Raw genomic sequence first — 72,089 nt, 5'->3', positions numbered from 1 at the left:
TTTCTTGCATTTTCGTCCCAATTTTTAACACACACACACACACACACACACACACACACATCATATATATATACAAAAATTTCTATTTGATTATAAACGAAAATTAACGACAAAGGTAAAATTGATCTAAAATCGAATAATTTAAATATAAAATTAATAATATTAAAAGAATATAAGTTGAATTGATTTTTGAATGATAATTTAATAGGTAAAATGATATTTTCTCATAATGATTTGTAGAGTTTAAATATCATACAATAGGTAGTAAGTAGACTACAAAATTAGATAAATGAGTTGTTCACTTATTTTATTTACATTTAAGTAAGATGGTATTACCTTAGAATAATGCTATATGCACCAATTGATATATCAATCAGTGTAACGAATGATGTGACATAATTTTAGAGGCGATTACCATTTGTTAAGCTTCAAATTTTGATCAAAACAATAATGTGGTCTACAATTTATGACACTAACGTTTCATTTATTTGGGTAAAAATGTAAACAACACTTATCAGTTCTTCAATGGATTAATGTTTGTTTTAGTCATCAAAATTATGGACAAAATCAAAATTTTATCATCAGAAGAGTTAAAATTTGAATAAAAAAGTTTCACCATATATACAAGAACGCATGTACATATACAATAAGATATGTAAGTCATATTTATACACACACAAAAAAATAAAAATAAATAAATATTAATGTTAATTACAAAAAAAAAAAAAATCCAAGGTTTCACAAAATTTTCATTTTAAATCTCACTATTTTTCACTTTAAATCCCAAAATGATTCCCCTTTACCTTATATAGACGGAGATGGACAGAGAGAATACATTAAAACACGGATGGAACTCTAAAATTTAATTTATTAAAATTAAAACACTGAGGTTTAAAATAAAAAACGTGTGAAACTTTAAAAAAAATTGTAATTAACCCTATTTTATTTTAGAGAAGTGATTGACACCCCCTCCAATCACCACCCCCACTACCCCCCACACACATGTGGCGGGTGGTGATTGGAGGAGAAGGAAAAAAAGAAAAAGAAAAAAGAAAAACTAGCTAATCAGGGAGAGAGGGGGTCAAAAGAGATGTCTCTTTGAGGGAGTCCAACTCATTTTCCTTTATTTTATTAATCAATGACATTAAATGAGATAGTATCACGGTTGTTGTACCTATTTATGAAGTTTGTAATTTTGATCAAAATAATATTGTGGTTAAAAACTAAGGAATACTTTTCAAAAGACTGGGATTAGAACATTCATTTATTTTATTTTTTTAGATTGACAGAAGCAATCGGAGGCTCAACTGGAAATTCAGAATCCATTGCTGGCTGCATGGAGAAAGAATTTGACAATTGAAGACTCATCCTTAGCTTTATTGATCATCGTAAGATAAAGAAAAAGAAATAAACATCATAATACAACATTCATAGTGAGGGAGAAATAATCAACTTTTGTCAATTACGGGCATGTTTGATTGACATGATTAGAGTATGAGATTGAGATTATTAATCCATAGGCCTAATAATCCTGTTTGTTTTGAAATTTTGTTTCAGAATTATTAATCCAATGGATAATTAATCCAATAAATTTGTAGGATTATTAGTAATGTGATAGGGGTTAGGGGTGTGCGCGGTGCGGGTCGGTGCGGTTTGAGAGAAAAATAGAAAACCGTATGGCGGGTGGCGGATTGATAAAAGTGTCACTAGAATTTGCAATTTTCCTTATCAAAAACCGGTGGTTCGGTTGGCAAATAATGGCGGATTTGCCTTGACGGTTCGGGCGGATTGGCGGTTTATAAAAAATATAATTCAAATTACAAAACTTAAATCAAAGAGTAAAAAAAAGACGAGAGATACCGTGATGTTAAGCATCTTGCGAAGCTTTCTTCTGATGCAGCAAGTGTAGCAACAACATGATAATATCAACGACTATGCCATCAGTTCATTACAAGCATTTGTGGAAGCTACAATGATCAAATACAATACATAAAATTAATATCATTCAAGGTTTACAATATATTGAAAATGTTTACTGTTGAAAAGTATTTAGATTGAAAAGTGAGTTGATGCAAGTTTGCAACATGGCCAGAAAAAAAAAGATTGAAAAGTGAATTGGAATCAAATTTTATTTTGAATTACTGACATCTTGAATTCCCCTCGAGCAGTAATGTAATACTATATTCCAAGGTATAGAACAACAAGCAAACTTAAGTAAAAAAGAATTTTTAGAATCTTATAAAACATGATTTAATAGCGGTGCGGGTCAGTGCGGTTTGGAAGAAAAATAGAAATCGGCGGATTGATAAAAGTGTCACTAGAATTTGCCATTTTTCTTACTAAAAACCGGTGGTTCGATTGGCAAATAATAACGAATTTGCCTTGGCGGTGCGGTTCGGTGCAGTTTTGGCGGTTTCAGCGGTATTATGCACACCCCTAGGTAAGATTATATATCCTGAGTTGTGAAATAAAATAAAAAGACTCTTTTACCTTCATATGTTTCTTATCCAATGCGAATCAAACAAGGAACAAGGGATAATTTATCCTATTAATACAATTGGATTGTGAATATCACACTAATTTGATGAGATTATTAATATTTTCACTATTAATCTTGTAAATCAAACATTGTCTACAAGTATTAACCCCTTGACCTCCAATGTAAGAGTGTAAAAGAGTGGCGAATTGAATTTAGTCCAGTTGAAAGAATGAATAATTACGCCATTAGTTATTTAATTTTTGTGTATGCTTTTTATTTATATATCATTGCTCATGACAAAAATAAAAATATAGTATACGAAAACATGAGTTTAATATGACGCTGCAAATTTCGAATGACAATGTAAGCTCGTGTACAAGTCAAAGGAGATTCCATAATAGTGCTTAAGAAATTTCAATTCAATGTAGTACTCACAAACATGGCTCTGCCTGTCTGCAACTCTTCGAACCCACTATTCCCATCAAGTATTATTCTTTTTTGTTCTCTCTTCTTCATGCTTTATTACTTCCCTCTTCATGCAATTGCACTGAGCTTCAACTTCACCAATATTAATCCAATGCTTCTAAATATCGACATGACAACGTATCCGCCAGCTTCTATCACTAATAGCCACAAGCAAAGCCCGTCGAGCCATATATAAAAAACCTTTTTACCTTTGGGACGAAGCTTCTGGCAACGTCACAGACTTCAACACCTATTTCGTGTTTGTCATTGCTCAATATAATAAAAGGTTTGCTCCTGCAGATGGGCTCACATTCTTTCTTGTTCCTTATGATTCCACTCCCAATATCACAGCAGGCGCTGCCATGGGTCTTCCAGCCAACCTAACCACCGGCAAAGCGTTCAGTGCCTTTGTTGCTGTGGAGTTTGATACCTATTGCAATAACAAGTTCGACCCAACCAACAAAACTCATGTAGGTATCAATATCAACTCTCTCAATTCTAGTGCTTATGCAGTATGGAACAGTAACATGACAGATGGTGGGTTTGAAAATGAAGCTAGGATTAGTTATAATTCTAGTTCAAAAAATTTGAGCGTTATTCTCGGTACTGTTTCTGTAAATAATGACAGCGCCGAAGGTGCCCTTAGTTTCGTGGTTGATCTGAAGGACTACTTACCAAGCAAGGTTAAAATTGGTTTCTCAGCCTCAACAAGAACTAATTATGAGAGAAATAATGTTAAATCAAGGACTTTCAATTTGACTTTACAAATCGATGAGCCAACACAACCAAGTCCCAGTCCCAGGCCCAGTCCAAGCTCCAACACAGTTACTCATAGCCCTGGAAAGAAGATAGGTGAAAACAACAAAAAGGCACTGGTAGTGGAATTGATTGTCAGCTCATTTGTTTTGGTTGGTGGGTTGGTTTTGCTTGGCTTTGTCCTGTGGAAGAAAAGTAGTAGAGCAAAACAAGAAGATGAGTTTGCTATTGAACTATCCATGGGCAATGACTTTGAGGCAGGTACTGGGCCAAAGAAATTTTCATATGGTGAATTGTTTCGTGCAACAAATTACTTCGTGGACGAACAGAAGCTTGGAGAGGGAGGATTTGGTGGGGTTTTTAAAGGTTTCTTGAGGGAATTGGATTCTTACGTTGTTGTGAAGAGGATATCAAAGGGATCAAAACAAGGAATAAATGAGTATGCATCCGAAGTGAAATCATTAGTCGGTTGAGGCATAAACATTTGGTGCAATTACTTGGTTGGTGTCATGACAAAAGAGAACTTGTACTTGTTTATAAGTTCATGGAAAATGGAAGCTTAGATTACCATCTCTTCAAAGAAAAAAGCTTGTTGACGTGGGCAATGAGGTACAAAATTGCTCAAGGCCTAGCTTCGGCATTGCTTTATTTACATGAAGAATGGGAACAATGTGTGGTGCACAGGGATGTAAAATCAAGTAATGTCATGTTGGATTCTAATTTCAATGCTAAACTTGGGGATTTTGGATTAGCTAGGCTTGTCGATCATGGAAAAGACTCTCAAACAACTATTTTGGCAGGGACCAGGGGCTACATGGCACCAAAATGCCTAATCACAGGCAAAGCGAATAAGGAATCAAATGTTTACAGTTTTGGAGTTGTGGCATTAGAGATAGCTTGTGGAAGAAAACCTATCGATCTGGAGGTTCTAGAAAGTCAGCTGAGAATAGTGGAGTGGGTTTGGGACCTCTATGGTACTAACAGGCTTCTTGAAACTGCAATAGATCCATAGATATGCCTAAATTTTGTTAAGAAAGAAATTGAATGCTTGATGATTTATAGCGATCCCGGTTGTCCCTTTACTGTTCTGTTGTATTCCGGACTCGGTTCCGTTGAGTTGATAGTTGTATCTATCTCGTTGCTATCCTTTAAATCCTTTTGTTTAAGTTTTAGGATGTGTTGGGCTTGTGTTGAACAGGTGGGTTAAGCCTTGGTCTAAATCCTTGTTGCCCAGGTTTTTGGTGTTACGCTCGAGCGGGCCGTTTGGCGCTCGAGTGGTGATTGCACACTCCCAGTATTTCGTGTCCCTGCAAAACTTCTGCAGGTGTGTGTAGACGTCCCCGAACGCCCCGGGAGGAACGAGCTCCCGTTCTATTCATTTGGGGTCACTACAGCTCAGGACTCTTAAATTGTCACGGTTCTAAATCTGAACCAAAGAGTCCAAATCCGGCAAATCGTTTTGAGAAAACAGATTTTTAGAAAAGAAGTGCCAAATATGGACTGCTTTGCCAGATACAGAGTCGCCACCTAAATATTTTATTTTGGAAAAATTTAGGAAACCCTGACTCGTTTGCCTAAGGCCACGTGTCCGTCATCACCAAAGTTGCCTCGGCTCGGGAACTTGGGTACGATTGGGGAAGGTCACTTCGTGAGCACCCCTGCTCGCCCGATCAAAGATCGGCCTCTACTAACCATGATATCAAGTTTTGGAAACATTGTGTGTTCTTATTCTGGTTATTAGCCTAGATTACTATGTGATGCGCACAGCATACAAGTATAGACTGGATCGTCTGAATTGGAACAAAACATTTCATGTTTGTTTTTTGAAAGATGGTTTGCTACTCGCAAGTAGGCTTAAAATGCAGATTTTGCTACCCTCAGGTGGACTTAGAAAAGATGGTTTTGCCACTATCTAGTGGGCTTAAAACAAATAGTTGATGAATTGTTCCAATCCAAATAACCCAACCTTCACCCACAGGCATTCAAGCAATTATATCACATAAGCAAATAGCCTCATGGTAAGCATGCTATTCATGGCAGTCACTCACACGCATGCAAGGATGCTAAAGCATAAAAACTCACCGAGACCTCCAAGCCAAAACAAAAACTAATTAGAAATCCATGCATGATCCTAATTATACAGAAATGCCTAATGCAACACATGCAAAAAATGCAACTATAGCAGGCTCGGCTATTCTAAACATGACATATGAAATGCTACAGCTAACATGTATTCAACTTGAAAATTGAAATACAATGCAGTTAGTATGATGCGCCGAGCCCGGTGCATGCAAAACAGATGAATGATGCAAACATGCTATCATACTGTATGCTAATTTAAACATGCCCTAATCTAACCATCATAAGCAGGTAAATAAAAGGGAAGAAAGACGTGGAGTTGGAAGACATACATCACACTCACCCACACTTATTACAGTTATGCCCTCGCGCAGAGGGTCCGAATAAATAATACAGTCCCGAATAAAAGAATATTACAGCCCAAATAATACAGTCCAAATAATGTACAAGTTCCTAATTAATTTACAAATTAACTAAGAAAGCTGTAAATAAACTGGCATGCAAGCCAGGGACTGCCTTGACTCTGCTCCGGATGATGAATGATGCATGCCCGGGTTGCCTTTGCGCGAAAATCCATGACGATGCCCTAATTAGCCTCTGTTTGCACTTGTTCTTGAAATGCGTGCCAAGCCTCGGAAGATCGCTGATTCTTGATTTGCTGCAACAGAGAGCAGGAAAGGGGGCATAGCAATGTATTTTCACGGATATATGCATACCTCGATCCTCGTGCCACCAATCACGCATATCGATGCATGATGGCCAAGGGGTCGAACTGTGCAATTCAATATAGGATGAATGCACATATAAACACAACAAGAACCTAACTCCATCATGGATGATCCGGAGTGTCGGTGACTAGGGAATTGAGACACGTTCTGTCACTCGGAGTACGAAAAGCACTCGTTTCCCGTGCCCGGGCTAACTCCTATCCCGAACACGATGCAATATGCATGACATGCATGAAATGCAACTAAGATACAATCCTAACATACACAATGTCATGGAATGGCATGCACGCTACACGAAGTAATACAACCGAGCATACACAATGCTATGGATGGAATGACATGCGCAATGCAATAATGGGCTCACACCAACATGAGAGAGCCTCAGCCACACTCACATAGGAGGCCATCAGATGAAAACAAGACAACTCGAAATGCGTGCATGCGTGCACGCAAACCGAGGACCGACCCTCAGGCACCGAAATGCCACTCTAATGAGACATGGAAAAGACATGGAACATGATATGCAAACATGAAAAAATCAGTAGCAAAATGAGGGGGAAAACATCCCCGAAACAAGGCGAAATGACACCCGATGCATGGAATTTCTCCCGAAATGCAAAACTAGGTACATGAAATGGCTTACAGCTATACGAAGCATGTATAATTGGTACATGGAGTGAAAAGGAAGAAGAAAGGCAGCCCCTAGACAAGAATTTTTACAGTTCAAAGCATGGCCAAACAGCAAGCACAAATAGGGCGAAACTAGCATACAAAAATGGCCCTAAATGTGAGATAATGAAGCAAGTGGTAGATTCAAAGCCCAAACAGAAAAAGAATCTTCTACAAAACTGAAGAGGGACCAAAAATATGACTACTTACAGTTTATGGCAACCCCCAAAACAGCATACAAACATACTCAAAATGCCATGCAAGGTAGGGCCCAAAAGAGGTTATAACACAAAGTATACAAAGCATTCACCAAACAGCCAAAGGCCCTTAATGAAACATGAAGAATGGGCTAAAATAAGACTGTTTTCAGTTCTGAAAAGAGCCCAAAAACAGAAGCACAATAGGCTAATAAATCATGCAAAAATGGGGACCAAAGAAGGGTATAATGGCAAGTGGCACATGGAAGTCCCAAACAGTGATAAGTCCTTCTTCAATGTTGAAGAGGGGCTCAAAATAAGCCTATCTACAGTTTACATCATGCTCCAAAACAGATTACATATAGGCCAAAAATAACATGCAAGATTATGGCATACAAGAGGAATAATGAAGAAAGTGCACGATAGGGACCTCAAATGCCAAAATTACGTTAATGAAACATGAAATAGAGCTCAAATAAAGGGTACTTTCAGTTTTGGTCGGAGCTCAAAACAGCAAGAAAAATAGCTAAAAAAATGTTGCAAGATTAAGCTCAAAAAGAGGGAATTGGTACTTACCCTTGGAGACAAGTCTTTAGCAACTCTTGGCTTGAGTCTGCAGCACCCCTAAGCTGTGGAGAACACCCTCAAACTACTGGAGTGGAGGATGGAAGGATAGGGCTTGGTGGTGTAGTGTAAAATGGTGTAGGGTTTGAAGAATGGAAGCTTGGAGATGAAGAGGGAGAGAGATATAATGCAAAGGGCTTGAAGGGAAATTTTCTAACCCTCTGGACAGAGCTGGCCAGCCAAGTATATGGACCAAAGAGGGGGGAAAAGGAGGGAAAGAAATGGGGGGAAAACAAGCCAAGTTTCCCCCCAAAAGTTGTCCCTCCGGATACAGGTTTTTTGGGGGAAAAAAATGTATAGCTGTAATGTACATATTGCAAGGATCATGGCCGGCTAGTTTTTGGAGCTTCAGGTGGCCGGCCGGCCACCCCCCATGGCCGGCCGGCCAAGGGTCAAAAGGATCAAGAAGATTTAATGGCCGGCCACCACAAATTGCTGTCCTCCCAGGTGCCCTCAACACAACCCTGTGGTTCAAAATTGTCAATTGTAAAATAGGAGAGAGAATAGGCCATTTTTAGGAAGGGTTCAAAAGGTTTAGGTGGAATTACTGGCCGGCTACCAACTTTTGGTGTCCTCCCATGTGTGTACATCACAAATATGTGGTCAGAAGTTCAAGAAAATGGTCCAAGGGTGTTCAATATTGGCTCGGAAGTGAGAAAAACGGGCGTCGGAGGGCGCCGGAGGAATATAACTGGTTGCTGAAACAATTGCTGGCCTCCCACCCTTCTACGGCCTTCCTGGTGATGAAACAGAGGTACATGCCAAAAATGAACGAAAATCGATGCAAAACGAATGTTCGGGGGCCAGAATGCGCAGTTCGGGGCCCCGAAAACTGCCTGTTAAGCACCGAAAGTGGCATTCGACCACGAAGTGGGTCTCTCAGACCTCAGTGTCCCTCAAAAGGGAGAAAATAAGAAGTACGCCAAAAACCGGAGCAATAGGAGGTGGTTAAGCGGTCCCGAACCGAGGCACACGGCCTGACGGCTCCGAAAACTGAGAATCGGGCTCCGAAATGGGCAAAATGGCCTACAGCCACAAAATGTAGCCTACGGCCATTGAGAGATGATCTACGAGACCTCTCCCTCCCTTCGCGAAGGGAAAACAGAGAAAACCGAGTCTGGTTCGCAAACCGAGGCAAAGCACAAAAGAATCCGGAAGTCTGGAGGCAAGGCTCGCAGCCGAGACTCTGAATCCTTTGAACGAGCACAATATGCAGTATCACCGAGCGCTCAACTGGTGACATCTGAGTCTCAAGGCCGGTCAAAAATGGGGTGTCTACAGTTGCCCCTCTTTGACAGAACTCGAAAGTCATAAGTGACGGGAGTGAATGTCAAAGCCCAGAGACGACCCATTTTTGACAAGGCTGAAGACTTAGACAAACAGGCGTTATAAACAGAGAAGTGCCCGCAGGCATGCCCGTAGGCAGAGGCAAAACGCAACTGATAATGCAAGAAGCCAAAGATAACTCAGGGTCATGCAAACGTAGCAAGCTGTAATGAAGCAAGTATTCACAATAGATGCAACAGTTTTAAGCAAGAATGCAAAGCAACAACTACATTTCTCGCAGTTAAGAATGGAGAGAATTGTTCAATTCTCGTCACGTCTCACACGGAGAAGATACAATACCTGCGCGGTTCGTCTGGTTGCACCAGCCTCAAATGAACCGTACATACAATAACATGCCTCATGGTGCTGCGGATCTCTCGCTTCTTCTTGGTTAAACTGCAGGTACTACTTTTCTCCCTGACTATGGTCGCAGCTTTCCCTATTCTCCAACAGGGTGACAGACTAGGTTGATTCAGTATCCAGAATTGAGGTGCATACAAATGCTATCTCAATCTATGGGGCTGCCATACAGATTTCAAGCCGAGGATATACCCCTGGGTATTTAAACCAGACTTTAGTCTCGGAAATCCCGAACCTTTGCGTTCTAGGCATAAGCCATTCGAACTCTAGTTTCCACCGTCTCAGTTGGTCTCCTAGGAACTCACCGCAAACACGCCTGGCTATACCAGACCACCAGAAGTCGTTCGAGCATGACAAACACCAAAGGAATTGCACCTTTAGAGGATTTAAGGTCTCCTAGACCGGAAAGTACACAAGACGGTGCGAATAAATGCAAGTGCGATGCGCAAAACAACGCGAATGATGATGCAGGATTTAAGGTCTCCTTAGTCCGAAGGATTTAAGGTCTCCTAGACCAGGTGAGTGCACAAGATAGTGCGATACAGATAAGGTGCGCAAGATAGCGCGAGTATAAATTGCACCAAACAGTGCGATGCACAAAATAGCGTGGTAAAATGCATGCACAATGCAGGTAATGGTCACAGCGCAAAATAGTGCGATGAGATGCATGCACGATGCAAGACTTAGCACACAGCTTACGACATAGCATTCCATTCAGTTGGCACACAGCTCACACCATAACACTTTGTTCGTTTGGTCCCCCGCTCACAACACAATATTCTGTTCATTTGGCACGTAGCTCGAAACACAACACTCTGTTTAATCTCGGCACACAGCTCTTTTGGGCAGACAGTAGATCTCGGGCACACAGCGCATTCTTCGGGTACGCAGTTCGTTTTTTGGGCACACAGCTCATTTTTCGGGCACACAGCTCGTTTTCGGGCACACAGCTCCTTTTCAGGCACACAGCTCATTTTTCGGGCACACAGCTCGTTTTCCGGGCACACAGCTCATTTTTCGGGCACACAGCTCATTTTCCCGAGCACACAGCTTGTTTTTCGAGCACACAACTCATTTTTCAGGCACACAGCTCATTCTCCGAGCACGCAGCTCATTTCTTCGGTTTGCATTTTTGAACACACAGCTCAAGCACTTGAATTTCTGAACACGCAGCTCATACTTTTTGTCGTGAACACGCAGCCCACACTTTTTGAAATCTGAAAACACAGCTCAATCTTTTGAATTTCTGAACACGCAGCCCAATTTGATTGTGAACACGCAGCACACCTTGATTGAAAGTTGAACACGCAGCCTAAACTCTTGAATTTCTGAACACGCAGCCCCATTTGATTGTGAACACGCAGCACACCCTGATTGAACGTTGAACACGCAGCCCAAACACTGATTCTCTTAACACACAGTCCAAATTGAAGGTGAACACGCAGCCCACACTAATTGAGAGTTGAACACGCAGCCCAAACACTGATTTTCTGAACACACAGTCCAATTTGAAGGTGAACACGCAGCCCATACTGATTGAGAGTTGAACACGCAGCCCAAACACTGATTTTCTGAACACGAAGTCCAAATTGAAGGTGAACACGCAGCCCACACTGATTGAGAGTTGAACACGCAGCCCAAACACTAATTTTTCTAAACACGCAGTCCAGATTGAAGGTGAACACGCAGCCCACACTGATTGAGAGTTGAGCACGCAGCCCAAACATTGATTTTCTGAACACGCAATCCAAATTGAAGGTGAACACGCAGCCCACACTGATTGAGAGTTGAGGACGCAGCCCAAACATTGATTTTCTGAACACGCAGTCCAAATTGAAGGTGAACACGCAGCCCACACTGATTGAGAGTTGAACACGCAGCCCAAACACTGATTTTCTGAACACGCAGTCCAAATTGAAGGTGAACACGCAGCCCACATCGATTGAGAGTTGAACACGCAGCCCAAACACTAATTTTCTGAACACATAGTCCAAATTGAAGGTGAACACGCAGCCCACACTGATTGAAAGTTGAGCACGCAGCCCAAACACTGATTTTCTGAACACGCAGTCCAAATTGAAGGTGAACACGCAGCCCACATTGATTGAGAGTTGAGCGCGCAGCCCAAACACTGATTTTCTGAACACGCAGTCCAAATTGAAGGTGAACACGCAGCCCACATTGATTGAGGGTTGAGCACGCAGCCCAAACACTGATTTTCTGAACACGCAGTCCAAATTAAAGGTGAACACCCAGCCCACACTGATTGAGGGTTGAGCACGCAGCCCAAACACTGATTTTCTGAACACACAGTCCAAATTAAAGGTGAACACGCAGCCCACACTGATTGAGGGTTGAGCACACAGCCCAAACACTGATTTTCTAAACACGCAGTCCAAATTGAAGGTAAACACGCAGCCCATACTGATTGAGCGTTGAACACGCAGCCCAAACACTGATTTCCTGAACATGCAGTCCAAATTGAAGGTGAACACGCAGCCCACACTGATTGAGAGTTGAACACGCAGCCCAAGCATTGATTTTCTGAACACGCAGTCCAAATTGAAGGTGAACACGCAGCCCACATTGATTGAGAGTTGAACACGCAGCCCAAACACTGATTTTCTGAACACACAGTCCAAATTGAAGGTGAACACGCAGCCCACACTGATTGAGGGTTGAGCACGCAGCCCAAACACTGATTTTCTGAACACGCAGTCCAAATTGAAGGTGAACACGTAGCTCATATGCTTCATGTTGAACATGCAGCTCGCACACTTCAATTCCGAACACACAGCTCATATACTTCATGTTGAACACGCAGCTCACATACTTCGATTCTGAACACATAGCTCATATACTTCAATTCTGAACACACAGCTCATATACTTCATGTTGAACACGCAGCTCACACATTCCTCTTCTGAACACGCAGCTCATATACTTCATGTTGAACACGCAATTCACACACTTCAATTCTGAACACTTCAATTCTGAACACACAGCTCATATACTTCATGTTGAACACGCAGCTCATAACATAACACTGCTCAATTTGAACACACGGCTCATAACTTAGTAGTCTTTTAATTTTGAACACACAGCTCATTCTGGCCATACAGGATGCGATAACGGAACTTGCAGAAGTTGAAACAAACTCAGATATCCGACATCTTCCTCTTTTCCTTTTGCTTCGAAGTTTGGAACCTATATAGCTTCAGATGGGTTCTAGCTTTACTGTTCCCACATGACTCGGGTTGAACCCTGCGGTTTTTGAAAGAACAAAATCTTGTTTTGCACAAATGTGGAGAACAACACGGCACTCTGAACGCAAGACAATTTTTTGAAATTAAGAAGTGCGTTCTTAACTGGGTATTGAGCTTACGACTGAACACAGCGAAAAAGACTGAACAATGGAAAAGAAAAGGTGAACAACCTAAACGTATCGAGACACACTCGGAATGACTCAAAGCAAGAATCGAGACAAACAAAACAAAAGACACGATACACAGACGTGTTACAAAGACGAGAGACCTCTCAGTACACGAGGAGCCAGTTTCTTCGGGTATTGTTTCCCACCCTTCCTCATTTGTGATTCTCACATCACTCGGCCCTCAGGCTCTGTTTTTGCTGAAAAAGCCCTTTTCCTCACTTTTTCTCTCAGCGCACATCTCTCTATTCTTTAATCTCTCATTTTTTATCCCTCCCCTGGGTGGTTGATGGATGAACAGGAAGTTGCGGGCTCACGCCCAATATAAGTAGCTCGCGGCTATTTCCTTCGGTGACATCTGTCGATGCGTCGGATGAGGAAATGGAGCATCTCGATTCATTTCAATTCGTGCTTCGCACTCAGCTTGGTACCTTGCTGCTTGGAGGATGAGAGAGCTTTCAACCCTTTGTTGTTAACTTTAGTTGTGCCCTATTCTGGCAGGTAGAGTGCCCTTCTTGCCAAGTGTGTTGACAATGGGAAAGACAGGAAGCCTGACTCAACTGTGCCCCTAGTTCATCATTTTGACCATTTTTTTTTTGTTTTAGTTTTCTCCTAAAAATTTTGACCAAAATGAGAGTTAGATTAACATGCTTGTTCAATTTTCTGATTTAAAATCATGCAAGTGAGGCTGTGAGCACTGAAAATTTTCCCTTTTTGGGGTCCAAGAAATGGTCCAGTTTTGGAAAAATGGAATGATTTTTGAGAGAAAATTAGCCAACTTCATTAAAAATTCTCAAAAACTATTTTTGCAAACGGCCACTGCTCAACGAGCACGGAACCCACTCTTGAGATGCATAACTTTGGACCCATAGCAATGGAAAATTGCCCCTTGTCTGAAGGGCACTGCATGGCAACGGAAAGTTGCCCCTTGTTTGAAATGACACTGCGGCGTTTTGAATGGCAACGGAAAGTTGCCCCCTGTTTGGATGGCACCGCAGCGCATTGTAGTCAGTTCTCAGAGCGACGAACACAACCAGACTCTCAGATGCAGAAAAGACAAAGATGACCAAAACCATCGCATGGACACAATCGAATTTGGAAGTGTTTGTGGCTGGACTTCAGAATGAAGTTGCCTACGTATCCCAAACATGGGAATCAAGCCTTACGTAGTTCGGGGTTAAGGTACACTTGGGTATTTAACCTCTCCTTTTGTGCTCTAACTTTTGCCAAGGCCGCCCTTCCGGGTTTTCAGCCTTGCGAGCTTTGTTCTTCTTTTTTCTTTTTCTCAATTTTTCTTTCTTCTTTTTTTTTTTTTTGATATATTTTTTTTGCATTTTTCTTTTTCTTTTCTTTTGCATTTTTTGTCTCGCTCTAACTTTTGCTTGGGTCGCCCTTCTGGGTTTTCGGCCCAGCGAGCCTCTCAAAGGTAAAAGTGTAGCTTGGTCCATGTCAAATGGTTCTGAGATCTCGAATCCGTCTGAATCCAAGAGAATGGCTGTTGTTCGTTGATGATGTAGGAGTCTATCCAATGGAGGGGGGGCTGAATTTGCCCCTAGTGTTGTAGATTAGAACTCAGTTTTTCTTCAGCAATACTTTCTTCTTTCTTCCCCTCTGGGATTTGGCATTCTTGCCGATCTTTGTTAGCTTGAGAAACATCCCAATTTTTTTTTGACTCTTCAAGCACATCTAACAGTTTTGCCCCTAGTTTGAGGGCTTTTGATCTAGCTTCGCAAGCTTCCTTTGAAAACACTTGATCTTCTTGATCTGACTTTCCTTGCCCCTAGTCCGAGGGCTGCTTTGAATCTGGCCACGCAGGCCTCACATTATGGTTGACCTTTGAACTTTCTGAGGCCGAGTTTGAGGTTTGAAAGCAAGGGGTCGAGTCTCGAGGCTGAGAGTGATCCTAGGCTGCACAATCTCAAGAGCGATTCCACACAGGTCTTCGCAGGACCGCGCAAAACATTTTTGAAATCTTTTAAGAAAGAGACTAGTCGCTTGCGCTGAAGACAATGTAGAACCAATCTGGATCAAGCCAGGATCCTTCTCAGTACTCACATTAACAAGCATGATCTCATTCATTAAGGGCTTAGCACGCCTCTCTTTCTCTCAGTTGATCAAATTTTTGCAAATCCCGAGGAATTCCTTCCTCTTTGTTTTCACCACAGTGTTAGAAAAAAGTTTTAAAAACTTAGGTCAATACAATGGGTTCAAGGCACAGAAAAGACACAGTTCTGGTCAAATACTGCCATCTCAATCAGAACTTCCGGCACAACTGGCACACGGCAGAAGCGAATACAAGAGCGTAAAAATTACCGCTGTTCCATTCAAATTTGTTGGTGTAACTGGCTCCAAGCAAGAACAGACTCAAAGCAAAACGAAAAGACAAACACAAAACAAAATGGTGATGCCTGAGATAACACCCCCGGAATCACCCGACCTTTGTACAACAGGACTGACTCGATGCAACAAGACAGACCCTTAATCAAGAAGACTGACTCGAGACAATAAGACAGACTTAAAACAAAACTACAGAACTGACTCAACACACCCAAGTCAGAAACTACAAAACTAGTATTCGCAAATGCTCAAAATAGTGCGTGCCATACGCCACATCCGAGGTAACCCGCGCGCCGCCCGCAAGTGGTCCAACCCCTGGTCACATACTTGCATTATCCTCGAAATCCACCAACCTGGTGGTGACAGACTTTGCCGAGCTTGGAGGAAGGATGACTTCATTGTCAATCAAATCTTGCACTTCGTGGCGAAGACGGAAGCAGTTGTCGATGTTGTGACCGGTTTGTTGATGGTATGCACAGTAGTCAGCTGAGTTGTGTGAGAGAGGGAGGTTCTTTGGTAATGGCTGCGGCTCCAGGGGCTTCAGATGCTCTTCCTTGACGAGGATTTGAAGGGCCTTAGACAAAGGCATGTAGAGGGCATGGAAGACCCTGCGACCTCAGGGCGGATACTTCGAGGCTTGCTGACTTTTGCTGGGCGCTCTTGAAAAAGGGTCGGCAGGTGCTGCCTTGGCTCTCTGATCTTTTCTAGGTGCAGGGCTAGGATTGGAAGGAACTGTTCTGGTACGACGGTCCCCATCTCGATTTCCCCTCTGGCTTAAACTGCTCTAAACCTGAGTGGGGAAGATGTCATCCACAGTTTTTACAGCAATAGCGAACACCTGCTGTTTATTTAATCCTCCGGCTTTCAAAGCCTCAACAGCCCACAGGAGTTGTTCGTAGGGATCGGTGTCCACCTTCATCTTGTTCTTACCACTTGCCTCGGCTTGGTAGAAGGTTTGAGTTGCTACATCAGAGTGAAGCCCCGTTGTTGTCGACATGCCATTGCCGGAACTTGGGATGGCTTCAGGTTGGCTAAGTTCGATTACAATTCGTCCCAGTAGCGGGGGCTCCTGCGGTATGAAATTTCCAACATACGATGCATTTGGCGGCGGAACCGACATTCCGCAGGCTAGATCCGCCACAGATCTTTGAAGGTCACCAATCATTCCCATCAACTCGGATGTGGTGGGCTCACGGGTTTGAAATAACTGGGGTTCCCAGATCGGATGTGCAGCAGGTGACCTGGGTGGGTATGGCACTTCAACGTCGGTGTCACCCTGTATGATGATTCCCTGGTTTAATGCGGCTTCCATAACCACTATTTCCTCTAAATTTTGTGTCATCACGAGTTTTGCTAAACTGAACAGAGGTGATGTGGCTGGTGACTGACGGATTAGATGGACCGAACTGGTGACTGACGGATCAGATGGACCGAACTGGTGACTGACGGATCAGATGGGCCGGAATGGTGACTGATGGATTTGAAGAAACGGTGAGCCTTTTCCTGTCTTGCCTCAGCAAAGGAGAACACTTTTTCCTCTGAACCGAGTCTCTGAACTGAAAGAGAAAACATGCAGCATCTCAGCCCAATCCCACTAATACAGACATGAACATAACTGAATAACTGCATTCGACCGCTGATCACTGTTCCCAGAATTACTGCCCCCAAAACTGAATCTGATACCCGCAGATATAACTGATTCCCAAAATACTGAACTGGTGCCAGCAGGCCTAATACCCAAAATACTGAACTGGCGCCCGCAGGCCTGATGCCCAAACTCTGTAAACTGATACATGCATTCGTATGGAGACGCATCCCAAAGCACATAACAGAGAAGTGAGAGTCAAAACACCCCTATGTTGGGGTAGGGTTTCCCTGTCTTATTTTGTCAGGAGCTAGGGTTTCACTACGCACGCAGCGGTTTCAAACAACTTATAAACGGGTAAGCAACCTGTCCTAATTTGGAATGGTCACTACGGATCCGAATATGCACTAGGTTGAATGGTCAAAAAGGGTGCCCCGGTAAAACCGGGGTTTGTGTTCCCATACTGGCAGAGCCCACAACCAGTCAGCCTTATGGTGATGCCTTGACAAGACAAGCCTCCGGCAAACCGTTCAGGAATAGCAGATGGCAAACACGGTGTCCTAGGCACACTAATGCAAATGCAATGCAAAGAAACACACAAGTGTAGTCAAAACCAGATATCATGAGTTCGAGTCAAGTTCTCTAAATCCCCAGCAGAGTCGCCAGAAACTGTAAACGTCCCTGAACGTCCCGGGAGGAACGAGCTCCCGTTCTATTCATTTGGGGTCACTACAACTCAGGACTCTTAAATTGTCACGGTTCTAAATCTGAACCAAAGAGTCCAAATCCGGCAAATCGTTTTGAGAAAACAGATTTTTAGAAAAGAAGTGCCAAACATGGACTGCTTTGCCAGATACAAAGTTGCCACCTAAATATTTTATTTTGGGAAAATTTAGGAAACCCTGCCTCGTTTGCCTAAGGCCACGTGTCCGTCATCACCAAAGTTGCCTCGGCTCGGGAACTTGGGTACGATTGGGGAAGGTCACTTCGTGAGCACCCCCGCTCTCCCGATCAAAGATTGGCCTCTACTAACCATGATATCAAGTTTTGGAAACATTGTGTGTTCTTATTCTGGTTATTAGCCTAGATTACTATGTGATGCGCACAGCATACAAGTATAGACTGGATCGTCTGAATTGGAACAAAACATTTCATGTTTGTTTTTTGAAAGATGGTTTGCTACTCACAAGTATGCTTAAAATGCAGATTTTGCCACCCTCAAGTGGGCTTAGAAAAGATGGTTTTGCCACTATCTAGTGGGCTTAAAATAAACAGTTGATGAATTGTTCCAATCCAAATAACCCAACCTCCACCCACAGGCATTCAAGCAGTTATATCACATAAGCAAATAGCCTCATGGTAAGCATGCTATTCATGGCAGTCACTCACACGCATGCAAGGATGCTAAAGCATAAAAACTCACCGAGTACTCCAAGCCAAAACAAAAACTAATTAGAAATCCATGCATGATCCTAATTATACAGAAATGCCTAATGCAACACATGCAAAAAAATGCAATTATAGCAGGCTCGGCTATTCTAAACATGGCATATGAAATGCTACAGCTAACATGTATTCAACTTGGAAATTGAAATACAATGCAGTTAGTATGATGCGCCGAGCCCGGTGCATGCAAAACAGATGAATGATGCAAACATGCTATCATACTGTATGCTAATTTAAACATGCCCTAATCTAACCATCATAAGCAGGTAAATAAAAGGAAAGAAAGACGTGGGGTTGGAAGACATACATCACACTCACCCACACTTATTACAGTTATGCCCTCGCGCAGAGGGTTCGAATAAATAATACAGTCCCGAATAAAAGAATATTACAGCCCAAATAATACAGTCCAAATAATGTACAAGTTCCTAATTAATTTACAAATTAACTAAGAAAGCTGTAAATAAACTGGCATGCAAGCCAGGGATTGCCTTGACTCCGCTCCGGATGATGAATGATGCATGCCCGGGTTGCCTTTGCGCGGAAATCCATGACGATGCCCCAATTAGCCTCTGTTTGCACTTGTTCTTGAAATGCGTGCCAAGCCTCGAAAGACCGCTGATTCTTGATTTGCTGCAACAGAGAGTAGGAAAGGGGGCATAGCAATGTATTTTCACGGATATATGCATACCTCGATCCTCGTGCCACCAATCACGCATATCGATGCATGATGGCCGAGGGGTCGAACTGTGCAATTCAATATAGGATGAATGCACATATAAACACAACAAGAACCTAACTCCATCATGGATGATCCGGAGTGTTGGTGACTAGGGAATTGAGACACGTTCCGTCACTCGGAGTACGAAACGCACCTCGTTTCCCGTGCCCGGGCTAACTCCTATCCCGAACACGATGCAATATGCATGACATGCATGAAATGCAACTAAGATACAATCCTAACATACACAATGTCATGGAATGGCATGCACGCTACACGAAGTAATACAACCGAGCATACACAATGCTATGGATGGAATGGCATGCGCAATGCAATAATGGGCTTACACCAACATAAGAGAGCCTCAGCCACACTCACATAGGAGGCCATCAGATGAAAACAAGACAACTCGAAATGCGTGCACGCGTGCACGCAAACTGAGGACCGACCCTCAGGCACCGAAATGCCACTCTAATGAGACATGGCAAAGACATGGAACATGATATGCAAACATGAAAAAATCAGTAGCAAAATGAGGGGGAAAACAGCCCCGAAACAAGGCGAAATGACACCCGATGCATGGAATTTCTCCCGAAATGCAAAACTAGGTACATGAAATGGCTTACAGCTATACGAATCATGCATAATTGGTACATGGAGTGAAAAGGCAGAAGCAAGGCAGCCCCTAGAAAAGAATTTTTACAGTTCAAAGCATGGCCAAACAGCAAGCAAAAATAGGGCGAAACTAGCATACAAAAATGGCCCTAAATGTGAGATAATGAAGCAAGTGGTAGATGCAAAGCCCAAACAGGAAAAGACTCTTCTACAACACTGAAGAGGGACCAAAAATATGACTACTTACAGTTTACGGAAACCCCCCAAACAGCATACAAACATACTCAAAATGCCATGCAAGGTAGGGCCCAAAAGAGGTTATAACACAAAGTATACAAAGCATTCACCAAACAGACAAAGGCCCTTAATGAAACATGAATAATGGGCCAAAATAAGACTGTTTTCAGTTCTGAAATGAGCCCAAAAACAGAAGCACAATAGGCTAATAAATCATGCAAAAATGGGGACCAAAGAGGGGTATAATGGCAAGTGGCACATGGAGGTCCCAAAAAGTGATAATCCCTTCTTCAATGTTGAAGAGGGGCTCAAAATAAGACTATCTACAGTTTACATCATGCTCCAAAACAGATTACATATAGGCCAAAAATAACATGCAAGATTATGGCATACAAGAGGAATAATGAAGCAAGTGCAAGATAAGGACCTCAAATGCCAAAATTCCCAAATGAAACATAAAATAGAGCTCAAATAAAGGGTACTTTTAGTTTTGGTCGGAGCTCAAAACAGCAAGCAAAATAGCTAAAAAAATGTTGCAAGATTAAGCTCAAAAAGAGGGAATTGGTACTTACCCTTGGAGACAAGTCTTTAGCAACTCTTGGCTTGAGTTTGCAGCACCCCTAAGCTGTGAAGAACACCCTCAAACTGCTGGAGTGGAGGATGGAAGGATAGGGCTTGGTGGTGTAGTGTAAAATGGTGTAGGTTTGAAGAATGGAAGCTTGGAGATGAAGAGGGAGAGAGATATAATGCAAAGGGCTTGAAGGGAAATTTTCTAACCCTTTGGACAGAGCTGGCCAGCCAAGTATATGGACCAAAGAGGGGGGAAAAGGAGGGAAAGAAATGGGGGGAAAACAAGCCAAGTTTCCCCCCAAAAGTTGTCCCCCCGGATACAGGTTTTTGGGGGGAAAAAAATGTATAGCTGTAATGTACATATTGCAAGGATCATGGCCGGCTAGTTTTTGGAGCTTCAGGTGGCCGGCCGGCCACCCCCCATGGCCGGCCGGCCAAGGGTCAAAAGGATCAAGAAGATTTAATGGCCGGCCACCACAAATTGCTGTCCTCCCAGGTGCCCTCAACACAACCCTGCGGTTCAAAATTGTCAATTGTAAAATAGGAGAGAGAATAGGCCATTTTTAGGAAGGGTTCAAAAGGGTCAGGTGGAATTACTGGCCGGCCACCAACTTTTGGTGTCCTCCCATGTGTGTACATCACAAATATGTGGTCAGAAGTTCAAGAAAATGGTCTAAGGGTGTTCAACATTGGCTCGGAAGTGAGAAAAACGGGCGTCGGAGGGCGCCGGAGGAATATAACTGGTTGCTGAAACAATTGCTGGCCTCCCACCCTTCTACGGCCTTCCTGGTGATGAAACAGAGGTACCTACCAAAAATGAACGAAAACCGATGCAAAACGAATGTTCGGGGGCCAGAACGCGCAGTTCGGGGCCCCAAAAACTGCCTGTTAAGCACCGAAAGTGGCATTCGGCCCCGAAGTGGGTCTCTCAGACCTCAGTGTCCCTCAAAAGGGAGCAAATAAGATGCATGCCAAAAACCGGAGCAAACGGAGGTGGTTAAGCGGTCCCGAACCGAGGCTCATGGCCTGACGGCTCCGAAAACCGAGAACCAGGCTCCGAAATGGGCAAAATGGCCTATAGCCACAAAATGTAGCCCCCGGCCACTGAGAGATGGTCTACGGGACCTCTCCCTCCCCTCAGGAAAAGAAACAGAGAAAATCGAGTCTGGTTCGCAAATCGAGGCAAGGCACAGAAGAGGGTTCGGAAATCCAGAGGCAGGGCTCACGGCCAAGACTCTGAAACTTCTGAATGAGCACATTATGCAACATCACCAAGCGCTCAACTGGTGACGTCTGAGTCTCAAGGTTGGTCAAAAATGGGGTGTCTACAGTGTGTTTTCTACGCTCGAGCGGGTGGCGCTCGAGCGGGTAGTACCTTTTTAATGAAAGTCCTGGGAGAAGAAAATCTACGCTCGAGTGGACTGGTCTTTCGCGCTCAAGCGGGTATGCCTTGTCTTTGTGTCTTGGCGCTCGAGCGGCCCTTATTGCGCTCGAGCGGACCCAGTATTCTGTTCTTGACGCTCGAGCGTTGTGTTTTCCGCGCGAGCGGGAACGTATATCAGTTGGTAGCTGGGCATTTTAAAATCACTTTTTACATTCTCTCTCTCTCTCTTACTTTCCAAAAAGTTATTTTGAGAGCTCCTCTCTCTAGAAACTCCCTTCTCTTTAGGGTTTGATCTAGTTAGAGTGTTTCCCTTCCCTTTGCCCTTTGTAAAAGTTGTGTTGATCGTCGAGGGCTTTGTTTTGATCCGTGAATCTTGGAGTTTGGAGCATTTTGGCTTTCTTCATCTTCTTCTCTTGGGCTTCGAATTTGAGGTAGGAATAACCTACTACTCACTATGGATTTTGTCTTTAAATTTTAGTATTTTGAGATGTTGGGGTTGGTTTGGTAATTTTGTGAAAGTTTGGGGCTTTTGTGTAAATTTACAAAAGTTGGGGTTTTAACTATATAAAAACCTAGATGCATGTTTGGCATGGAAAAGTGGAATTAATGTCAAAACATTAATGAAAATGGAACCTATGGGTTGTAATGCTAATTATGGAAAATGCCCTAATTACATTGGTTAATTAATTCGCATAATTAATTATGGGAAATGAGGAATTGATTTGGAAAGGTATGGGATTAAAGGGTGTAGTTGGATTATTTATCGCTCACCTTGTTGGAATGTTGATTATATATCCATTGTTGCATTTATTTTCTGTATAGAAATAACTGCTTTGGGCTATCGGTGGAGGATAGTCTTGATTGTTGTAGACAATGCATGATGATTAGGCAAACGAAAACTAATCACTGGTATGTGTCATTGAGTATGACGGTTGATAGAATACATTAAATTTATGTATTGTGTGATGGTGTGTATAATTATTGTTTATATGCATTGTGTCGTGTTGGAGGAGATATGGGATGTACTCCATGGTTTAGGGGATGATAGGGGATGGACCTCTAAACCGGATGTTGTTGGGAGAAGATAGGGGATGGACTCCATAGATAGAGCTCATATGCTTATCTAATGATGTGTTGACACAGCTCATATGCTTGTCTTTGGAAGTGTGATAGTGCTCTTATGCATATCTATGGAAGTGATGATATAGCTTGTATGCTTATCTCTTGATGTGTTGATACAGCTAGTACGCTTGTCTAATGTGAATTGGGAAGAAGTTTAATATGAGTTACTGTCTCATATAAGTTGTTTGGCCAGGTTCTGAGCCATGGTTATAAATTGAGAATTGAAAAGAGTTGGAAAATGGATTGTAACATGGACTTGTATGTCATGAAACCGTAAAGTATGATGAGGGAAAGTATCAGTGTTAGCCATCTATCAATTGCTAATCTTTTAGTCATTGTTCATATTTGGTTTAGTGTATTTCTACTGGGCTGTGGCTCACCCTATATGGGAATATAATTTTCAGGTACAGGTAGCATGCCACCTCCAAGGACAAAGCTTGGATGATGATGAGAGTTGAAGACTCTTCTTTTGATTGTTTTTATTTGTATTACATGTATATCAAGCCAAGGGCTTATGTTGTATAGAGTTAGTACTATTCTTTTGTGTAACCAAGTGTTGACTTGGAAAGCTGTAAGCCTATAGGGCATTTGCTTTTGTTGTTAACATGTAATACTGTTGTAAGAACTACTCTAATGAATAGAAATGGTTAACTTCTTTTATATCAATGCATGCCTATATTGATGGGTTTAATGTTATTATTTTGAGGGCGTTACATGATTGTTGGGTTTTGGTGTGCTCACCCTGATCACAATCTTTGACCTTCAATGAGGCAAGCAATTCATGTGCTTAATTTTGAAGCTACATTGCCCATTCTCCCAGCAAAAATGCCTGTGCCAACATACTTAGCTCCTCCAGTGAATGCTTCATCCTTGGTCTATGGCTCTACTACTGTTTCTAATAGCAACCAAGTCCAGTCTTCAAGCTATAGTTACAATACAAATTCCTCAAAGTTCACCTCATCATCTGCCGCTTCTTTTTCATCTGCATCGCTTCTGTATACATGAATACGTTGATTAATTAGTACTATGGTGATCCAATTAGGATACCATATATAAGTTCATTAAAAAAGTTTCTTGTAAAATATTTTAATATATTTAGTAGTTATCAATTCTTCTAGCCCATTTTAATATTGGTACCATGTGTAAGTATGTACTGTACCCATGTATTTCAGTGTTTGTTTTGAATTTATCACCATGTATATATATTTTGTCTATGATTATCAAATGTTAAATACACTTGGAAAGTAATATAATGCTTCTTTTAGTAATAATAACCATATATAACATATATTTGTCAAAAGAGGATTGTTCCCTGGCTACATCTGAGCTATGCAAATGGTTCAAGTTCACTTTGCCATTCAATCTACATAGACGTAGCTTGCGTAAAATTTATAACATAAAGATATGACAAAATTAAATAATAAATTTAAATGTTAAGCATGAACATTTGGTTGCAATGTGTTAGGTTTTTGTAATTGGCAATTCCGTTTGGTAAAATTTCTTTCAGTTGTAATTTGATTTGCTCTTTTGTCTTAGTGAGACTGTGAGTGTTTAGAGACAAATTCAACCTGAATTGTTCCTGTGTAGAAGAGTTTGTACTGGCATTCTGTATCTTGAACTATCATTGTTTGCTACTTTGCTGTGCTTGAGCAGTTATGTAGTTCATTCAGTATCTCTGCCTACAAATTGATCTTTTGGGAATTATGTTTTACTGCTCGAGTGATGGATGTTGCGCTCAAGAGGTTGGCTTATATGTTTGCGCTACCTTTTAGTCACACTACTTGAGAACTAAAGTGTGCGTTCGAGCGGTCTTTGCTACTTTGTTTGGTATAAAGTGAGCGCTTTGTTATTTTTAGGGTTGAATCCATCCAGATTCTCGAAAATGAGAGCTACCAAGGTTTTCTACATTAAAAGGTATTTACACATTGGTTTCCTTGATGATTTGAGAGTGATTGATGGATCTACGAATTTCATGGTAACATCATCAAAGGGTTTGTTTTCACTATTATTCATTCACAAAAGAGAGAATTGTTCTTCGATGGATTCCGAGAAACGTGGGCCTAAAGTTTGAGTGGATTATGGAGTGCCTCATTGTCGTAGATTCAACATCGGCGTTGTAGATTTAATGTTGGCAAAGTAGTTCGGTGAAGACAGTGGTGGAAGAGATAAATCAAGTTTGGTTCAATTCGGGCATGGATTCGCTAGGTAATTGAGGATACTCGTGTGTAATTCGTTTTTGTCTTCTTAATAGATTGTTTTGTGGCTTTGGCTTGTTACTTTTTATCACAAGCTTTTTTTCATGTTAAATCGTTGTGCTAATTTATTATTGATTGTTTGATTGAAATTAACATTTATTGTTTACAAATTAAAACATAATCATAAATCAATATTTCAAAAGTTTGTAAGTTTTTTCAAAATGTTTTAAGATTCATGTGATTCAAGTTGTCCCCTTTTGTTTTTAATATTCTTTAATTGTATATATGCAAAATATCTAAAAAGAATGTATCAACCAATATTTCAATTACGTTATCATCAAGCAATTGCTTCATGAATTTTCTAAACATATTTACAGAACAATTGTTAATCAAGCTGTCTGATTTAAATATACTTTGTGTATCTACAGAACATCTTAAGTACATAATTAATTGGCAAATTTTTATGTTGATTGACACAATAATGACATTTTTATAGTTTATTGTTTCTTCTATGGCTCCTTAGCAAATCCTTGATGCCAAAAATTTATCAACATACAGTCACGCAATGGCATCAAGGGCAGGTTTCATACTAGAAGAATTAACATTTGGGTTTATTTTTTGTGCCAACAAACTGGCTTTGCAAATATTATTTTTTTGTCATAACAAATACTATTTTTTTTTATCAGTAAAAAAGAAAATTTTATTAATATAATTTGCAAAGATTAAATCAATAAAAACACCAAGATGCAGAATAGCATCATGGTGAAGTTAACATATCACAACTAGGTTGGGACATGAACACACACAAATCATATGCAAGCACCAAGAAATGACAGCTTGGGACATGATCAACACACACAAATCATATGCAAGCACCAAGAAATGACAGCTAGTGGCGAAAAACTAACCAAATTAAATATGAACCGAGTACAAAGGAACACCACAGAGCAAACTCAATGGAAAAAATCATGCTCCCACACCAGCAATCATCACAAGTACTTATGTAGTGTGGGTCCATGTGTTGCACTGGAAATCAAATTGATAAGATTTTGTTATTTACAACTTGACCCAATACATTCTCTAATAAAATTTGGACCCTATATATATATATATATATATATTTTTTTTTTTGGGGGGTCTTTATGTGTTCTTTTGTGAAATTAATGGATATTTGGATATTTGGCCAGGTTTCAATTTGGAGTTACTAATATTAGACAAATTAAAAAAAAAAAAAAATTGTAGCCCTTGAAGTGTCATTAAAAATCTTTAGCATTCGTGTTGTAGTAGCACTTAAAAGTGTCACCGAAGTGCCAACAGAACTACCATGGCATGTGTATCAATGACACTTGTTGAAAACGTTACAAGATTAAAAAATGTCACTAGAAGAATTATTTTGTGACACTTTCGAGTTATTGAACTAAGAATATGTTGTGTTCTACATATAATAATGTGTCCAAGTTGTGAATTGTGGTGATTTGTGCTAAAATTGATAATTCTGATGTGCTATAATTAGGAATTTTGATTTGTGGTAATTTGGGATAAAATTAGAATTTTGATTATGGCTTTTCATATTTTTTTTGAAGCAATCTTGGAGAAATACTTCAAAAAGAAAATCAAATTTGAAATCATCTCTTCTTAAAAAAAAATAAAATTAAAACTCATCGGGTCAATTACAAATGTTTACAATTGAAATGAATATTTAAATTTTTTGGTTGGGTTTCTCATGTTAGGATCTCAACATGACAAAACTTAAGGGGCTCATAGGGCCCAACACATGTCTCGTTTCGATAATCTGAACCGTTCATTTTGTAGGGTCCGCAATGTGTAATATTTATGAAAAGTTTTAGGGCGATCTGATAATCATAACAGTTTTATTTTATCACATTTATTCCTAAAAAAATGAACGTTCTATTTCAAAAGTATATTTGTCGTCCATTTTTTCAGACATAAATGTAATAAATTAAAAAAGTTATAATTATTGAATCAAACTAGTTTTTTTATGAATAATATACATTGTAAATTCCACAAATAAATAGTTCAGATCATCAAAAATAGAACCCATATAAGCCCTATAAACCAATCAAATTATGTCATGTTAAGATCTCAACCCGAGATAATCCTAACCCTAAATTTTTATACTTGACATTAGCTCAACAAATTATTATTACTATATATCTTCTTATTGTTGACCAGAGGAAGAAAAAAATTGAGCTTCTAATTGATAAGCTTCGGTTACGAAACCGGCCGTGATGTCACTACCAATCACTTCCTTTCCGATGTACCTTAAAAATAAAATAAAATAAATAAATTGATGTCACTACCAATCACAGTTGTGCAGCCGTAGCTTAACGGGAGTAATTCGAATCTTCAAATTTTTTTTTTTTTCGATTTGAGCAGTATATATTTAATTTGGTATGGGCTTAAGTAAGAATTTAAAATTTTGTGCACTCTTAGCAAAAGTCAGATCGGAACAAGTATGGGGCAATGTCATTATGTCTTCAAATGAGTAGTGTGGGATCTGATCTTGTCTTTCACTCTCTCAATTCATTTAAATCTATTCATTAGTTAATGATAAAATTTTGCCTCGAGTCCTTAAAACTAAAAGGATAAAAAAAAAATTAAAAAAAATTATAAGGACTAGTGGTATAACTTGTTTCTTATATCGGTAGTCAGGCCCGGCCCTGAGTACAGACAATATAAAAGGAATGTTTTGGGAAATGACTTTTTGGCTTATTTTCATCTTTAATGATTTTTCAAAAAAAAAAATTAAAAAAGTTTTAGTGTTTTTTTGTAAACTATCCAAAAAAAAAAAAAATCTAGAAAAGACAAAAATAAGCCAAAAGAAGCAATCTTTTTTGGCTTATTTTTGTCTTCAGTGTTTTTTTTTTTTTGAAATTCAAAAAAAAAAAAATTACTTTTTAGATTCGTCTCGACAAAACAGACTAGAAAAATAAAAAATTTTAATAAAAAATCACTCAAGACAAACAAATGCAGGGGAAAAAAAAATGTGACTTTTTTTTTTTTAATTTATTGCCAAAATAGGCCTAAGGCCCTTGTGCCTTGGGCCTTCAAATTTTGATGTCAAATACAAAAGGCCCAAACTAACAGCGAGGCCCAATATGAGGGGCCCAAAAGGAAATTTCAGACTTACTGACTAAGAAGCATGGACACTTCGAAGAAGGTGACGTATCCGTGTCGTGTCCATGTCGGACACCGACACTCATCGGGCACTCTTAGGACACAAGTCTGACACTCTTCAAAACGTGTCTTATTTTTTAAATTTTTTTAAAAGACCCAGACACTCTTTGGACACTTGATACACGTGTCAATCACTTAAACACACATGTCTATCGATTAGACACAAGTGAAACTAATTATAAGTTTGAACAAAATAACTTAAAATACAATAATAAAACAAAACCCATATAAATTTATAGGAATTAATGTCATATTATATTTTTTATTATCTTTAAATAATATATTTATATATATAACATATAATAAATATATAAAATTATATATTTCATGCGTGTCCCCCACGTGTCGTATCTTGTATTTTTTGAAAATTAACGTGTCGGCGTGTCCGTGTCATATCTGTATTGCGTCACGTGTTCGTGTCCATGCTTCTTAGCTTACCGATCAATTAAAAGGAGACAAAAGGTGTAGGCGCTAAACACCTAAGCACAATCAATTTTGAGACATAATCAACACCAATTTGGTTACGAGGAACGTGGTTCAAGTTGTAGAAATTTGGTGTTAGTTATGTCTCAACCGCTAAATGATGTCCCGTACTTGAGTCGTACTCATGGGAAGTCTGGAAAATCCTCTCTAGATAAATACACAATCTATATAGTTATTACAAGAAGCATCATATTGCTGGTAAGTGTATTTAACATTTCATAATCATGAACAAATATAAAATGTTTATGGTGATAAATTCAAAACAAACACTGGCATACATATTTGTAGTACATACCGTACTAACAAAAACTGGCTTACACGTTGTAAGAGGGGCTAATTTGAGCCCACTAAATTATTTAGGCCCAATAGCCCAAGATTAGTGGGCCCGAATTTATCGCAAGTCCAAGACTGGCGAGACCAGATTTATCACCATCAAACGGGCTAAATGGCTCTAAGCCTCGAAAGGGTTCGGATGCACGAACCTAGAGACTTACTCGGCCCCGGACTCGAAAGGGTATTAAGCAAGCCTAGAGATCCGAGGCACTCGGACTCGAAAGGGTTCGGATCCACGAACCTAGAGGTCCGAAACATTTGGCTTCGAACGGATTCAGACACAATCTAGAAGTCGCTCCGTTAATGAGTCCCAGAACACTTGCGGGCTCGGAGCTTTCCGGGATCTACGTACCAGAACTATGGGCGTAATGGAGTCCGAACAAAGGACCCGATCCTGAGGACGGTGAGTGGAGATAAATTCACTCTTCGGTTAAACTAGCCTATACTCGGGTCGAGGTGGCACGACCCCGGGGGGTCCATGAGACTCGGCAATATTTTGCGGCAGGGCGTCCTCTGGGACTACCCCTGACCCAGGGCGTCCTCTGGGACTATGCATATATATATATATATATATATTTTTTTTTACTCCAAGTAAAAGAAATAAGAATTAAGATAAGAAATCAAAATTTTTTTTCTTTTTTTTTTTTTTGGCTTGGAAATAGGTTGGCCTCTTATATATATGCATATATATATTCAGAATATATGAGCCATATTCCGTATATCACACCTTTTTTTTTTATTTTTTTATTTAAAGAGATGGCCCAAAACCCTAAATCTCACAACTTATTTTTGCCTCAGCCGCCGAAATCACCCAAATTTCTTCTCTTAGCCTACTCTCTCTCTATATTGAGAGACCCAGTTTTTCATTTCTTCTTCAAGCAGCTTTCCTTCTTCTTCTTCGAGTTGTTCTGCTTCGGGTTTGCTCACTAATGAATTTTTTTTATATTATTTGCAGGAGATCAAACTCCACGGACCCATTTCAGCACACTTTCCCTCCAAACTGAGATCACCCAGCTTTCTTCTTCAACGTTCCTCCGCTGCCAAACCAAATCGTGACCAGCTTGCTTTGCAACTACTGAAGACCACCGATGTTAGTACGCCGGCCGTCGTCGCAATTTCCAGGCACCGTCTTCAGCCGTGATCTGGCCAACGCCGACCACGCCCGCCCTTTCAACGCGGCGTCGGTCTGTCCAACTACTCCGTCGCTTGCACACCACCTGCTGCCTCCGGCTTCGGATTGTCCGACACTGACCATACACGTCCGCCCACTCAACGCGACGTGTGTGGTCTTGCCTAGCACTGCACAGCTTGTCGTTGGCCTCGAGTGTGCTTGCTTCATATCTACAGCCCGTGCTCGTGCGTCTCACACTTGCGGCCTTGCCACTGCCTCTAGCCGCGGCTTATCCGGCTCCGATTTGCACCATTTCTCGGTTTCCTTGTTCATTTTTGCTTTGAATCTGCTCTTGCTTTCTCTGCTCTGTGGGTAAAATTTTATTCGCATGGATTAGACGAAGAACTAGTAGTCATGAACTTTGATCCTTTCAAACAGAGTGATGCTTCCATAATCTTTATTTCAGAACAAATTTCTTTGTTCCCAATTAGAATGGGAACGAAGTTGGATAAGCCGGACTCATTCTCAACCTCAATAAACGCAGGCCCAAAAAAGAAATCTGGTTCAGTATGAGGGATATATATCCTCAATAACTGATGATTGAAACTAGCCGTGACCCCTTCAGTGTCACCATAGAGAGGTGGAACACAATAATCATATGCCAAACACTTCCCAGCAAAAGAAACAAGAAACCAAAATTTGGGTTGAAGTAGATTAATTCCGCAAGCCATGAACTCCATAGGCTTCCCAGCCTCAAAACATGTAGGATAAACATAGCAAAGCTTTGGGGCCTGCTCCTACACCTTCACTTGCATCACAGAAGTTCCATCTCTCATCACACACACAAAAAAAAAAAAAAAATCACATCGTTTAAATAAACAAGTAAAGATCGTCTTCCATATAGCATCTTCCCGGGAGCATCAACAAAGTCATGTATATATATAACAGGGTCTTCATGTAACTTAGACCACATAAAATTAGGCATTGAAATGAACAGAGTCAAGATTGTACAACCAGGATGGATATACCCCTCCAACTCAACAGGCATGCTGGCCAACCACTGAAATATTTGGTGCCGAAGTCGTCTAGGAAATTCTGCAGGATTCCAATCATAAAGCTTGAATGAAATCCGACCGGTAGGGCACGTTGAAGAATAAGCACTCTTATTCTGTGCCTTATTTTTTTTATTATTATTATTATTTTTTTTTTTGCCTTTGCATGAGGTTTGAGCTTCTATTGATGATCCCGACTTGCATAGAACTTTGATGCTGCAATGTTGTCTTGAAATAGCTATTGCCTCTATTGAATCTTGATTTGCATGATAAATGTAGTCCTGAAATTCATGTTTTGAAACTTGACATTGTGTTGATAAATCTGACATAGATAGAGTATTAATGCGGAAAATGAAGGATTGGTGTTGCTACTCAAAATTTTGTTAGACTTGCTCGTCTTGAAATTTGTAGAGTAAATAAATGTTGTTGCAAAAGAAATCCGAGGAAATAAATCTTTCATATTGTATATAAATCTTGTTGTCAATAATTGATTGCTGCATTTTCACGAACTTGCTCGGACGAGTAGAATTGTTGTAACATAAGTTGCTCATTACTATTGTTGATGTTGCCCCATTCTGATAATGCTTGAATCTGGATATGAAATTAACATTGCGCATCTCATTTGTCGGCTTTACTATTTCAGGCAAATAAATTTTTGTGCGAAATTCATGACCTCGGGGCCCTTAGAACCTGCACTAATGAGAGCAAGGGCTCTTCCTCGGAAGTCTGAACAGAAGCAAGACTGTCCCTCGGGAGTCCGAAAGTAGCACACACCCTATTTTGACAAGAAAAATTCCTCTGGAAGATAACCGAGTCTACCAAGCTTGCACCAATAGAAGTAAAGATTGTCTCCCAGAAGTCCGAGCAGAAGCAAGGTTGTCCCTCAGAAGTTCGAGCGGAAACAAGGCTGTCCCTCTGAAGTTCGAGCAGAAACAAGGCTGTCTCTCGGAAGTCCGAGTGAATGCGCACTTCTACTTCGGCAGCTAATGGAAGCAAAGGCTATCCCTCGAAGCTCGCACTGATGGAAGCAAGATCTGTTCTTCGAAAGTCTGAGGCGGAGAACACACTCTACTTCAGCAAGAAAAACCCTCAAAGCTTGCATTGATGGAAGCCATGGCTGCTCTTCGGAGGTCCGAGTGGAAGTATACTTCTACTGTGTCAAGAAAACTCCCTTCAGGTTGGTAACTGAGTCTACCATTCCTTTTTCTTCTTTGAGGGGCAAAAAAAATTGAAAAATGTTTCAAGCAACATAACACAATGAAGATATACAATGTAGAGAAAATAACTTTTAATGGAGATACATAATATGGACGAAATAAATTTCTTCATAACATAAGAAAGATAGAACTTCATGCACAATGCAGTAAATGCAAACTGTAAATGTCATAGGTAGACTTCTTTTACGGAATGTTGACATTTGCCCCTGGAGTTGCAAGATCATTTGGAAAGTTTTCACCAGCTGCTCGGGTTGTGGCCGTCATATACCATCATAGCCATGTCTTTGGATTTTCTGTACAGACTGATATCCCCATCCCCGCAGGATTTTTCATGAATCTGTTGTAGTCGAAAACTTGCTTCTTGTTGGCCAACACACCGGGCTAGGAATCCGGTACCTCCTCGAAAGTAAAGTTCACCTTGAATAATTATGAATTGGGCAAGCTTGGCCATAGTCAATTTTCCAACTTTGCTTCTGAGTTGTTCGAGGACTTCTCTTCTCCAGTCCTCCGGAAGGCCTTTGTCTTCAGGTATTATCGAAGGCTCTATTCTCTTCTTGATAATAATTGTCGCCTCCTCCTCTGGGATATCAACCCCTGCCCTTAATGTAGCGAGGGCGTCTGAAAACTTGTTGTCGGAACAAGGCATATGCTCTATTTCGACCTTCTGAAATTTGCCAAGAAGCCTTCGGACTGTTGTTCGATATGTGGCCAAGGCAGGCTCCTTTAAGACGAACTGTCCTGAAACTTGCTTCACTATCAACTTTGAGTCCCCCCGAATCCGAATCTTCTTGATACTGTGCTTCTCAGCTGCTATCAAGCCTAACATAAGAGCCTCATACTCGGCTTCATTATTCGAACAATGGAAATCCAGTTTATAAGACAAATATAACTTTTCCCCATTTTTTGCTTGTAAGGACTATCCCGGTTCCTCCTTTACCTCCGGCTGCTGCTCCGTCAAAGCTCAATGTCCAAAAGCTTTCCTCGGAAGCCATAGCTGCATGTACCTCTCCTCTTACTTCTTCATTCACTGGTTCATAGTCACCACTTGGAATTTGAGCAAGGAGGTCAGCTAAGGCTTGGCTTTTAATCGCCTTGGGGGCTACACATGTGATCTCGAATTCACCTAGTGCTAACAACCATCTTGCCACCTTCCCGGTTATAGCAGGCCTGCTGATGAGGTATTGGATTGGATCACTCCTAGTAACAATCTGAATCTGATGTGCTAAGAAGTAATGTCTGAGCTTTTGGGCGGTGAATACCAAAGCTAAGCAGTGTCTCTCTATCGGAGTATATCGGACTTCTGCTCCTCGAATCTTCCGGCTGATATAATACACCGGGCGTTCTACTCTATCTACATCTTGGACCACTAATGCCCCTATGGACTTGGGGGTTGAAGTTAAGTACAACATTAGAGGCACCCCGGGCTGCGGGGCTATCATGGTCTGAGGCGAGGTCAAGGCCGCCTTGATTCTCTCAAAGGCCTTTTGGTGCTCCTGGTTCCACTCGAACTTGGCATCTCCTTTTAACAATGAACCGAAATGGGCAGAGATCTCTGCAAGTGCTGGGATAAACCTCCGAATATAAGACACCTTCCCGAGGAACTTCTTTAACTCCTTCTGAGAATGCGGGGGAGGCATTGCTCTGATAGATTTGACCTTGTCTTCATCTGCCTCGATGCCATGCCTATGTACAAGAAACCCGAGGAACTTCCCGGCCGTCACCCCGAAAGCACATTTGAGAGGATTCATCCTCATTTTGAATTTCTGGCACCTCTTGAATTCCTTCTCAAGGTTTCGGAGATGGTCTTCTTTTTTCTTGGATTTCACCACTAGATCATCAACATAATCTTCCACCTCATGATGGATCATGCCATGAAAGATTGCAGTCATAGCCCTTTGGTAAGTTGTACCGGCATTCTTGAGTCCGAAAGGCATGACTGTATAGAAGAAGTTTCCAAGAGGTGTTCTAAAAGCAGTCTTTTCTGCGTCCTCTTCAGCCATCTTAATCTGATTGTATCCACTGAATCCATCCATGAATGAGAACATCTGGTGTCCCGAGGTAGTATCCACGAGGGTGTCGATGTGAGGAAGCGGGAATTCATCCTTCGGGCAAGATTTGTTCAAATCTCGAAAGTCTACCCATACTTTGATTTGGCCATTCTTCTTCTTTATTGGCACGATGTTTGCTAACCACGTGGGGTACTGTATTGGCCAGATGAAACTAGCCTGTTGAAGCTTTTCAATCTCTTTCTTAATCTTCTCTTCGAGATCTGGATGATATTTTCGAGCAGCTTGCTTAATTGGCTTGGAGTTTGGGAACACATCAAGATAGTGGGAGACTAGGTCAGGATCTAGTCCGGGCATTTCCTTATATGACCAAGCAAACACATCTGAGTATCGGCTTTTCAACTTTAACAACTGTTCCCGCTTCTCTGGGCTAAGGCTCGAACTTACGAATATCGGCCTCGGTGCATCTTGTCCATCACTCAGATCTATTTCAATAAGTTGTTCGGGCTGAGGCTTCGGCCCATCTTGCATACATTCTGGAGCCACTTCAGGCTTTATTACTATATCATTGTCAGGAGGCTCTTCTTTTGACTCGGAGTCGGTGACTGAAGAAACCGACTCCCCGCACCTTCATAAATAGTACACCATCTTGCCTCCTTCTCGAACTTTCATCACCTTCCGAGGAATAGGCGGACTTTCTGTTCTAGACATTGCCCGCTTACTTGACTCTGCCATCGGCTCCTTGTCATCTTTGATATCCTCCCAACGAGGAATTTTGACCCCTCGAGGCTTAGAGGTGGTGGGAACTTCTTCGACAGCCAGTTCGGTGAAGTAGATGGCATCAGAATAATGAGCTTCATGGATCTCGAAAGGCCTTTCTGTAGCCTGAATTGTCACCGTCTTCTTTCTCCATTTAGCCTTAACACACTGATGATAACTTGATGGTACAGCCCCATATCTATGCATCCAGGTCCTCCCTAGAATGATGTGATAATTTGCATCAGAATCAATAATATGGAACTTGGTGGCCGAGCGAATCTCTCCGACGGCTAAATCAACTGTTGCGCATCCGATAGTAACTCTCTTTTCTCCACTGAAGCCAGTGATGACTATCGGCTGCTTCACAATGCGCTCTTCGGAGATTCCGGCCTTTTCCAGAGTAGCGCGAGTCATAATGTTGATAGAGGCTCCACTATCTAGAAAGGCCCTTTTGAACTCAACCCCGTTAATAAAAGCAGTCACATAAAGCGGGCGGTTGTGAGAAAAAGGATACTTCCGATCAGTCTCGGAGAAAGTAATGGCACTAGATTGCTCTTTTGCCTTCCTCGGGATAGATCCCTCAGTCGACATACATTCCTCATGGTGTGCCTCGGCTATATTAATGATAGACTTAGTAATTTCTATTCTTGCCTCCCTGGAAAGTCCAAGCTGGTCAAAGAACTGCTTGAACTTTACACAGTCTTGCAAGGTTTTGGCATAGTGATCCGAATCTTTTTCCACTCTTGGAGGCTCGTAGTTAACCATCTCCTCGGTCTCTTCAAAATAAGATGCCACATAAACATGGTGTCCTCCTCTTCCGTAGTACTCTTCTCCTCCTTCTGGATCAAAGGGATCTTCGCCATGAGTCATAAATGTTCTGCCCTCTGGATCGAGAGCACTTCCATAGTAAACTTGCTCACCCTCTGGCTCGAGGATGTCGTCCAGATAACAGTCATCGTCATTGAGATTAGCGATAGCCTCGATCATTGGGCCTTCATAAGCTATCATAGCAACATTCTTGCCCTTGTCTCGGTGTTGAGGATATGGTTGCTCTCGGATGTCTTGAGTCCCTCGCTTTTTGAACCTCAATTCGTCTGCCTCGATTTTATCTCTGAAGATTTTCCTGAGAGTCCAACACTTCTCTGTCGGATGTTTCAATGTACGATGGTAGACACAAAATTCAGGGCTCTCACGGTCCTTTTTTGATGGCATTTCTTCAACATAAGGCAATTTTAGCTCTCCGTCAGCCACCCATTCCTTTTCTGGCCTCTATGACCTCCTCCTTGTGAATTTCGGGTATCCGGGGCAGAGGCAGCAGCAACGATAGGTCCACGAGATGACTTGAAACTAGTCTTGTAACTGGCTTTAAATCCGGACTCCTGAGCCTGAGGAATGCTAATGTTCTGAGCTGCTTCTATTAATGCCGAGAAGGTGGGTAGCTTGTGGTTAACTAGAAACATTTTGTACCTGCTCAATGCCCCTTCTAGACAAATTTGAACCAGATAACTCTCCTCAACTGCTTCATGACAATCCACGACCTTGTCCTGAAACCTTTTGACGTAGTCAAGGATGTCTTCACTTTCTTGTTGCTTCTCTTTACACAATGTAAGTGTGGTCACCTTCTCCGCCACTTGAAAGAACTTGGAGTGGAATTTGTTAACCATTTCCTCCCAACTTCGGACAGAGTTTGGGGCCAAATTAACATACCAACTATATGCTCGGTCGGTGAGGGACTTAGAGAATTCTCTCAGTCGGAGGACGTGGTTTGAACCATGAATACCTAGAGTCTCGATGAATCGCACAACATGTTCTCGGGCATTTCCTTGTTTGCCGTCGAACTTGATGAACTTCGGCACTGTATACCCCTCAGGGTATGGATAGCTCAGCATCTCAATGGGGTAAGGCGGCTTGACGTCTGGATCAGGCAAAGAGGGTAAGGTTCTTTTGCCCCGTTCGAGATCGAACATGGCCTGCACATCGGCGAGAGTGAGAAACTGTTGAGGGAGAGAGTTTGATGGTGGTATTCCCGGGACTTGGCTTATGTACCCGAAGACTGAGCTAGGGGCGTCTTGGCCATTCTGGTGCTGCGAATTCATCATTGGTGAGGACATTTGACGATACTGGCCATCAGCGCCTATAGACAAGCCAGTTGGTGATGGGATATTGAATTGAGGCCCATAGAGTCCACCGCACGGCGCCGCTATACCGGGTTGTGCTTGCAGATTTGTTGTCGGCACCAAAGAAGGCCCGCTTGGTGCTTGGGTAACATTTATTGGTGGCGTAACAAGATTAGGTACGGGCAGAGCTCCCTTTTGCGCCATCATGCTCCTTATGTTTTCCTGGACACCAACAGTCGCCGGAGCGCCATTCATTACACCAGAAACTCCCCTAGTCACCATTGGATCTTGGCTTGGCACGCCATGGAGACCGGGCATGGGCAAACTGCTGCTGCCTACTGTGGTTTGAGCATGTGTTACTGTGGCTGTGTTGCCATGAGCCACAGGTTGATTGGGGCTTACTTCTCCTTGGATTTGATTTTGCGCTCCGGCGGGAATAACTCCACCACCAGTTTGATTTCCGTTCGGCGCCGATGCAAAGTTAGAACTCATCACCAACATGGTGTGAGTAAGATTCTGAAGAGTGGTAAGAATCTCTTGTTGAGTATTTTGAAGTCCTTGAATGGCTTCAAGCAAAAGTGGTTGATCTGGAGCCATGGTCCTGTCATCACCACCATTAGAGGATCCTTGTTGGTGAACTTCATCTTCTCCCGCCATCCTTGTTGGAGTTGTGTGGATTCCAGATCTCGTTGAGACCATTAACCAATCCGCCTCCCTAGCAGAGTCGCCAAAATGTAGGAGAGGGTTCAAGAAAAGAGTTGGAAAATTCGAAGATCTTCGAAGATCCTTGAAGAACAACTTCGAATTCTCTAGAATATGATGAGAGGCTTAGATTCTTCAATAATCTCAACTTAGGAACACAACAACAAAGGAGATGATGGAGATAAGAGATTGGGTGAAGAAGAAGGCAAAATGGCTAGAGAGAGAATAATGGCAAGGCTCTCCCATGGATCTCCCACTTTCACTCTCAAGGTTGATAATGGAGAAGGGAAATTAGTTCTTTCCCAAGAGTTAAAAATCTCCAAAATCCATCCCTTGTAAAGCTATGGGTGGGTGCTATTTATAGGCACCTCATGATGTAGGATGGAGCCCATGTGCAAGGCACATGGGAGATATTCTCTCTAACCACCTTGTCCGAGGAGGTGACTTCTCCGAGGAGGTGACTTCTCCGAGGATGAGAAAACCCCGAAGAGGAGATCAATCCCTCGGCGAACCCTTCTTCTTAGCTATACCTAACCAATGATCCCCAATCATCCCAAAGGGTCAGGGGTAGTCCCAGAGGACGCCCTGCCGCAAAATATTGCCGAGTCTCATGGACCCCCCGGGGTCGTGCCACCTCGACCCGGGTATAGGCTAGTTTAACCGAAGAGTGAATTTATCTCCACTCACCGTCCTCAGGATCGGGTCCTTTGTTCGGACTCCATTACGCCCATAGTTCTGGTACGTAGATCCCGGAAAGCTCCGAGCCCGCAAGTGTTCTGGGACTCATTAACGGAGCGACTTCTAGATTGTGTCTGAATCCGTTCGAAGCCAAATGTTTCGGACCTCTAGGTTCGTGGATCCGAACCCTTTCGAGTCCGAGTGCCTCGGATCTCTAGGCTTGCTTAATACCCTTTCGAGTCCGGGGCCAAGTAAGTCTCTAGGTTCGTGGATCCGAACCCTTTCGAGGCTTAGAGCCATTTATCCCGTTTGATGGTGATAAATCTGGTCTCGCCAGTCTTGGACTTGCGATAAATTCGGGCCCACTAATCTTGGGCTATTGGGCCTAAATAATTTAGTGGGCTCAAATTAGCCCCTCTTACACACGTATTAAAATATTGTACTGGAAATGTTTTAATCAACTTAGAGCATCTCCAATGGTAGTAGGCATTTTACCTATCTAAATATTACTATAAAGTATACATTTTATTTTGCCTATCAACGATTTCATGTTTCTGCCCCAACCATGCTCTTTATTTTAGCTATTCATCCAAATACTATTAATTTTATAGAATGCCACGTCAGCAACAAAGATGGAGGGAAATAATCTTAATGATTAAATACATTTTGCCTAGCCTTGAAGGCTAGCTACATGTAGCTAGTGAATGTGAGCTGAGCCAAAATGCCTAAGCATATGCCTAGTGCATTGGAGTTGAAAAAAGTGAGTCACATTAGGCATTTTGACTAACAAGCATCATATGCCTAGTGGGTTGGAGATGCTCTTATACATTAACCATAACCTTACTAATCAACTTATTCATGCATATAAAAGTGATGCAGAATAATTGGAAGTTGCAGAGGATTTTATTGTAGAAGAGACATTGAAAACTTGAAACACCCAAGTCATGACTGCATTGGGACTCAGACTGGGGCTGGTATTGAGATTTGGTTTCACTCAGCGACTCGGGCCGGGGTCGGGAGCAGGACTGGGATTGGCTGGCACATCAATTTACAAACTTGAATCGAACGACCATGATTTAACAATATGTTTCTCAAAACAATCTCCTGTCGCAGCTGAGACGCCAACTGTAACCCATTCTGGTAAGTATTTCCTGAGATCAACTTGATAACTAAGGGAACTTTCAATTCTCTTATTATTTATATATCCAGTGAAAACAACCCTCAAAGTTTTGGATTTGGAATTATAACTTATCCAAGCTTCATTATCTTTTCCATGTGTTATGTTATTGTGCCATATTGCAGTAACATTCGATTTGAGAGAGTTGATACTGATACCTACATGAGTCACCGGTGTGATGTTGAGTGGGTCCCAATCCACATTCTGAAAGGTATCAAACTCCACAGCAACAAATGGAGTCTGTTTGGGGGGGTAGATTGACAAGATTGGAAGACCCATGGCAGCACCAAATGCGTTCATCGGAGTGAAATCATTGGGAACGAGGGAGAATGCAAACCCGTCTGCAAAACTCGAGTTCCCTTCTGAGTTAATGACAAACAATAAATAGGTGTGGAAATCAGTAAGTTTTCCAGAAGCTTTATCCCAAAGGTGAAGAGGATCTTTATATGTGGCTCGACCAGCTTTCCACAATTCGTTTACAGGGATGATTTGGATGCCTTTGTTGGAAACATAAGCATCTCCTTCTATGACGATATTTTTAACCGTTGGATCAATATTGGTGAGGTTGAAGCTCAGTGCATTTGCATGAAGAGGGAAGTAGTAAAGGGTGATCACAAAGTAGAAGAAGAAAAGAGAACAAAGGAAAGTATGTGATCGGAGGGGGGAGTTCCATGAGTTGAAAACAGCCATAGCTATGGTTGGTTGTGAGGAAGTGATTTCTTGATGAGTGAGTTTGACATATAAATTAGTAAAATAACTATAGGATGGTCACTCGTTGTTCCAAAAGTTTGTTCAATCAGTCTTTGTTTAGGGTCAAAGGTATAATTTTCTTGATTGCTTGCATTTCTCATGGGTGGGATCCTACACATTTAGTAGGATAAAAACAAGCACTTCGGGAAGCAAAAAGTCGAACACAAGACTCTTTACACTGGAATGAAAGTGAAATCCAATGATTATTTTTAGTTTTTTTTTTTTATGAAATGATTTTTCTTCTAGAATGATCAATAATGATTCTAGTTGTATTGCATTTTTCAATATTTTTTTTGACGAACCAAATATTTATTCTATTGAGCTAAACACTAAAATTTTAGAAATTATTTTTGTTTACCCCAGTTCAGCTGTGCTTTTTTTCCTCTGTTTTTCTATTTTTCGGTGGCTGATTTGGTTTATGGCATCTTACACCACTTGCACTGGAAGGCCTTTGTTCAACCATTTTTAGTGGGTAGGTAATGGTCAACAATGATAATTTAAATGAGCAAGGATCCTCTAGAGTGATTTTTTCCTAAAGTTTCCTAAAGTGTTACAGTGTATGGTTGAGATTTACTGGCAAGTCACATCAATTTTTCTGATGTGACTTACCAGTAAATCTCAACCACACAATATATCACTCTAGGAAACTTTAGGAAAATTTCACTCTAGAGGATCCTTGGTGAATTTAAATAGGTCACTTTGCAAAATTGGTCACTTTGCACCTTATACTCTATACTGAAACATATTTTGTCTTTTAATTTTTTAATTATTCAAGTCAATCCTATCCTACTCTTGCACTTCTAGTCAAGTTACAATTAGGTACAATTGAATAAAGTCGTCTAAAAAATTGATAGAAAAATTATAGTGAAGGTTAAAATAAGATTTTGATAAAAGTATAGGACTACTAAAACCTAAAGTAGAGGGATTAAAGTAGGATTTTGATAAAAGTAGATAGGTGGTAAGTGTAATTAATATTATCACGTGTAGTTGTTCCCACGACATTAAACAAAGGAATCAAATAATTACTTGACTCAAAGTCTAGAACTAATGATAAGGGAACAAGATGAAATGAAATGTAAAATATAGAAGTGTAAAGTGTAATTTATCCATTTAAATACCGTAATAATGATACAATAAGATTACATTAACAGAAAATAAGAATTGTCCATTTATTCTATTTATGATATTTTATTTTATTATTCAGTGATATCAAAGAAGAGAATATTATTGTTGTAAAACCTCTTTGTAAAGTGTATAATTTTGGTCAAAAACGATAATGTGGCTTACATTGTTTGTGACACCAGCTAGTGGTACACCTTCGCAGTAAATGATAAGGAAGTACTTGTCAAGAGATTAGCATTAGAGCATATGGGTTTTAACTTATAATTATCAACCATGATAGGCACTCAGAAAAGTATTGCCATATGTTAGGTAGAAGTTATTTTTTATTTTTTTCTTCTAAATTCTTGGACAATTCAATTCAAAAACTGAGAGGTTTTTTCACATCCAGAATGTATGTAGTGACCTTTCGTTTTCAACGTGGAAAAAACGTCTCATTGGAATAGTCAAAAGTCAATATTGGAAATTCGATTACATAAAAGAGTTTTGATTTTTCAAATAAATGAATGTTATATAATGCTCTAAAGATAATCCACATTGTTACTCAAAAGACAACTTAAGAGAGGCGGTGAATTAGATTTTTATAATTAAAATTAATAATATCCTAATAAAAATTATGACTAGCACAATAGATAAATATAATTAATGAAATAAAAATAATTAAAACAAGTGTCTTAACAACTATGTTAGTTAATGATTTTAGCACAGTAAAAATGTGAAATATAGTTATGACAATTTAAAATAAAATAAAGAGATAAGAGAGAGAGAGGCAAGCCAATTTATAGTGGTTTAGTCTCAGCTCGGCCTACGTCCACTCCTCAAACTTCACTTGAGATTTTCCACTATGCTCTAACTTCACAGGGTGCTAGCAACCTTTTTACAGATGGAGCAATCCTCCACAGATTTTACACTGACTTTCTAAGTCAAAAACACTGAGTGTACTACACTCTTACAAGGTTGAAAAGAATGTCTTTTTGCTTTCACAGAAAGCTACAAGAATTATCTCTCAAAGATAGATATAAAAATGAAACTCTGATTTTTCTGTAAACCTCACATAAGAAAGATGGGCTTAAAGCTATAAGGCTCAGTGTATAATTTCTGAGAATAGATGTGAGTGATTATAAATCAAAGAATATTTTCAGGTTTTTGTAACTTGTTTACATTAGAGGTTTTGGTATATATAATGAAAATTATAGCTGTTTATAGCCATTATACTCCATCATTATTAATTTGAATATCTTTTACTCCATTATTTTGAATTTGAATATCTTATACTTGAATCTTTTGAACTGCTGCTGTGCTGAGCTGTTTAAACTTATGTTTTTGGGCTGTTTGAACTCCTGATTTAATCAAATATTAAATACATTCTAACAACATTTAGGATAAAGGTTTAGGTGAAAAATAATGGGACAAAATAAAATTTGATTTTATTAAAACATAAAATCATCAAAATAAATGTTGATTCTATTTTTCTCTTTCAAATAAATCATCAAAATAAATTTTGATTCTATTTTTCTCTTTCAAATAAATTAAAACATAATTAAATAAATCATTAAAATAAATAAGTCTAACAATCTGCCCCTTTTTGATGATGGCACACAATGATATTTTGATTTGATTTGATTTGGGAGTAAGAAAAGCTTCCCCTCAAGTCATGCTCCCTGAATTCATTTCTAAATACATAGGTTAGCACATGTGTAATAAATAAGTTTTAATTAGAGACATGATATGAGACTAAGATATCAAACTATAAATACATAATCATCATATTAGTTTTCAAATAATACCATAATTTGAAAATAATACCATAATACATAACATCATATAATTTTTCTCCCTGTGACATTATCAAAAGGAAATCATGGGTCAGAAGCGGGAGGAGGAGGAGGAAAATGATAGTGATAAGTGGCATAAAAAAATAGATAATCAAAACATATATATACATATACATATATATATATATATATATATGAATTGCCCGCGCCTCTCTTTTTCGTTGAAAATCGCGTTGAACATGCGGCCTCGCTTTTGCGTCAGCCGACCGACAAAAGCAGCTCTCCTCGATTGCTGCTCGCCTCGGCTATCTCTCCCTTCTGGTCTTCTTTTCTTCAGCCTTCTTCTTAATCACACTCGTCTGCTTCTTCTTCTTCACCTCACTCTTTTCTATCTCTTCTTCACCACTCTCTTCTGTTCTTCTTCCTCATCGAGAGACAAAAAAAACTGAACGGAGGAGGCCAAACCTCAGTCCGTTCTCTTCTAAATCTCTACAGCTCATTTCTTTTACATTTCTCACTTCTAATCCATGGCTTCCTCATCCCGTCCCCTCACTCTGTTTCCGGACCTAAACGATCCCATATGCTCTGCTGGACCAAGTGCCCTTACTCTTACTCTTCCTGTCATTCCTCTTCCTAACCTTCCTATGATGTCGATTGAGCAAATCATGGAAGCTCAATCTAACATAGAAGCCAATCATTTCACACTGACGTCCTGTATGGAGACGGTGATGGCACTCACAAAATTGGCTCACCGATTGCAGAACAGGACGAGTGAGCTCCATCAGGTCAACGCCCAACTCTCTCTGCTCCAACGCATGTACAAGGATGCGAGAGTAGAAATAGGTGCATTGAAGGCAAAAAATAAAGAGTTTAAACGGAAGACCACCTCCATAGCCTGATTTGGAGCAACGTCGTTCTTAGCCTTTGATAGTCAACGGGGAGTCGTCACTCTCGACGAAAGCACGGGGGCAGGGGCGTCAAGCGTTGCCCAAGGTGATAAAAAGAAGAAGAAAATGATGGAAGAGGCAAGTAAGTAAGATCGACGTATGGCCGAAAAAAAATGAATGTTTTTTTTTTTTTTGTATGTTTATTGTGATCGGCGTATGGCCGTAAAAAAAATGAAGGGCGTTTTTTTTAATGTAAATATTTGTATTTTGATTTGTTTTTGTTTTTATGTTTAAGTACTGAAAAATGAAATTAAAAAGTAGAAAAAAAATAAGAAAATTAAGTCCAAAAAAAAAATAATAATGAGAAAAAAAATAAAAATAAATGAAATTAAGCTTAATAGCAAAATAAAAAAAAATTAAAATAAAATAATACCAGCAGAAATTAAACTTAATGGGGTGTTGGTGTTGCTGGAATGGTAATACAAAAAAAAATACCATGAGGGTTTAAAAAAAAATCAATGTATGCAAAGTTAACTTTACCACAAGATGCAGAACCAAAAAAAAAAAAAATTACACAGTTGAGAATAACAAACTGCTAAGGAGAATAAATGTATGAAGGACTTGAGAACATTTAACTGATATAAATGTTTCCATATCAATGTAGCAATACACATATATCATTTTAACAAAAATTCAAGTTTCACAGTCATAACAAAACTTTTTAAGTAGAAATCGACATTCCAAGCTCGCCACGAATAAAATTGAAGCGATTCTCGCGTAGGGGTTTTGTGAAAATATCTACCAATTGCTTGTCGCTGTTTACAAATTCAAGCACAATATCCCCTTTTTGAACTTGATCTCTTAAAAAATAATGTCGAATTTCAATATGTTTTGTTTGTGAGTGTTGAACTGAATTTTTGCTTAAATTGATGGCACTAGTATTATCACATTTAATAGGGATATGATCATAATGCAAATCAAAGTCCTCAAATTGTTGTTTCATCCAAAGTATTTGGGCACAACAACTTCCGGAAACTATATATTCAGCTTCGGCCATTGATAAAGAAACAAAATTTTACCTTTTGCTAAACCAAGATACTAATGAATTACTAAGAAAGTGACAAGTGCCGCTGGTGCTTTTTCTATCAAGTTTGCATCCGTCAAAGTCGGCATCCGAGTAACTAATTAAATCAATTGCAACACCTCTAGGATAAAACAGTCCCAAATTTTGAGTGCCAACAAGATATTTAAAAATTCTTTTAACAGCACTGAGATGCGATTCCTTAGGATTTGATTGATATCTAGCGCACATACAAACACTAAACATAATATCTACTTGCAGCTAAATAAAGAAGTGAGCCGATCATACCTCGATATTTTGTTTAATCAATGGACGTACCTTTTTCATCATTGTCTAGCTTAATAGATATACTTATAGGTGTTCTAACTATTTTTGAGTCATACATACCAAACTTTTTGAATAGTTCTTTTGTATACTTAGATTGGTTGATAAAAATTCCTTCCGTACATTGTTTGATTTGAAGCCCAATGAAATAATTTAGCTCTTCCATCATGCTCATCTCAAACTCACCTTGCATACACTTAACAAATTCCTTACACAAGGTTTCATTAGTAGCACCAAATATAATGTCATCCACATATATTTGCACAATAAGTAAATCATCATTTTTAGTTTTAACAAAAAGTGTTGTGTCAATCGTTCCTCTAGAAAAATTATTTTCAATCAAAAATTTACTTAATCGTTCATACTATGCACGAGGTGCTTGTTTCAAACCATATAAAACTTTTGATAGTTTAAAAACATGATTTGGAAAAGCATGATCTTCAAAACCTGGAGGTTGTTTAACATAAACTTCCTCATTTATAAAACCATTAAGAAAGGCACTTCTTACATCCATTTGATAAAGTTTGAAATCCCTAAAACATACAAATGCAAGTAACATGCGAATGACTTCTAATCTAGCAACCAGAGCAAAGGTTTCATCGAAACCAATACATTCTTCTTGATTGTATCCTTGTGCAACAAGTCTAGTCTTGTTTCTTATAATTGTGCCGGATTCATCAAGCTTGTTTCGAAAGATCCATTTGGTACCGATAATTGTATGATCTTTAGGTTTTGGCACAAATTCCCACACTTTGTTTCTCTCAAATTGGTTAAGCTCTTCATGCATAGCCATCATCCAATGTTCATCAAATTTGGCTTCTTGAAAGTTTTTAGGCTTAATCTGTGAGAGAAAAGCCAAGTTACTACAAATGTTTCTAAGTGAAGAGCGAGTTTCAATACCTTTTGTAAGGTCACCTAGGATTAAATCCTTAGGGTGATTATGAACAAACTTTCATTCTCTTGGCAAATCATCATTGTTTCCTCTTTCTTCTTGAGGTGGGAGAATAGGTTGTTCAATCTCTTTGTTCAACCTACATGGTTGGTTCTCTTCTTTGTAGATAGTTGAATCTTTCACATTTGGTTCTAAATCTATATTATCACTAACAATTTGCTTTTGAGCAGAGATGTTAGTTTCATCAAATGCCACATGTATAGATTCTTCCAGAACAAGAGTTCTTTTATTGAAAACACAATAAGCTTTGCTAGTTAAGGAATAGCCAAGAAAAATTGCTTCATCGGATTTTGAATCAAATTTACCTAAGTTATCCTTACCATTATTATGCACAAAATATTTACAACAAAAAATATGCAAGTGACTAATGTTGGGCTTTCTATCATGCCAAAGTTCACAAGGAGTCTTTTTGAGAATAGGCCTAATTATTGCACGATTTAAAATATAGCATGCGGTGTGAACGGCTTCGGCCCAAAAATATTTAAGAAGATTATTTTCGCAAAGCATTGTTCTACTCATCTCTTCTAAAGTTCTATTCTTCCTTTCTACTACACCATTTTGTCGAGGGGTTCTAGGTGCAAAAAAATTATGTCCAATACCATGCTCATCACAAAACAATTCAAATTTCTCATTTTCAAGTTCTCTACCATGATCGGTTTGAATATTAGAAATAAGAAAGCCTTTTTCATTTTGAATTCTACGACAGAGTTTTGTGAAAGAAGAACATGTTTCATCTTTGTGTGCTAAAAACATAACCCATGTAAATCTTGAATAATCATCAACAATAACAAGGCAATAATGTTTACCACTTAGACTAGATGTCCTTGAGGGACCAAATAAATCCATATGCAATAGTTGTAAAGGTCTAGTTGTGGAAATATGAGATTTTGATTTAAATGATGTTTTAGTTTGTTTTTCTTGTTGACAAGCACTACAAAGATGATCTTTTTCAAATTTAATTTTTGGAAGTCCAATGACCAAATCCTTTCTCCAAAGTTTAGCAATTAAATCCATATGAGCATGACCAAGTCTTCTATTCCATAACCAACTATTTTCATTATTAACATATAAACATTTAACATCATTGGCATACAGATCATTAAGATGAAAAACATAAACATTATCATGGCGATTACCAACGAATAACGCTTTATGATCATTTGCGCTTTCACTTGTGCAATGTAATTTATCAAAAATAACTCGATTACCTTTATCACATAATTGACTAATACTAAGTAGGTTATCCTTAAGTCCATCAACAAGTAAAACATTTTTAATAGAAGGGTTAGTAGAAATACCGATGCAACCAATACTGATGATTTTTCCTTTCTTGTTGTCTCCAAAAGTAACAAATCCTCCATCTTTCAATGATAGTTTAGTAAATAATGATTTATCTCCGGTCATGTGTCTGGAACATCCACTATCAAGGTACCACTTCCCTTCTTTAGCTTTGGACTTAAAGCAAACCTACAAGATGACAATCAAGTGTTGGTTTTTGGTACCCATAGTTTCTTGGGTCCTTCTTGGTTAGTTTTGTTAGATCCCTTAATAATCCAAATCTTTTTATTTCCCATGTTCATATTCTTTTTGAATGGACAATAAGATATATAATGGTATTTCTTTCTACAATAATGACAAGTAATATGAGAGTGTGTCATGAGAGGTGCTTTTTCAAAAATTGTATTGAGATTCTTTTGTTTTTTAATAGGGTCATATCCAATACCCGCTTTATCAAAAACATATCTTTGATTTCCAAGAAGCATGTTGAGATTATCTCTACCTTTTACAAAATTTTCAAGTGTTTTTCTTAAATCATCAACATTGTTTTTTAAAGTAGTTTTCTCATTAGAGATAGTATCAAAATCATTTTTCAAAATAATTTTTTCTTTCTTTAATGCTTCTACATTAATAGATAAAGATGCAACAGATTTCTTCAACATATTATTTTTGGCACGAACTTTTCTAAATTCATTTGATAGTTCATGGAATGCACTTTCAAGTTCTTCATAAAGAGTAGTTTCCTCATCTTGAGTAGAGTCTTCATCTTCAAGAGCCATGAGACATAAGTTGGCTACTTCATTTTCAATTTCATCACTTGAGCTTTCATCTTCACTTTCTCCCCAAGCTGCTACCATGGGCTTTTTGTTTCTTTTGCAGTCTTTTCCATGATTCTTCAATTTTGGACAATCCATCTTCATATGTCCAGGATTTTTGCACTCATAGCAAATAATAGACTCTTTCTTGTTATCTTTGTTGTACTCTTTCTTGAAAGGTCTTCTTCTTCCATAATTGTTTTTCTTGAAGTGCTTTTTGAGATTTTTACTAAACATGGCATAACTTTCATCCTCACTGGAGTTTTCATGTTCTTCTTCATTTGATGAGGCTTTGAATGCAATTCCACTTTTTTTTTTCTTTTTTTTTTTTTTTTTCAACATCCTCATATCCTTTCATGGTGATCTCATGAGTCATAAGGGAACCCATAAGCTCATCCAATACAAGTGTGGAGAGATCTTTGGCTTCTATAATGGCGGTGACCTTTGCTTCCCAATTCTTTGGTAAACACCTAAGAATTTTTCTTACCAACTCACTGTTAGTATAAGTTTTGCTAAGAGATTTCAAAGAGTTTACAATTTCAGTAAATCTAGTAAACATACTTGTAGACACCCCATTTTTGACCGACCTTAAGACTCAGACGTCATCGTTTGTGCACGTGATGATTGTGCATGTTTGTGCTCGTGTTGAGTGCCTGAAGGTCTCGGCTGAGCGCCCTGTCTTTGAGCTTTTAAAACCTCTATGTTTTGGCCTTGTTTTTGGGCCAAACCTTTGCTTGAAGGTCTCGGCTTTTGTAGTTGAAAGGCCTTGCTGGCCACTTTTGGCACTTGCCGACCACTTTTGGCACTTGCCGACCACTTTTCTATCTTATAGGCCGCTTGACGTGGTCGGTCAGCTAGGGAAGGTGGCCAGCCGGCCACTTGAAGTGGCCGACGGCCAATTTTCTCATTTTTCAGATATTTTCAGATCTTTTGAGCCAACTGGTGAGCACTGAATGCATCCTCTAGATTCAGAAATTTTGGAAGCAAAATTTCACTCTCTCTCTAGATTTCTCCATCTCTCTCTATATTGTTTTTGGGCCAAACCTTTACATGCTATTTTTCGCCAAGCTTTCAACTACAAAAGCCTCTATTTTTAAGGTTTAAAAATGGTGGTTTAAGGTCCCTTTGGAGTTAGGGGTAGTCTACCTTCTTTTGTTGCTTGTTTGCTAAGAGTTGTGCTACCTTTTAAATCTTTTCAAACAACTTCTTTTTGGCCTTTTAACCACTGAAATCTAGGGGATTTTCAGTGGTGAAAACTTGGTTTTGAGGTCCCAAATGGGAGGGGGTGGTCTTCCCTCCTTGTGTTTTCTTTGCAAGTGTTGATGGCCTAACATTTGAGCATGTTTTTCTACCATCTCATGGCTTGATCTCAGCATGTTTTTGTGACTTTTTTTGACCTGCTTTAGCTCTATTTTTGGCTGGTTAGGTCACTTGTTGCTTGCTTCTTACACTTGTAGTGTAATCATGCTTACTAACTTAGTATGCCTAATGAGTTAGCATATCATTTCAGCTTGGGTTAGCTCTATCTCACTATGCTTTTGCTTATGTTTTGACATGCTTTAGCTCTGTTCTGAGTGGTCTTGGTCATATATGGCTCATGCTTTGTATACCTATCGTGTAAAGGCCTTGACTAGCTTTGAGTTTTAAGGCCTTTAACATGTTGTGCATGTGATGATTGCATGTTTTGGCATCATTTAGCATGTAATTTCAGTGCATATAGTGTAGTCACACTCTCACATATTTTACTCTTTCATTGCTTTTGAGAGTTGTGTTTTATGACGTGTTTATAAGCCAATACATGAGCATGATTTTCTTGCTTTTCATGCTACCATCTCAGCATATTTTAGCCTCTGTTTTGACATGTTTGAGGTCTATCCAGAGTTGGTTTGGTCCTTTGAGTTAGATATTGCATGGTTCTAGTGCAAAGCTCTTCACTAGTTTTAATGCTTAAGTCTCTAACATGTTGTACATGAAGTTGCTTGCATGATTTAGTGTCTTCGGCATGCCGTTTTAGCACTAAAAATTTTGCCATCTCGCTCTCTTCTTCACTTTTCAATTTGCTTTGAAAGTGGTCTTGAGCCCCTTGTTGGCTTGAGCTTGAATTCGAGGTTCTCATGCCTAATGGCTTTAATCCTCTCTTGAGGGTTTCTACTAGTCAACAGCATGAGACCTCTTTCATACTCAAGGCACTTGTGGCTTAGACCATCTTTCTCATTAGAGGACTTTCACATTTGGACAAATCAATTAAAGAATGATTTGGTAACTTAAAATGTGTAAACAAGAATTGGGCAAAGTAAAACATGAACAAGATAAGCATTCGTGTTGCATTGCATGTGTTTGGATCAAACGTTAATCCAAACACAAGAAATATGGGACATTTCATACTCAAAGTGATGAAACGTGTCGCATTTCTTGGTCGTTGTCATCCTTGATCATGCATGATAGGGTGGCGACCCTTTGAGTCTTATGTGCGCATTCACTAAGCTTGTACAAGCTTGGTTTTTGTGGCCATCATGCATGAAAATGCTTGATTGGTGGCTTAAGAGCCAAGTGCCCCACTCCTTTGAGCTTGAGGCATGATAAGGAGCGTGGCAGTACACACATTCCTTGAAGAATACATTGTTGTGCCTCTGTTGTTCTCTGTTGCAGCAAAACCAGAAGCCTGGAAAAGTAGGTGGCCGGTCGGCCACTTGAGGTAGCCAACCGGCCGGCCAGTTGAGGTGGTCAGCAGCCACTTTTTGTGGCTGACCGGCCACCAGTTCAATTTTTGTGCAAAGTGTTCCTGTTTTGAAACAAAAGCAGTCTAGAATGTTGGTTCGATGTTCAGAGACCAAGGCAAGTGTAAATAGAGGCAACCGGTGGCAAGGCGATGAATTTTCAGAAGGACACAACCGAGCATGCATGTCTCCCTCGCCCCCAAGGCCGTTACCTGCTTCGCTTTTTTGCTTTAATTAGTTAATTCGTTAGTAGAGCTAATTATTCAAGTGTTATAATTTTTTTAATTAGTTCACTACAACAAAAGTAACCTATGGTGACGAAAACTAGTGAAGAAAATAAATTTTGTCACTAAAGAAAAATAATTCATGAGGAATTTATAAATTTTGTCACATATAATAATAATAAAAAAATGATAGGTGACGAAATTTATTTTTGTCAATAAATACTTCATTTTAAGTGAGGAAAAATTAAGTTTCGTCACCAAAAAATTTCCCTCTAATTTTTTTGGGTGGCGCCAAAATTTTGAGACTTTTAGTGAGAAAAAAATTTGTCACTAATTATAAAATTATTTGTGAGGAATATATTTTCGTCACCAAAACGTTTTAATATTTTTGATATCTTTTGGTGTGGAAATAATATTGTCGCCAATTTTGGTGGGAAATTTTTTATATATTGAGCGGCAATAAAAAACGATAGGGTATTAATTTTTTTACCCCTTTTTTGTTTATCATCTCTCTCTCTCTCTCTCTCTAAAAATAGGGAATTAATTTGTCTTACCTCTTCCTCCTCCACCACGCCGATCGCTATCGTCGTCACCTCTATTAGCCTTGCCGATCGCCGATTGCCTTCGCCACCAGTAGCCTTGCTGGTAACCGCCACATCTTCTTCGCTCGATGATTTGGCACGTGATTTCTCTTTGCTCTTTTTCTAGTGTCTCTTTCTCTTATTCTCTATTTTGGTATGATGACGAAAATTAGTGAAGAAAACAAATTTCGTTACTAAATAAGAATAATCTATGAGGAATTATAAATTTTGTCACGTATAATAAAAAAATAAAAATAATAGGTGACGAAATTTATTTCAGTCAATAAATGCTTACTTTTAGGTGAGAAAAAAAATTATGTTTCGTCACCTAATTTTTGCCACTAATTTTTTTTATGGCACCAAAATTTTGAAACTTTTTGTGAGAAATTTTTTTCACTAATTATAAATTTTTTATTAATTATAAAATTATTTGTGAGAAATATATTTTCGTCACCAATAATTTTTAATATTTTTGAGATGTTTTGGTGAGAAAATAATGTTGTCACCAATTTTGGTGAGAAAATTTTGATGTACTGAGTAACAATGACAAAAAAAAAGGGTATTAATTTTTTTACCCCTTTTCTGTTTATCATCTCTCTATTTCAAAATAGGCACTACTATAAAAACAGCTAAAGATCACTTTTTGACAAATGAAAATATCTCACTTTTATTAGAAGTGTGATAAAAAAAATTAGATTGATATTTTAATCACAATTAATTTGATTAAATGTGATAATATTTATTTTTATGTCACTTTTTAATTAAGTTTGATTATATATATATATATATATATATATATTAATCTCACCTTCTAAATGTGATTATATATAATTTTTTTTAATTACAACTTCTAAATAAGTGTAATGATGTGATTATATATAATTTTTTTAATCACAACTTCTAAATAAGTGTGATGAATATATATTGCAAAAAATTAAATTTAGAAAATTCAATTAAATTTCTAAAAAAATTAATTTTCTTTTCTTCTCCTCTCTTTCGTGACTCTTGCTCTCTCTCTCTCTCTCTCTCTCTCTCTCTGAGAGAATGATAAACACCTCATGGGCACGACCTTTGCATCTCCTCCTCTTCCCTGAATTCGGATCCTCTTCCCCAATGGAGACCCACCTCTTTGCCATAGACGGTGCTTTGCATTTCCCTTACAACCCTTTGAAACTCATTGGCTTGGGAAAGACCTGCAATTTTGGTAAGGTTCTAAACCTAGAGTTTGTTTCTTTTTTTTCTTAAACCCTTCTCTTCTTAAATTAGGGCATTTGATTAAACTATTTGGATTTCAATTCAACGATTTCTGGTGTGGGGTTTTGAATTAGGGCATTTGATTCAACGATTTCTGGGTGGGGGGTTTTGATTTTTTTTTTATATATAAAATTCTTAGGTAGTGAGTTTTCCCCCCTGTTTCTCCTTTCCTTCATATTTAAAAAGAAAAAAGAAAGAAAAATCTAACAGACACCATGCTTATGGATGTGAATCCAGAAACTCTAAGATTTGTCTTTTTTTTATATGAGTTTCAATAGTCTAAATGGGATTCAAGTTTTGAAATGGTTCTGAAATATACAAGTGTTCTCTAGCCTTGTCCAAATCAATTTTATGTTTTTGTTTTTCCAATTTTTTCATTATGTAATGCAATCTATAATATCTATGAAGTTCATGTCTTCTTCTTTGTAGTTTTGCACCTTAAATGTTTATTTATTTACTTCATTGAACTTAAATGTAATGGCTTTCATTTTCCTGCATATTTCCTACAACTACAAAGGGTTTTGCACCTTAAATGTTTATTTATTTACTGTGGTATATGATTTGTTTGGTAGTAATTCTCCATATGGTATGTAGATTCCATCATTTCACTTTTTATTTGATTGAAACATTTGTCTAATCTTTTTATTTTGTTAGGATTTCCCCTCTTGTTTGTGACAGGAAACGGACAAGAATTCTGCATGTCAAGTGTTTGAAGATATTTCCGAGAGACAACCCATCAACCCATCAAACCATCAACCCAATGTTGTTGAAAAACTTATTGTATATTAACCTCTTATAAAATGACTATTCTGTTTGTAATAGAGCATAAAAGTTTTTAAGAATTCAAATGAGACATTGTAAAGGGAAGGGAGTGTCACTACAAGAAATTAGTCTTATAGAGAATAAGAATAAGAATGATGAATGAATCGTCTCTCACTAGGCCATATGTATGTGGTATTGCTATCAAACTCTTGAGATTTTAATGACAATAACTTGCCTACTACTCAACTAATGGCGGTAGTAGTAGGAATGACAATTTTTAAACTTCTAACAATTGATCTTAAACATTAGGAATGACAATTTTTAAACTTTCCCCTCTTGCGAATCACAAGAGTTAATGTCCATGCTAGTTTCACCTCCCTTTTCCAATTTTGGTTATTCATAAATTTCTCATTTACGTATTCATGTTTTTTTTTTTGGGCTGCTTACAGGATAAAGATGTGTCTAGTGATATATAGAACGTTAGAATCGTATATGTTTCTGTTGTTATTTTTCAAGCCTCTTAGTATTGCTTTTGAGACATTACAAGTACTTTTATTGGGAAGTCTTTTCATTTTCATAATGGATAGATCTATCTATAGATCATGTAACATTTTTCCCGTAGAACATATAATAAACACAGGCTGAAGGTTCTTTAGTCTGCAAATTGTTTTTTGTAGGCTATTTTGATTCATGGTTTTCAATTGCTCAATATATGGTTCCATGATTCAGCAGGGAACAACACAAATTGCCAAAGGTCCAAACTCCTTGATATATCAATAGCAGGTTGTTTGCAAACTTTTTTTATGTAGCCATGTTATTTTGTTGTTGTGTTACCAAGTGGTTGGGGGTTCTCATGTTTTCTGGTCCCGTTATTCACTTTTTCCTTATTTGCTTATGGCTCCCAAATTTTTTTGCGATGCATTTATTTTGTTGTTTTCTTTCTTCATTCCTCTAACTTAGTATTCCCTGTTCTTTAAAGAAGATGTGTTTTGTGAAGCATGGCACTGTAGTTTTCTTTATATTCTTTTCCCTTTTCCCCATATAAAAATAAAATTATTTGAATGAACAGGTAAAACATGTTAAGCCAACTATGTTACCATTTTTTTCTTGTCCACTTATATCTCATAAAAGAAAAAAAATTTAGTGCTGCATTTATTTTGCTGTTTTCTTTCTTTCTTCCTCTAAGCCAGTATTTTATGATCTTGAAAGAAGATGTGTTTTGTGAAGCGTGGCACTGTATAGTTTTCTTAGTTTCTTTTCCTTTCTTTTCTTTTCTTTTCTTTTCTCTTTTTTTTTTCCTTCCTATAAACGTAAGGGGGTTTGTTGCTTGGTGCAATAGTAAAAGCTCTACAGGACCTTTTTACCTATGCCTAGCCTGCTCAGTTAGTGTCAATGTCAAGAAAATGCACCAATCTCTATCTTTTTTTCCTTAAAGGTTTATATGTTTGTGATTATTTTAACTTGACATGTTTTTAGTTGGTGGGTTGTCTTGGCAATGTTTATATATTTATTAATTGTTTCTAAGACCATGGCTTTCCATGATTCTTGGCTATCATTCTCTTCCGGTTATGAAACTCCATAGATGGTGTTGTTGGAAACCTGTCTTCCACTTCATTTATAGAAATATGAATTGTACTCAAAGCTGAAATTATGCACTATACCTTGTAGTTTTTATTAATCAGTTCTATGACGCTGAATTATGGGTGGCATGAGTATCCTAAAAAGTTATCCTAACATCCTATTGTTGTTTCTCTGATAAGGAGTTTCTTTTGCTTTTTCTCTTTAAAATGATTTGTGCCAGTCAACTCTTCTTATGATGCCTTTCCAACAAAGTTGTGCATTTCTAAATTGTGATATTTTACTTTAGAATGTGTGAATTTAATTTGTTATTTGTTAACTTATCTATATTGTCCTTATCTTATTTCTATAGGTACAGTGTTTTAGTTCTTTGATTTGAGTAAGGAATAGATTCTTAAACAATATGATGTTGGAGATGCATGTGTAATTGTTGAAGATCCTCACACTGAAGATCTCAGCCAAGAAGTTAGAGGCTTCATATTCTCTAGAATTCTGGTTCGTTTTTGAAAGTCATATTTGCCTCAATTGCAATTCCATTTCAAAATACTTTTGGTCACTTCTATAGCTGCATTAATTGCTGATCTTTCTCTCTATACATGATCTACATATATTTAGTAGATGTTGTATGTTTACCAGAGACCATTATAATCTTTTATTTTCTGGATGGAGAATCTTTTTTGGCTGAAAACTCAAGTTCGAAAAATGTTTTCAAGCAATCATGAGTGGACTTCTGTTCATTCTGTAACAGCCTATCACATATAGGAAAATAAAGTTTTGCTTGCTCAGAAACAGATTCTTGATAGCAGAGACACAAACACTTGGCACGAACATGACACAACATAGATATAAATACTAAAACAAGACATAGACATGGCGACAACATTATAATAATGAAAATTACGTATAAACATGGGAATAATTAAAAAATGTCCATTGCATATTTGAGTTGTGGTAGCCATGTCTATGATGCCAGTGTCTTGCATTTCTTCCTTTATCTATTTATTTGAATAAATGGTTGGGTGCTTTTGGGTATGTTCATCCTTTTAATAAGGCTGTTCGTATGGCTACAATTGCTGGCCTTGTGTTTGAGTAAGTGTTAGCCGATGCCCCAAAGTTGCAAAGCATATTTAAATAATGTACACACCCAAGAAGTATCTCAAGTCTCTAGGCGTGTCCAAGTGTAGGTATTGAAGCAGTGTTCTACATGGACACTGCTTATTTGTGTCCGTGTTGCGAAGACTATAGTGGGTTGCTAAATGGTATAGAGAGTCTAATTTAACAATAAGCAATTTGACTATTAACACTTTTTGACAAATATTGTATTGATTACTATTATTATTTTTATTGTTATATTTAGTAAGACAAGAAAATTGACTATCACTAACATAGGATACAGTTACAGCATGGAAATGAACTTTTTTCAAAGTAGAGACAAAATTATGTGTTTACTCTCGTGTATTTTTGCTAGGCAGTGTTGGAGTTGCTCTAAGTTAGTGATGTGATTAATAGGAGCTTGCCATGTACAAAGGAACTTTTGGTTGTTAAGTTAGACTCATTGTGTACACAATTTGTATTGACATGGATAGAGAGGTCTATATAATGTAATTGGTAATATGCTAATATTTTTCTTATTTATTTTCTTTGCAGATTGGTTTTTGATGACGTCTGGAAGCATATTTGGAAATCAAGATCAAGTGTTGAATTATTTTTTTTACTGAACTAATCCTTAGTTGTACTTGCAAATCAAGATTGAATGTTGATTTTTTTTTTTTTTTTTTTTTTTTTTTTTTTTTTTTGTGTGTGGATTCCACGTTAGTTCATTTTGGGATTTACTTTGATGATTTTTTTGATATACTTAATGGATTATTATTAAAGTTGTTTGATGGATATATTTTGATTTATAATACAATTGTTTGGTGAATTTTTTTGTGGAGTGGTGTATAATAGCTAGTCGATTTCTTAGCATATTTAAAAGACTATTGGGATATGAGCAGGGATATTTGTGAAATAATAATTTAAATTGAAATATAAAATATGGAACGAGTTTAGTGACGAATTTGTTTCGTCATTTGTGCTTGTTATTATGACAAAGTGATTATTCGTCACTAATAAATAGTTTTTATGACAAAATTTATTGCAAATTATATATGAAAGTTTTCATTGATTTTGTTGTTTGGTGACTAAAAATTTCGTCACGTATATAAATTCTTGCTATGAAATATATTTCGTCACCCATTTGATTTTTAGAGACAAAAAATTTTGTCACCTTTACATCTTACAGTGACGAAATTATTTCCTCATCAATGATCAACATGTGTGACAAATTTATTCGTCAACTAAAATTATAAATATGGTAGTGAATAATTATTTGGTGACGAAAATGAGAATTTTTTGTGACAAAATCTTGTTTTATTCGTGACAAAAAATTTCATCACTGAAGTAATTTCATTGGTGACGAAATTATTTTTCGTCACCGTGGTTTTTAGTGACGAACATTCAATGACGAAACTGGTGACGAAAATATTTCCTCACAAATATCTATAGTGACGAAATTAACTCTTTGGAGACAAAAAAAATTCGTCATTCAAGACCCAACTTGTTGTAGTGGTTTGTGTAACTAGTTAGTCAAATTCAATTGTGTTGTAATTAATAGTTAATTAGTTGGTTTGTAATAATTAGCTTAGCTTAGTGTAGCTTAGCCTATTTATTCGGACCCTCCTTCGTGACGGCGTAATGTTGTAATAAGGGTGCATGTGTGTGTGCATGTCTTCCAACCCCACGTCTTTCTCCCTTTTACTTAATCACTTTCGATGGTTAGTATAGGGCACATTTCAAATAGCATGCCTTATGCTTGCATGTTTGCATCATTCATTTGTCTTGCATGCATCGGGCTCGGCGCATCATTCAAACTGCATCGCAAATTACAATACACTTATTTGAATACGTATTTAAAAGCATGTATCAGATTGTTTCAAATCATATTCCATATTAGATAGCCGAGCCTATTTAGACGCATCATTGCATGTGTAGCATTAGATATTTTAACATAGTTAGGAATCATGCATTTTTCTAACTTTGTTTTCTTTCCTGGCTTGGTGTACACTGTAAGTTTTTACGCTTTAGCATACTTGCATGAGTGTGAGTGTTGCCATGTTTAGCATGCTTACCATGAGGCTATTTGCTTAAGTGATTAAACTATATGAATGCTTATGGATGAAGGCTTTGTTGATTGAATTGGAACAATTCGATGATTGTGAGTTTTAAGCCCACTTTGCGAAATGGCAAAATCATGTTTTAAGCCCACTTGAGGGTGGCAAATCCGCGCTTTAGCCCACTTGCGAGTAGCACTTTAAACCATTTTCGAAAGCAAAACATGAGTTGATTTGTTCCAATTCTCGCGATTTAGTCTATACTTGTATGCTGTGCGCGCCATATAGTAAAATTAGCTAATAATCGGAACAAGAACACATGAGGTTTATAAAACAACATATCATGTTAGTAAAGGCCGATCCTTTGATCGGGTGAGCGGGGGTGCTCAGTTCAGGACCTTTCCCTCTCGTATCGAAGTTCCGGAGCCGAGGCAACTTTGGTGATGACGGACACGTGGCCTTTGGCATGAGTTAGGGTTTCCTAAATTTTTCAAAAATAAAATATTTAGGTGGCGACTCTGTAATATGGCAAAGTAGTCCAGTTTTGGCATTATTTGATTCAAAATCGATTTTCCAAAATGATTTGCCGAATTGGACTCTTTGGTGTTTATCAGTCTCATATTGCACTTTGTGATATTAGATTCAGAACCGTGATAGGAGTCCAAACTGTAGGACCAATTCGCGCCTTCCGAAAGGGGACGCGAAGAAAGTCGAGTCTATAGTTTCTGGCGACTCTGCTGGGGAATTAGAGAACTTGACTCAACCTTATGATATGTTGTTTTATCTACACTTATGTGTTTCTTTGCATTACATTTGCATCGGTACGCCTAAGTTATAGTGTTTTCCATCTGTTACTCCTGAACGGTTTGCTGGAGGCTTGCTTGGAAAAGCTTGCCATAAGGCTGATCGGTTGCGGGCTCTGCCACGATGGGAACATAAACCTTGGATTTGGATCACTGTTGTACCGTTTGATCCATCTTTCACTTTTCGGTGTTAGGTGCGAGAGGTATATTAGATGGTCTTGTTGAGGCACCCTTTTTGACCATTTAACCTAGTTACATATCGAAAGCCTTAGAGACTGTTCCAAACTAGAACAGGTTGCTCACTCGAATGCAGGATTGTTTGAAACCGCATGCGTGCATAGTGAACCCCTAGTTCTTGACGAAACTAGGACAGGGAAACCCTACCCCACCATAGGGGTGTTTTGGCTCTCACTTGCTTGATATGTGCTTTTAGAGTGTGTCTCTATAGGGAATCCATGTATTAGTTGCAAAGTCTGGGTATCAGTTTCGAGGTATCAGTTGTGAGGCAGAAATTTGGGGACAAAAATCAGTGTTTGAGTACAGATTGTCCAGCTTATGATTTCAACTGTGTGTTGTTTCTATCTAAGCCGACGTGCTGTGTGTTTTTCTGATTGTTATTTCTTTTTAGCTTTATTTCTGTTTTCCAAGGTAGTAGTTCACCATTGCTTCCGACGAGGCAGTTACCCCCCAAGCACTCTGGACCAGAGTAAGGAGGCTTTATCGATCTGGGGATCTTGTGAGAGGACAACCAGTGTTTGCTTTGCTCCCTCTAGTTACCATACGGAGAAGAGTTCAGCATAGTTCACCGGTTCGTCAGTTACTTATGCTCAGTGGGGACCAGTTTTCTACTTCTACCTCAGAAAGAGAGTATACAGATCAACACCCCTCAGTCAGGATGGAGGAGATGGTGCGTCAACTCCAGTAAACTATCGAGGGCATGCAACAGGATGCTACTCGCCAAACAGAAGTTACCGCTCATCAAACAGAGGTTGTAGCCCAGCAGGCTGAGGTAATTGCCAAGCTTCAACAGCTATAGCATCAACAACCACAAACAGCAGCTTCTGCTTTGCATCCACCCCCACCTAGGGTTCCAATACCTGGGGATACAGCTAATGTCCAGGAGAATATGGACATTTCGGCAGGGCCAGTCTTACAGCAGACGTAGACTACCAAAGCACCGGCCTACCCAATAGATACACTGTTTGAATTTGAGGTCGATCCTACAGCCTTGAAAGTAAGCAAGCTCGAGAAGCTGTTCAAGCGAGCTCAGGGAGTCAACTCGATCCCCGATATAGAGCACGACTACATAGATTTGGCAGTGACATTGCCGAATAGATTTAAAAAGCCTCACATAGACCGTTTCGACGGTTCAGGCGATCCCATGGTCCATTTGAGGCTCTTTTCATATATCCTGCGGTCGATGGGCCTGACTAGACTCCAGAAATTATCCCTTTTTGGTCGGACCCTGTCGGGTATTGCGGCTATTTGGTATGCTAAACTGGAGGATTTAGTGAAGAGAAGTTGGAAAGAGATGGCCGAAGCCTTTGTCACCCAATATTCTTATAATACTCAAATTGAGGTCACAACTCGTGATCTCGAGGCAACCAGGCAAGAGCCGAAGGAGGGCTTTTCTGACTTTGTTACTCAGTGGAGGGCTAAGGCCTTCATGATGACAACCAGGCCAGCTGAGAAAGACCAGATAAGGATGGTCGTCCGGAATATGCAACCGAAGCTAATGTAGAAGATGATTGTCTTACCCCTCCCTACCTTTGCGGATCTTCATAAGATTGGGGTGTAGATAGAAGATGCTATGAAACAAGGTTTGATTGATCATGAAAAGGAATAGCCCAAGAGGGCGTTTACATGCAGTTCGAATGCAGCTACGAGTAGCAATGTAGCCGCAAGAACCTCTGATGTTGGCATGGTCACCATTGCACTAAAAATAGCCACACCTTTTACCGGCACATCTGGAACCACTCCACCATTTGCAAAGTACCCACCTAGAGGCCAGAGGACCTTCACTCCACTTTATATGTCTCTATCAGCGGCCTTGAGGGTCCTGATTAGAAAAGGGCATCTGAAGGCCCTGGAACCACACCCGTTGCCAAATCTCCTCCTTCTTACACACAATCCGGCCAAGAATTGTGCCTTCCATCAGCAACATGAGCATGATACTGACTAGTGCTTTAGATTACGTCATGAGATTCAGGATCTCATTGACAACAAAGTTATAGCACCTCCTGACAAGCCAAATGTCACCACAAACCCTCTCCCACCACATAACCAACCCCCTCCTCTACCTAAGCAAGTAAACTTGATCCAAACAATGGCCATCCCATATGACCCCAGCATATACATCACTCCCTCCCACCTGCCTAAACCGGCGCTATTTATTCCAGAAAGCACAGACTTATGCATGATGAGCATGTCAATATCCCAACCTGAACCCATGGTGGTGACCATGACAGAAGAGGGCATGCATGATAGCTCTGCAAGCTTAATTGAGGAAGCATACAACCCTTGCCGCTTTATTGCGCCAACTGATCAGGCCAAGCCGAGGGTGGAATTACCAATAGGGATAGAGATAAATGTAGTCCGGGAGGACAAAACAAGCCGGGGGTTGGATGATTTGGCTGAACTTGAGGAGGATATCGCAAACTTGCGGTTCTTGGATGAACAGGATCTGGGGGATGTGCGCATCAATTAGTTTGACCTGAACAGAGCAATGGATAATATAGGGTGGCTTAGTGATGAGCCAGATATTGATGAGGGGTCTCAACAGAATCAAAGACAGTAAGAAAGGGGAACATCTGCAACGGCCAGAATGGTCGACGACAAGAGAGAGCTGCCGCAGAGCACCGGTATGAAGAATTTTGCTTAGGAATTGAGCAGCATTTGTACAACTAAAACAAAACGGGAGGCCGCGCTGAAGCGGTTAGACCAGGAGAGAATTGAGGTTGATCAAAGGGCTAGAAAATCCAAGGGTCCTGCAGGGACAGAATGTGTTGTGAACACGGGAACAAGTGTAGCGGAATCGGACAGTTGTTTGTCGGTTGCCAAGGGGATGTGGTGGGAAGACAATGATTTGCGTCTTGCCCATACCGATGAGGACTGGGGACAGAATTTGACCAGATAATACGTGGTATACCGAGGAAGTTAACCATATGACTCGGAGTGGGAGGTACTTTAAGTCCCCATATCTGGACCAACCAGAGGTATCAGGGAAAGACAATGAGGCAGAGAAGCAGAAAGAGAAACAGTTAGAAGAGGAAGCTGTACTGAAGCAGCTGAAAAAGATTCAAGTAGATATCTTCATTTGGAGTTTGCTTATGGCTTCACGGGTTCATAGACAAGCTGTCCTGTCAGCAATGGATAAGGCTAAGCTTTCTATTGACACAACCCATGAGCAGTTAATGGGACTGGTGTTCCCGGGTGGCGCTTCACCAACTTTCACTTTCACAGATAAAGAACTGCCGCCCGAGGGCTCTGAACACAACAAGCCGTTATATATCTCTGTGGAGTGTAAGGAGAAGTGGATACCAGTTGTCTTGGTTGATACGGGATCTGCAATTAATGTGTATCCGTCGCGTACGGCCTATGCTATTGGTTTGAAACTCGCAGATTTTGCACCAACAGCCCAGGTGATTCGAGCTTATGACAATACAAGTTGGGAAGTGATGGGGGCAATTCGGGTCAGAACTCAGGTTGGCCCAGCACAACAGGACATCGAGTTCCACGTCTTAGATATTCTAGCCACCTTTAATTTACTCCTTGGACAGCCGGGGCTGCACCAAGCGAGAGCTATCTATTCCACTCTACGTCAGATGCTGAAGTACCCCCATAGGAAGGGGGTAGCTATTGTTTTTGGGAACTCTACCATACATCCACCGCCGGAGGTTACTACGCCAGTCTTGGAAATTATACATGGCAAGGAGGATATCTTTCTGTCTGGGTTCACCTTGGCCGAGGCTCGGGTAGTGCAAGATATTCTAGCTATTGATGAGGGACTATATGTCAGTGTGCAATCCGTCTACCTTATGAATAAGCTTCAACATGTACTTGGAATGGGATTGGAAAGGAGTGGTCGGAAGGGCGTCGCTGCATTGGCCGAAGTACCACACAACCCCATACCTTTAGTTTAGGTTACACGTCTACCAAGGAGGATTGGGCAAGGAAGAGAAAGGAGATGGCCGAAAGAGCCAAGGCTAAACAAGCTGGGAAACACTATGAGTTGGTGCATAAACCCATTCAAGGAACCCTGAATGGACGCTTTGTCCGGGAGGGGGAAGATTTCCCATTTTGTGGCTCTTTGGAGCCATGGCTGAATTCAGAAAAGCGGTGTTTGCTCGGCTTCGAGATCTCTTTTGACCTACAGTTACAAGGGGATGAAGTTGTAGAAAAGTGGACTGACCTACCAGATGTGGCTGAACAGTGCAAAGATGATGAGTCCAATAGCACAAAACTTGAGATGGGAGCAACGCCAGCTTGTCTCCTCTCAGATCCTCAGATCACACCGGGGAGCTTGGGGGACGACTTCTCTGTTTCCATGATTGGGGATCAAACGGCTGTGGGCCCTTCTTCTAGCATTCTGGATGCATCCATTGCACCTTCCCTCGTTTGGTAGTACAAGCAAGGCTTTTTGTCTAGCAGTTCTGGGTCAGGTAGCGAACCAGAATCTGATTCCACAGAGTCTGTGGAGTCGGAATTAGATTCTAGTTCTTCTGAGTCGGAGTCCGGTATTCCTGGGAGTGATAACCCAGATGTCATTGTCTTGTCCAGGTCGTCTTTTTCTTTTTCTTTTGAGTCGGTTGTAACTGAGGAATCAGACAAACTGGAAGTTGTTAATGAGAATGGTACCACCGCTGCTTTTGAGTACTTTTCTATGTCGCTTGTTTATTATATTAATCAGGACTTTCAAAACTTTGATGAAAACGATGAGGAAGAAATTCTTTCGATTTTGAAACATTTGATTGATAGAGAGGAGGAGAGGTTTGTAAAACCTTTGGTTGATGAAATCACTTCAATTAATGTTGGTACTGAGAAGGATCCACGTCTGGTCCACGTTGTCTTCAGAGGAACGTGAGCGTTTAGCCGCTTTGTTAAAAGATTTCAAAGATGTTTTCGCGTGGTCCAACGAAGACATGCCTGGAATCGATCTTGAGATTGTATAGCACCGGATCCCTCTTGACCCTAAGGCCCGACCCGTCAACCAGAAGCTTCGGAGAATACACCCAGATTGGGCTTTGAAAATCAAGGAAGAGGTCACCAAGCAAATTGATGCAGGGTTCCTGTTAGTATCTAAGTATCCTACTTGGTTGGCCAACATTGTTCCGGTGCCGAAGAAAGATGGCAGAATTCGTGTGTGCATGGATTTCAGGGATCTGAACAAAGCCAGTTCGAAGGACGACTTTCCATTACCACACATCGACGAATTGGTGGACTTCACTGCTGGGCATGCGCTGCTTTCCTTTATGGGTGGGTTTTCTGGGTACAACCAGATCTTGATGGCACCCGAGGATAGGGACAAGACTGCCTTCACCACCCCATGGGGGACCTACTGCTATAGAGTGATGTTGTTCGGTTTAAAGAATGCTGGGGCTACTTATCAACGGGCTGCAACCACGATCTTACATAATATGATCCACAAAGAGGTTGAGGTGTACGTGGACGACATGATTGTCAAGTCCAAGGAAAGAGAGGGCCACTACACCGCCTTGAAGAAATTTTTCCAACGGATCAGAGAGTATCGGTTGCGACTGAATCCTCAAAAATGTACTTTTGGTGTCACAGCATGGAAAATGCTGGGATTCTTGATTACACAAAGGGGCATCGAGGTCGATCCTTCCAAGATTAAGGCTATCTTAGAAATGCCACCACCAAGGACTGAAAAGGAGGTGCGTGGCTTTCTAGGTAAACTGTAATTCATAAGACGGTTTATCGCAAAATTAACCTTGACTTGTGAACCACTATTTGGTCTTCTGAAGAAAGGAAAGAAATTCCAATGGGATGACCGATGTCAAGTTGCTTTCGAACAGATCAAGCAGTGTCTACAGAACCCACCCGTGTTGTCACCGCCAGAACCGGGGAAACCATTGATTTTGTACTTGTCAGCAACTAACACGACAATGGGCTGCATGCTTGCACAGGAATCTAAGGATAAAGTGAAGAAGGCCATCTATTACCTGAGCAAGAAGATGCTGGAATTTGAGACCCGTTACACTCCGCTTGAGAAGTCTTGTTTGGCCTTGGTATGGGCTACCAAGAAGTTGAGGCACTACCTGTTAGCTCACTCTGTAATTCTGGTTTCGAGATTAGATCCCATCAAATATCTCTTCGAGAAACCAGCACTTACGGGTGGGCTAGCCCGTTGGTTACTTCTTCTCTTCGAATTTGATTTGAAGTACATGACTCGCAAGTCTGTGAAAGGGAGAGCGGTAGCGGAGTTCCTAGCCAATCACCCAGTGGAAGGAGATGAAGCAGTAGAGTATCTGTTCCCGGATGAAGCCATTCTGTAGGTTGAAGAAGAGATTTGGACTATGTACTTTGACGGAGCATCTAACCAGTACGGGTATGGGATAGGGGTGTTTTTGATAGCACCTGATAATTCCCACATACCTTTAGCTTTCAAACTCCAGTTCAAGCTATCAAACAACGAAGCAGAGTACGAGGCTTGTATCGCTGGCTTGGAAGCCGCCCTGGAACTAGGGGCAAAACGGTTGGATGTCATTAGGGACTCGAACTTGGTTATGTCTCAAGCGAAAGGAGACTGGAAGGCTAAAGAAGAAAGGATGAAAATTTATCGCCAAACCTTGGATGTTCTAATTCCCAGGTTTGAGAAGTTAACCTTTACGCATTTGTTAAGAGAGAGCAACAGGTTTGCTGATGCTTAATCAACTCTATCTTCTATGATAGACATCCTTTTGGGAGTCCGGATGCGTCCAATCATTATTGAACAGAGGTATGTGTCGGCCTACGAACTAATTGCTACCATAGATGAAGCACAAGATCAGAACCCCTGGTACTTTGATGTCTGGAACTTCTTGGAAAATGAGGCTTATCCGCCAGGGGCTGTAGACGTCCCCGAACGCCCCGGGAGGACGAGTCCCGTTCTGTTCGTTAGTGGGCTAACTACAGTTCAGGACTCTCAAATTGTCACGGTTCTTAATCTGAACCAAAGAGTCCAAATCCGGCAAATCGTTTTGAGAAACAGATTTTTGAAAAGAAGTGCCAAACATGGACTGCTTTGCCAGATACAGAGTCGCTACATAAATATTTTTTAAGGGGGAATTTAGGAAACCCTGACTCGGTGCCAAAGGCCACGTGTCCGTCATCACCAAAGTTGCCTCGGCTCGGGAGCTAGGGTACGATTGGGGAAGGTCAGCTATGAGCACCCCCTCTCGCCCGATCCGAAGATTGGCCTCTACTAACCGTGATATCCATTTTTGAAAACGTTATGTGTTCTTATCCCGATTATTAGCCTAGAATTACTATGTTATGCGCACAGCACAAAAGTATAGACTAGATTGCCTAATTTGGGAATAAGCATTGCATATCCGTTTGTTTTGAAAAAATGTTTTGGAATTTGCTACTCGCAAGTAGGCTAAAACACGGATTTCAATGAGCTATTCCAACTCAAACAATCCAACCTTCACCCACAGGCATTCAAGCAGTTATATCACATAAGCAGCTAGCCTCATGGTAATCATGCTATCATGGCAACACTCACATGCATGCAAGGATGCTAAAGCATAAATACTTACATCGTACTCTGTGCCAAAACAAAGAACTCGTTAGCAATCAATGCACGATCCAAGTCCATGTTTAAATGTCTAATGCAACGCATACGGGATGTCACTAGAGTAGGCTCAGCTAGTCTATGAATGACATGTGAAAATGCACAAGTAGCATGTATTCAAGTTAGATTTGAAATACTAATGCAATTAGCATGATGCGCCGAGCCCGGTGCATGCAATACTGATGAATGATGCACGCATGCATAGCATAAGGTATGCTAAATTAAACATGACCTATTACTAACCATCAAAGCAGGTAAGTAAAAGGGAGAAAGAAGTGGTGCACACACTCACCCACACTTATTACAAATTCGCCCTCGCTCGGAGGGTCCAAATAAATATTACAGTCCGAATAAATAATATTAAATTAATTATTACAAAATTTCTAATCTAATTAACAAATTAAATGCAAAGAGAAGATGGCCGCAGCCCCCGTCTCGGGATGCGTGAATGATGCATGCTCGGATTTATCTTGCCCCGAAAGCCCGTACCATACCACTGCTGCCTCTGTTTACACTTCCCTACTTCTCTGAAAACTGCCAAAATCCTGGGACAGGTTCCCTGAACCCTGTAGGACACCATCGGCTGAAGGGAATATCCACCGGCCATGGAACTTATCCATCGGCTAGGATTTCATATTATCGGCCACCAATCCATGGCCGGTCGGCGCTCTACAGTGCTGGTCGGCAAAAACTCCCTGCAGAAACTGGTTTTTGACAACAACAAGGATAGACAGTGTATGGCATGGAATTTCAAGCAAATGTATGCGCGGGCACACTCCCTATCATGCAAAGGACTCAAGGGAGCATGACCCTCGACCCTCGGGCCATCAATTACGCATTTTGATGCGTGATGGCCTAAGGAGCCAAGGTTGCAATTCAATGAAAATGCATGCAACATATAAATGAATACCAAAGCCCTATCATGCCAAAGTCAAGGGCCTCGGTGACCGAGAGTTAAGACATATTACATCACTTGTAGTATGAACACTTCTCCCCCCTCACACTTGGTTTGACACCCCAAACCAAGCAATGCAATGCATGTTATGCAAACATGGCTCGAAAATGCAACATATCACTAAAATGCAAAGCATGCCAAATGTAATGCAACATATCATGGCAAGCATGCAATGTTCCTAACATGCAATGCTACAATGCAAGCATGCGATTAGAGGCAACAAGTCATGCATATAACCATGTCCGAGAAGGGACTTAGACTGAAATGGGAAGCCTCAAACACCCCCAAAAACAGTGGCTAAAAGTACCTCAAGTGATGGACAAAATGCACTACAAACATGCAGGCCAAAAGGGGGGCCAAAGCTAAGGCATAACAAAGGGCATTCTACCACCACCAACCCAAACAAACATGGCATGAACTATACAACCCAAAAACAGAATTTTAGCATGCAAAATAGCTCCAAAACCCGCTGGTATGGCAGCCCTAAAATGACCCAAACACATAGGCATACACAATGCACATGTCAAGGCATGAAAACACAACACTTCAATGCATTGAAAGAGACACAAAGGACAATGTAAGACCACATTATATGGACTGGAATATGATCTCAACTAATGCCAAATGATGATAATAGTCCAAGCTAGGCATGTTAATGATCCATACACTCAAGGCTTATGATCCAAAATGCAAAGCAACTATATCAAGCATGCTAAACAAGACCAAATCAGTGGCCAACAGACCTCATGCATGACAAAATATGGTCAAGAACTTCATAAAGTGAAGCCAAAATATGAGAGCATAGTAGTCAAAAGTCATGATGCATTTCTAGGCACAAATAAGGGAATACAAAGCAAGTATGTTAAGCATGCAAAGGGCCACCAATCCGACCAAAAATAGAGGTAACATGTGACCTAAATAGCACCAAAAACATCTGATACGGAGTCAAAAACAACCAAGCATATATGCAACCCTTATGAGCCCAAAACATGCACAAATGAGACACAAAGGGAGAGGGGTGTCCCTCCCCTATACAAGACTTCAAACCATCTTCTTCACCACTGAAAATCCACTGGATTTCAGTGGTGAGAAGGCTAATACAACAAAGCAAATAAGGCCTGAAGAGAAAGACACCAAAAGGGGCCAAAAGAGACTTAAGAGGGGGATTTCGACCCCCAATGCCAAAACACCCTTAATGACAGTTCTTAAGCATGAAAATATAAGACTTGTTTTAGTTATACACAAAGCTCAAATCAATATGCAAGATAGGTCAAAAGCCAATGCAAGATTGGGGAAAATAAAGCAAGAAACTCACCCTTGAAGAACGCTTCAAGAACAGTTGGTCCAGCCACTCTTTTCTAACCCAAATCAGTCCAAAACTCCAAAAACAAACCCTCAAAGCCTCTCAATCTCGGAGCAAGGTGTAATGGTGTGTGTATTAGTGCAAAAGTAAGGTCAAAATGCACCTTTAGGCCAAGAAAACACACACAAGGGAGGAGAGAGAGGGAAATATAGAGAGAGAGGGTATATATATCAGATGTATATGTATATAAGCTCTGGTTTTTATGTTCAAAACTCCAACCCCCTACAATGGAAGAAGAGAGGTGCTTATATAGGCAAAAGAAATGGTCTCAAGCTTCTCAAAGAAGCTAAGTAAAAGGGGGCAAAGGGGGCAAGGAGGTCAAGGCTTCTTGAGGAAGCTAAGACAGCTGGCCAAGCTTCTTGAGGAAGCTTTGACAAAGGGTCAAGCTTCCTCAAGAAGCTTTGACCAAAAGGGGGAAAAAGGGGCAACACAGTCACTTCATGCACGGGGAGGAGTGTTGGTGCATTCCAGCTGGCACAACTGGCATGCACCAAGTCTGAAGGGTGCAAAAGGGTCACACCGGCCAGCAAAAAAAGGTCACCGGCCAAAACAAAGTGCCGGTCGGCAAAATATAGTGCTGACCGGCCATTGGTTTTAAGAAACCACTACCGGTGGCACCAATAAACGGCCGGTGATGTGAGGGGACAGCCGGTGGGGTGTGGGAATGGCCAACAAGCCATTCCCTGCCTCTCAAGGCAAAAACACAAGTGTTTGGTGCAAAACGAGACACCGAAAAGTCGAGTCGAGAGATCCTAAGGCGAGGCACGCAACCGAGACCTCCGGAAACTCGAGATGAACACAAGCACGGATGATCACCGAGTGTTCCAACGGTGACGTCCAAGTCTGGAGGACGGTCAAAAAATGGGGTGTCTACAGTTGCCCCTCTTTGACAGAACTCGAAAGTCATAACAATGACGGGAGTGAATGTCAAAGCCCGGAGACGACCCAGTTTTGACAAGGCCGAAGACTTAGACAGACATGCAAGACAAGTAGGATATGTGCCCGAAGGCAGGGGCAAAATGCAAAACAATGCACAAAGCCGAACATAACTTATGATCATGCAAAGAAAGTTGTAACGAAGCATAACATGCGACAGTTTTAAGCTAGCATACACCGAACTACACTATACTGCAGAAATGATGTAAGAGAATTATACGATTCTCGATATGTCTCACTCGGAGTATACCATACCTGTCCGGTTCGTCGGGTTGCACCAGCCTTAAATGAACCGTACATACAATATCGTGCCTGCAAAGAAAACAAACTTAACAGGTATAATGTGATTAACAACATGCATATTAATGTACTTGAAAATGCGTGACAACGCAAAGCAAGTGGGAAGCATAACAATGCTGTGAAGGCACAGACATGTAAGTGGAGCACGCGGTCTACGCAGGCAACGAAACTGATCATAAGCATGCGGTCTACGCAAGCAATGAAATTGGTTTCAAACGTGCGATCTACGCAAGTAGAACATGCGGTCTACGCAAGTAATGAATTTGAACATAAGAATGCGGTCCACGCAAGCAAAACATGGGGTCCACGCAAGCAAAACATGCGGTCTACGCAAGTAATGAAATTGATTACAAACATGCGGTCTGCGCAAGTAGCGTAATTAATTATAAACATGCGGTCTACACAAGCAAAACATGCGGTCTACGCAAGTAATGAAATTGATTACAAACTTGCGGTCTGCTCAAGTAGCGTAATTAATTATAAACATGCGGTCTACGCAAGCAAAACATGCGGTCTACGCAAGTAATGAAATT

At 40.0% G+C, this 72,089-nt stretch overlaps 1 protein-coding gene, 2 long non-coding RNA genes and 2 pseudogenes across 4 annotated transcripts; 3 read left to right on the top strand and 2 right to left on the bottom strand.

The window, feature by feature from the left end:
* Nucleotides 1-4,244: 4,244 nt before the first annotated feature.
* Nucleotides 4,245-4,712, top strand: LOC114276691 (L-type lectin-domain containing receptor kinase IX.1 pseudogene; annotated as a pseudogene).
* Nucleotides 4,713-30,089: 25,377 nt separating this feature from the next.
* Nucleotides 30,090-34,820, bottom strand: LOC145804832 (squamosa promoter-binding-like protein 7 pseudogene; annotated as a pseudogene). Its single transcript, XR_014347358.1, has one exon. The product of XR_014347358.1 is annotated as a squamosa promoter-binding-like protein 7 pseudogene (transcript).
* A 5,042-nt stretch (nucleotides 34,821-39,862) lies between these two features.
* On the bottom strand, nucleotides 39,863-40,848 carry LOC145804833 (lectin 9-like). The gene is made up of 2 exons (XM_082900026.1): nucleotides 40,321-40,848; nucleotides 39,863-40,132 (listed from the first exon to the last, which is right to left on the bottom strand). Exons 1-2 carry the CDS (start codon nucleotides 40,846-40,848, stop codon nucleotides 40,073-40,075), a joined length of 588 nt encoding a protein of 195 aa, XP_082756152.1. The 3' UTR covers nucleotides 39,863-40,072.
* LOC114276894 (uncharacterized) lies at nucleotides 39,983-41,127 on the top strand. The gene is made up of 2 exons (XR_003634407.2): nucleotides 39,983-40,121; nucleotides 40,284-41,127. It is a non-coding gene; the product is annotated as an uncharacterized LOC114276894 (long non-coding RNA).
* Nucleotides 41,128-53,871: 12,744 nt separating this feature from the next.
* Nucleotides 53,872-58,176, top strand: LOC145804831 (uncharacterized). Its single transcript, XR_014347357.1, has 3 exons — nucleotides 53,872-55,460; nucleotides 56,608-56,750; nucleotides 57,903-58,176. It is a non-coding gene; the product is annotated as an uncharacterized LOC145804831 (long non-coding RNA).
* The last annotated feature ends 13,913 nt before the right edge of the window (nucleotides 58,177-72,089 follow it).

This window comes from Camellia sinensis, chromosome 12 (assembly GCF_055761805.1).
Source record: "Camellia sinensis isolate YWXY chromosome 12, ASM5576180v1, whole genome shotgun sequence".
NCBI classification, from domain to species: Eukaryota; Viridiplantae; Streptophyta; class Magnoliopsida; order Ericales; family Theaceae; genus Camellia; species Camellia sinensis.
This window is presented reverse-complemented; position numbering and strand designations above follow the sequence as displayed.

Coding starts and splice junctions, on each gene's coding strand:
- LOC145804833 (XM_082900026.1), bottom strand. CDS start 40,848: ATGGCTGTTTTCAACTCATGGAACTCCCCCCTCCGATCACATACTTTC. Junction 40,133..40,320: donor ACATCACACCGGTGACTCAT/GTAGGTATCAGT, acceptor AGTTGATCTCAG/GAAATACTTACCAGAATGGG.